Genomic DNA, 60,948 nt, shown 5'->3' with positions numbered 1-60,948 from the left:
AAGCACAATCTAGTGCCTATTACACCAAAAGTTTTCAGGCTCAAGATTAAGAGGTAAGTATATAAATAATTTGTCCAGTTGTGTCAAAAGAGGAGGGAGAGGGGAAGAGGAGCTGGGGTAGATTTTCTCTCTAGTAGTCTCTACTTGTATTCTCTACCTAAAAATGAAGCCACGTGAGCCCTCTGAATTAAGCAGGACAGTAGATGGGGCCGCAGCCCAAAGCACCATCTACTTGGGTTTTTTCTCTTTAACTTCAACTGTAAGGATCTCTCCTTCTCCTGCTCTGGGGGATGGGGACATGCTAATGATTAGAGACTCCTTAGAGTTTCTTCTCTGCATATCTGCAGGTTTAGGCTTATCTGTGTCTGGTTCTTTGTTTTGTGCAGGGGGTGCAGATGAGGCTGCTGGTTGTGCGGGTTTCTCCTCTTGTGGAGGTTCCTTCTGTGCTTCAGCTGGAGGTTTCTAGAAACAAGAAGTTAAATGTTTTCTAAGGCTGCAGAAGAAATTCAGGAAGGAGCTTTGTGTATGCTCTAGAAAGGCAGGGCAGGGATGCTGTGGTTAATGGTGTGCAGCATACATACATTCAGGGTTTAGATGCTGAAAATCAGTTTCTAAATGAAATGCAATTTCAGAATTGGAGTGTCAGCACAGAACCTCAGAAAAGCTGTGAATAGTGATACTGTCTGCTTCTTAGTAATACAGCAGGATCAGACAGACACATTTTGTGGCATCTAACCCTTAGGTCTTGCCTTCCCTTGTGCTTACACTAGTACAGAAAGAAAGTGTGTTATGTAAATCTTGACCTATTGTCTAGTGCCCCAATTCCTTGGCAAACCTGTTTACTATTAGGTTTACAAATACACCTTAAACTGAGCAATGCTTCTGCTTAAATCATGATTTTGTAGCCATTTGTATAAGCAAAGTTCTTTTTTTAGCTTAAATAAAAACACAGCCAGTTCAGCTGTACAGATAGAAAAGAATTCTGCCCCCTTTGGGTAAAGCTGTAGAACTGAGCAGGTTCTTGTTAATGTTTTTCAGAACATAGTATGGGAATTATTTTTCATCAACCAAAATAAGAATTTTCTTATAAGTGCTGCATAGTAGAGATTTAATCAGGTTTAGCTGTGTGGGATACACTGCAAGTTGTGTTTTCAGGATTTGTGACCAGAGACTGGACTTTGAATTGGGAAGTTCACCATGTGCTTGAGTCAGCTGGATCAGATTATTGTGTTGAGATGTTTCTGCATTTTCTGGTGTTTACATAAAACTAGAAGATCAGATGCCCTTTGGGTCTCTGTAAAATCTACTTTATCCTTGCTTTTTTGAGAATTTTTGTTTGCTTGCTTTTCCCCTTGTTTTTTCTTTGGTTTTGTTTGCTCTGCACAGAGTGCAGGTCCAGGAAGATCTGGGGTAAACTTTAGAAGTAGTGAGATTAGGTACAGTGATTGTATCTCAGCTACTGGGAGTTTTTGCTGTTCATTGCAGTAAGGCTGCTTTTTCATCTACTCTGTTTGCCCAAGCCCAGTATTTCTCAGCACTTAGAACAAACTATTTTCTGTGGCATTACCTGAATGTCTTGTTCTTTCTTCAGCTGCAGCAGCTTAGTAAGACCTTCTTTTCCTTTTCCTCCAAGCATCGCTTTAAACAATTTTGGAGTTTCTGGTTTTTGTCCAAAAAGACTGGCCAAGCCCCGTGGTTGTGGCACTGGTGGTCCTGCCTGAGGTTTCCCCTTCTCCTTCAGTAGCACCCTGGAGACAGGAAGGAGTGAGAATATAGAGCAGTACTATGAAACTGAGCAAAGTTCCTGACAAGGCAAAGTGTCACAGTTACGGATGAAAATTCCCCCCCCCCCCTTTTTTTTTTTTTTCTTTCTTTTTGGTCCCAGGTCAGGTGGAAAAAGCAAAGCTTGTAAAGAGTAAGGATTTTACCCTAGGCTGTGCTAGAGTTGGAGGCTACTGTTCAAGTTTGGAGTTGCTTATCTACATCCTGGAGAATGAACAAGTGGAGGCTCAGATTAAGGTGTTTCGAAGCAGATGATAATTTTACAAGATGAGACATTATGTGAAGGAGGACAGATGCCTTGTACCTGAGGTGATATTTTCTTACCTGGCCTTCTAGATACAAATTGAGAGGGCATTTAATGCTCAGGAGGGAGTTCAGCCAATGCTTGTGGAAGTGATAGTTTACCAAACTGACTTCCAGCATGGCTTCTCTCTCGTAGGTCAGGTTAGACAGTGACAGAAGAAGACACCCTGCAGATATAAAAATTACTGCCAATCGTGTGGCAGACTGGATTTTCACACTCTTCCTTAGCTGTACTGATTTGCAGCCTTAACGACAAGAAGTGTGAATGAATGATGAGGGTAAAGCTTCACAACAGCTCTGAGATAGATGGAACCAGAGAGAATTGGAGGCTTCCCATGTGTTCGCTTTCTGTTGGCTTACTGTGCAGTTTTCAAGGAAACTTTTCTATGCTTGCAGTCTGAAGTACAATGAATCTCATAATACTACACTTTTCTCCAGCAACTTGTACTTTGTAGCTTTGGGAATTTCAGAAGTGAAGATACTACTTCCCCCCCCCAATTATTATTGTCATAAGTGTAAAAATACACTTAAACTGCTTGTTTGGGTGTGTTATGTAAAGACCATAGGGTAGCTATCAGGCAGGTGGTAACAGGACAAATTTCCTGCTTGAACAAATCCTCTGAGTTTCTTAAGGAGCTCTTTAAAGGTGTGGGGTGGCCAATGCAATCCTACAGAGAACTCTTAAGGTGAATCTTCCAGAGCAGAACAACTGGTAACTTGATTCCAAACCTGATGGTAACTGCAATCTTTACCAAACAGTGCACAACCCCCCTTTTGGTGCCCAGTTCTTCTAGATGTGACTGACCATATATAGAGCATGGGAGTTTTGGAAGCATTAGTGCATGCCTAGGCAGGGGAGCAGAACATATGGCAGCACAGGGCAGGCACAGTGGCTCTTCAAAACTCAAGAGGTTGTCCTGTATCTATGTTATCTAGAGAGGGTTTTGTGCTCAAATGGGAGTGCAGATACAAGGGATGAAAGTTGAAGTTCCTGCAGTTGAGAAAGCCTATCTGGAAGAAGCAGCATTTAATGGCTTGGGTGGGCAAGAAAGCAGAGGTGGTAGTGTGGGACAGAGAGGCAAGAATAACAAGGAATGATGGTCATATAACTGTTTAGAAAGAAGCTAGAGGAAAGTCAGGAAGGATAAATTCTGAGGACCAGCAGACAGTGGATTTGTTTCACCTTTCTACCTGTTGATACTGGTTTTGAAAACTGGGCAATCAGCCTGCTCCATATTTAGGTTCCTTGTTCCTTAGGGACATGGTAATGCTCAAGGTATTGCCCTTGACAAGCCTTTGACAACCAGGGCTGTTGAAACACGAATGCAATCGTCTGCTTGCAGTTCCACCTAATAAAATACCACCCTGGTACTACATTTAGTCTTTGGTGGAATTTCAAGTCCAGAACTTCAAGCAACCTTACAGCCTTTGATAGCAATGCAAGGCAACAACTGAGAACAATAAGATTGCTGAAGTGTACTAACAAAGGCAAACTGTATTTGGACCTTTTACAAGGTACTCGTACCCCCTGAGGGGAGGGACTGTTTACAAGGGTATGGAGCAATAGGACAAGGGGCAATGGCTTTAAACTAGAGTAGGGTAGATTTAGATTGGATGTTCAAGGGCAGGAGTCCTGATAACCAACCAACAAAAAAAAAAAAAAACCACACCAAAACACACAGGAGATGCAGATGTTATTTTTTTGTTTGGTTGGCTTTTTTAAACCTTATATCTAGTCAACTGCATTCAGTACTTCGTTCTACTTGCCACTTTTCCATGCTCTGTGGAATCTCTGCCAAGATCATGACTTCCACTAGATACTACCAGGCAAAGCTGACCTCTGAATACAAATGTTTACCTTTGTTACCCTTCCAAGAAAGTACTGCAAATCTGTATAGAAACCACAACTGCCCCTTCTGCAGCTAAATAATGGAATTTAAAAACTATTATAACATACTTTGCTTTCTTCATGAGAAGTTTTTCTGAATCAGGGTAGTGCACCAAGATTTCATTGAGCGTTTTCTTGTCCAGAATGAAAAGGTTGGCAAAACCATGAGCCACCACGTTGGCAGTCCTGCGATTTCCTCCACCTGCAGCTAACAGGCTGGAATGAAAACAAGCATCATCAGTCACATAGTAACTTACCCTAGTGAGGAATCTCTTTGCTGGTGGTTCTCTATTAAACTAATCATAAAGCTCACTTATGCATCCAGTTATTCTATCTGGTGTTCTCTAAAGGCTCTTTACAGTTATGTTCTTGCCTCAAGAGGGCAAATTGTCACTACTAGTCAGGCGTATGTAGATGCTAAGGACCGTGAAATGTCTTCCTAGCTAGAGATGTTTTCCTCAGCAGACACCCACTCCAAGGACAGCATTTGTTTCAGTCCTCATGGGAATGTTTCCCCAGTTTCATCACTGAAAATGATTTACATTAGAAGTAGACTGGCACATAGTCCACTATTATGTTAAGAGTTACTTAAAATGAATAAATATTTCTCCAAGAATTTTCATTCTCCTGGGTGAGTAACTTATGTGGCCCTCTGCTTTTCAGTTTTCTCACATTTGAGTGCTGACAGGTTGAATGCTATGGATTAGGAAGATCTTTCAGACTGACAGTTACAAATGTCTGCCAGAAAAAGAAAGCTGTTTTATTTTGAAAGTAAGGCATTGGACCAGTTTGTCAAGCAGCAGTTGGCCGTAGGAAGGACATCCACATACAGATCAGATGATGTACAAATAAAAATGAAATTGTTCAACTTGTATTAAATGAAATTAAAAAGCTTCACTTCCCAGCTGTGGTCATAAGCAAGTGAAGTTGCATTTTGCTCTTAGTGCTAAAATTGCTTTTATCACTTTGTTGAAGGGGATCTACCCTAACATATTTCCCAGTGTGTTAATATTTTTAGAGAATATTTAGTTATGTCTAAATTTAAAAGTTGTCAATAAAGGAAAGTCTGGGCCCCAGAAAAGAATTGACACTTAAATTATTAGTCAAGGATACATAAATATTTAAATATCTTCTATAAAAATATTTAATATTAATAAATATGAGATCATGCAGATACTATAATACTATACAGATACTATAAAACTATGAATTAAATTTGTTATGAGATTTTTGAAACTGTGTGCACAAAGCTATTTTTACAGACACTCCAGGTTTTTCTGCAGCTCAAGACAGCAATCGATATATGAACTTGAGCTGAAAATGCAGTATATCATCTGCTTTTTAAACAATTATGGGCAACTTCTCAGCTAGAACAGAACTATTTGCACAATAAGAAAAGCAGCTAAAGAAAATTGCGAGCAGCTTTTCAGTTCTGACGCATCAGTTCTCAACACATCACTAAAGAATCATTTTCAGGCTTTCCTAAGGGAAAGCTCATTTTGTCAAGGCAGGCTAGGACTGAAGAAATCAGGTTTTTCATTAGGGGGATGATGTAAGGTGGATTGTATAAGGCAGTCCTTGCTTAAACACAGAAGCATCTTTGACTAAGGACAGTGTTATGGATCTCATCATTGAATCTGTTTTGGCTGGTGTGCTAGGGATTATGTGACAGACCAAATTTTAAAAGCACTACAATTGCCTTGGTAATAGAGTATCTATAATAATTTGCCTTTCTTTTCCCTTTCTTTCCTTTCTTTCCTTTTTTATTACTCTAGTTGTTAGTCTGAAATGAGATGATAGCTTCTGAATTCATATGTTAGCAAATTTCATTTTGAGGTATGAAGTTGTCAAAGTGCTGATCAGCTTACCTATTTAGTGTGTCTGTGTGTATATATATATATTTTTGTTTATTTAAATAGCTGGTATTTGTAGGAAGCTGCTGCTCCTTGAAATTAGCAAGTTGATCCCAGGAATGGTGTGTATAATAGCTGTTAAGTATCAGAGTTGTGGTGACTCAGCTCAGCACCTCTGTGTGTGTGGAAAGAACTGGTAAGTCAGGAAAGGGAAACAGGGCAGGATCTTGCTTCTGAGCAGGATGTCAGACACCAAAGGGCAGAGCTGATTGAAAAGCAGCAGCTGCCACTTTATGGGAAATCTTGGGCCAAAGTGGAAAATGCAGTCTTTCACAGAGCTAAATACTCCCTGTAGTTTTGGGTTTTAAAGTAAAAATTACAGTGATAAAAATAGCTGAAAGGCTGAAGCTGAGACCAAACATTACAAATGTCCCTATCAAAAATGTAACTATAGTGGAGAAATATTTTCATTTTTCCAGAATTGCCATTTTCTGATAGAAAATAGTTCCAGTGAAATATTAGTAAGTGGATGGATGAGGACATCTGGCTTAAAGTGTAAATTTCTCCAGGTTAATGAAGTGTTACAGATTATTTTCTTCCATTCTCAATTGTCTGTGCAGACAGACTCTTGTTGAGGCAGCAGTCTGCTTGCCTCTGATGTTGTTTTTCTTCCCCAAACTGATACTATCTATACAGGAAGGCAGTAACAAGGTTAAGATGTTAATTGTAAGGCAACTCCTATTATTTAATCTCTCTCTGCAAGAATTTAAAAAGCTGACATTGGCAAAGGACTTGTTTGAACATTAGTCTTTCATTGGCCCTCTAGTATAATTCAGGGAATTATTTTGGAACAAACTTTTTTTTGTTTTCTTCAACACCTTTGTCCTCAGAGAATTTAAAACCATCACTAACATGAGTTTTGAACAGTGAGATTAAATAGCAAGTGTCTTAGAAATCATGGAGTTAAAGCACTCAGAATGAAGCTGACATTTCTTTAAACAAATCTTGAGTCAGAAATCAGAAGAAAATCAGTCTGATAGCAGGTGATAAACATGCTATCAATACTAAGCACATCTAAGTTTTCTCCTAAATGAAGCAGAATTTCATCCATTAAAGATGAATTTGCTTCTGCTGTACAGTTTTCAGAAGACCTTGAAAAAACTTCTATAGAAGGGCACTTTACAAACTCATTTTCTAACACTTGCCACAAGGAAGAGGATAAATCTCTACTGATAAACTCAGTGCCTCATCTCTTTGCTTTTCTTCAGTTCTGGAGATGACTGCCAGTTGCAGTGTCTTTTCTCCTTGAGTTGATATTTATCTGCTGCCTGACATTTATAGGCAAATTAGGTATGTCTGAAGCGGTTTGCTGCTGCAGTAGGTCAGTGATGAATAAAACAAGACTTAAAGCATACAGTTACAGCACTGCTGAGGATTTTACTGTACATGTTGGCAATTATGTAGAGAATAACATGTACTGGGAAATGAATCTTTAAAGGCCTTTGTGTAGCTCTCACATGGAAACAAGTGCTCACCTCTATTCGATCAAAATCCCTTGTTTTTTTAAACTAATCATTAGCATTTCTCAGTTTAAAAACTGAAGTCCTTCAAATACAAACCTGTGTACTAAATAATTGAAAATAATGTGTGTTACAGACCTGGGCTGCTGTAGCTTGTTTTTTCCTTTGTTAAAAAAATCTTGTCAGCCCTTACTGAAACCATCCTCAGCCATTCCACATAACTTACAACACAGCATTTTGTTTTGAGGCTTTGCTCAGGTATTACATTGTCACACAGAAAGAGCTTTCAAGTAACCTTCTCTTAAAGAGCTAATAAAATTTCAGTCCCACTCAATGTAAAAGGTCTGCATCTATGAGACAGATCAGGTGGTTTCCACTTGAAGTCTAAGCAAGCTCTCTGTGCTCATCACTGGATGAGCAGGAATGTCTCCCCTACTACAAAGGGAGAGACAAGTAGAAGATAAATGGAAACCTGGCACAGAGCTGATTTCCACTTTTCAAAAGGCAGATTAAAGCTACCAGCATGAGGATTAACAATAACAGGAAGGCAGCTGGAAGAAATCAAGGCTCCAGTTTATCACATGCAGCAGAACTTGTATTTTATTACTTTTCCTCAGGCCAGCCTCAGCAGGGGGTGCGGTGCCTAAAACCTAGCTGTTGATTGGCTATCTGGGGAACATGGCACATAAGAGTTAATGGGGTTTGCATAGCAACCACATGGAAAATATAAAAAGCATTTGTAGCCACAAGGGAAAAAAAAAATTCTCCTTTAGATAAATACAGACTCAAAAATCTGGTGTGTCAGCCTTTTTCTTGGTTTTGTATACTCTTAAATATGTTTTCAAAGGTGGATGCCTAATTTTTGGTGACTTAGTCCTTGCTCCAGCTCCTAAATGAACTAACTTTGTTTATGTTTTAGATTTGTTATCTCTTTTGTTGGTGATTACCATTTTTACCATCTGCTGTGTAAGAACACCTAGTTCACTGTACAGGCAATAAAATGCTTTTGGGCCTGATGTATTGCAGAGCTCAGAATGAGAAAATGTGGTCTTTTAAATGCTGAGGGAGAAATTTGTGTATTGCTAGGTAAATTGCCCCACTCCCCAAAATTATTTCAGATCTTGCCAGATTAGTCTCTGGTACTTTCATTGTATTTTTCTTCACTTACCTGCATCTCCTTGTGTGCTCCTGGTTGATCCTACCCACTTCCTAGCCTCCCTGTGGCAGCTGTCATGCTTATCACTGAGAAGTTAAACAGCCATTGATTATTTGACTAGTTCTACAGGAAGTGTTAAAAATAGTGATGGACCTACCTGATCTCCCCAAACACAGCTCCAGCTCGTAGTGTAACCAGGACTTTTGTACCATCAGGGCCTCCGAGGACTTGAACTTCACCCTGTTTGATGATGTACATCTCTCTGCCAATCTCTCCCTGGGCACACAAACACATCAAGTTTCAGTGTTTTAACAGGGCAGTGGTTTGTGTTTTGTGGGGTTTTTTTTGTTTGTTTGTTTTGTAGAATAATCTGATAGGCTCTTCTGTGAATAGCTTTCCACTCTTTCACAAAAGATTTACCTTTTGTATTCTGGAGGAACAAATGTTTGTACTGCTTTTCCTAGCACTGATGCTTCATGGTCTAAAAAGCTTGTTTTTACATTATTACTTCCAATTATCACTTACCTGAGGTAAAACGAAAATAAGAATAAAAGATCATTCAAACTGTCAACTTTTTGTGGATGGATTAAGAGATTATTGTTTTATGCATTGCACTTCCCGTGAACTATGAGGATTCAAAGATGTGGCATAAGTATATACAATAAAAAGCAGGCAAACTGTGGTAATGTAATGGACTTCACAAACATGATCATAAGTCCTCACAAGATCTCAGTAAGGCCAGCAAATAACTTTTTCCACTCATGCAGCTGGAATAACTAACACAAAGCAACAATTTCTTTTTAAAAGTGAAAAGGCAACTGCAACAAAGCCAGGGCTGAAAGCATATGGCTTGTACTACCTATCCCTTCACTTCTCCTCCAAGCCTGGATGCAGGGCTTCCTTGGTAAAGTACAGTGAACCAACATCCATCCACAGGGTTTCATTCCTACAGTGAATTGCAGCACTAATAGGATTACTGTGGTTTTTGGCCCATAGTAGATCTATGTGAGCAGAAGGCCTTTCACCTTTATTTGAAGTTGAAATAAATTGATATTTCAATTTCCTGCAATCCATTCTTAATGTGGGCTGTTGAATCTGACTGCAGTATCAAAACCTAGAATCTGCTACTGTCATTTATTTTTTCTTGTTGTAGCAGTGTCCCAGCCACAGCCTGAGATCCTTTCATGCTGTGCACTGTGCAAGCAAAGACACCACTCTACGCTTCCATTCCTCCTAGCCAATAGTAATTGGTCTCTGAAGGGACACACCTGATCCTTCAGTACATTCACAAGTGTTCAATGTCCTACACTGTGGAGTCAATGGGACTAACTCAGCCTTTGAGAAGAGGATGATATGCTTAATTCTTGGAGGGAGCAGGTTCTTAGTGAATGTGCCGGACCAGAACTGCCAAAGACAAGTTGAGGGATTCTGTGTGGTTGAACTAGGTCACTTGCCAGAACAATAAAAATACTGATACTTCCTCCACTCCATGCTCTAACTACATCCAACTTGCCTATGAGTATGTTTATTTGCCTTCTGAAAAGAGATGTGGGCTCTCTTGTTCAGAAGGTGAGCTATCTAGCTGTGTAACTGTAAGGCTATCATTGAGCCAAAATGCTAAGAGAAGCTAGACACTCTTGCTAGGGGACAGTGTAACAGCATTTATCTGGACATCTGGAGATTACTTGGAGCTGCGAATGAAGGCAGGGCAAGATCAGATTCTGCTATAAGCTGTGGTATGGGATGCAGTGTATTTCCTGAATTCTTGGATACTTCCACTTAAGAGTTTCTGAACACATGAACGAAGCTCGTGTGAAGAGTCACAGAATGAGATCTGTAGGCTAGGTTTGTAGGGATATAGGTATAAAAACCCCTAAGCTTGCTCCATTTTAAATATTAAAACTTCATGGTGTGTCTTTACACAAGCCTTATTTACCTTAAAGCCTTTCCCATATTACTGTAATGTTATGTTTGATAATATAACTAATGAAATCCATACCGTCATCTTCTCTGTGGAAATTTGAGAGCACATTTGTTATTATTGCACCAAGTACCTTAATTATGTTTATACTATCTAATTCACTGAAGATTAATTTGATCTAAAGGACACTTGACCGATAGCTGAACCCTGTTCTTGCAATGCATGCTAGATTATTGCTTGAAAGAGACAATGAGACTCACCTTTTTGCATACAAAGTCCCCAGGTAAATACACGATGGATTTCAACCTTAGCAGCATGTCGTAGATCATCTGGGTGTCACACCCCTGTTAAAACAGTTAGAATTGATTGCTCCACTAATTCAGTAGCACAAGTGCCTATTAGTGCTTACACTGGGCACCAAAATCCAACAGTACATGAATGACCTGAAGATGCATAAGTGGAATGCAAGCTCAAAACATCCTAAGGATCAGCTTTCAAAAAGGAGCTAAGACTGAAAGAATTACAATTTCAAGTGCTTAGAAAGTTCTCTTTGGGTTGAACATCTTTCATTTTTTTACAAAGTAAGCTTCTGTACATCTAAATTTGCTGTGGAATCTCAGTTAATGCTATGTTCAGAGCTTTATGGATGTTTCATGTGATCTTTTGTTGGTTTTGGGTTTTTGTTTGGGACTGTTTTTTTTTGGTTGGTTTGGGTTTTTTTGATTGTTGTTGTTGCTTTGTGTTTTTTTTTCTTTTTTTTTTTTTTAATAATCCAAGGGTAAAAAGTTGGTATGGATCTATGAACTCTGTGTGGCAGATGTGTGGCTATGTAATGTTTACACAGAGATATCATGTGACTTCCTGCAGTGATCCTACAAATAAATTAGTATGGAGTTGACTGCATGTCAAGACTCCTAAAAATGCACTGTCTGTTTTGCTGTCAGAAATCCACTCTTAAGTACCATATTTAAATTGTATCTCTAGAAAACTAGCATGATAATAAGGAGAAAGCTCATTTCCACAAAAAGTTACTAAAAATTGGCATTTCCTGCATCAAAGGGCTGTTGTCAGAACACATTGCATTCATGATCTCAGCAGGGCAGGGTGTATTAAAAACTACATTCTTCTATGTCTGAATTTTGAGGTGAGTTACATTCTGAAATCCCTTACAGTTCTACCACAACATCAGCTTTAGTATGTGAATCTAACATGCTAAAGGACTGAGTCTTGATATCATGTGCTTTTTTGAAAAAATCTATGCTTTGACACAAAAAATTCAAAGGCAGGCACATGGCTTTGTCCTGGCTTGTCTCTATTAGCCCAGATATTTCTTAGACCTGTTTTGCCTTCCATATTAACAGACACATCCTTGAGCGCTGCAAGATGCACACAACAAGGTTTCTGTGCACAGAACAAGGTTTCTGTCTCAGGAATACTACACATTTCTGCGTTCTCCTGTAAAACTACTTGCTTTGAATAAGTCAACTTTATTGACAATGGCAAAGTTCACATCAATTGCAATGGCTAATTGCATTTTGATTGGCATCTGCTCCAGCAGTTCTGATTCATCTGTAAAAGAAAAAAAGAAAAAAGGAGTCACAGTTAGAAAATATAAAGGAAGAAAGAATGAATATCCATGAAAATTAACATTGTACAGAAAAATAACAGAGCTATTGTAGCATTTACGAGTTCAGATGAGGAAGCTGCTAATATGCTCTTATTCAGATGCTGTCTATTAAAGCAATATATCTTGTTTAAAGTTATAACCAGAGTGTTATATGAATGAATAGAATTTGTGAGGTAGTATATCATAGCATTTTGGAATTGTTTTTCTTTTCTAAAGTAAATTGAATAGCCTCCCCTCACTTCTCACATGCAGTTCAGAAGAGGAGAGATGTGAATTTCACCCTCTATCTGTACAACCACCCTCCCTTGGAGCTGCCTTGTAGCTGAACTTGGGAAGCTTACCCAGCATTCCCTGAGAGTCCCATGTGTACTCATACCAGGTCCGAACACGATTTTGGACCAGTTTTGGAATAGAGTAAGTGTTCATATAGGAGACAGTGTTGTCCATACAGGAGCGGAAGTAGTTCTGTCCTGCTGTAGCTGCTCCAATTACATCTCTCATCTGCAAAAATCAGGTGTCACTACTACACATTTCAGCAAAAATAGTCTTGATTTGAATATCTTGTCAGCAATGTATAAAAAGAATAAGACACTTGTTTACAAAATCACTGATGGGTTATGCATTCAGCTTCATGTTCATAGAATCATAGAATTGATAGGTTTGGAAGGGACCTCAAGGATCACCTGGTTCCAACCCCCCTGCCATGGGCAGGGATACCTCAGATTGCCCAGAGCCACATCCAGCCTGGCCTTAAAAACCTCCAGGGATGAGGCTTCCACCACCTCCCTGGGCAACCTGTTCCAGTGTCTCAGCACCCTCATGGTGAAGAATTTCCTCCTAACACCCAATCTGAATCTACCCATTTCTATTTTATTCCATTCCCCCTAGTCCTATCATTACCTGATACCCTGAAAAGTCCCCCACCAGCTTTCTTGCACGTCCCTTTAAGATACTGGAAGGCCACAACAAGGAATAGGTGCTTCACCTGCTTTTTTCAGAAGCACTATGGATTTGATCTAATTGTCTTGGAAAATCTACATCATTTTAAACTAATAATTTGTGGGGTTTGGCTTATTCTTCTGTTTTATGTTTCTGGACATGGATGAAAAATATAGATAATGCCTTTCTTTAAAACCTGTAATAAAACCACTCTGCATTTGGGGTGAAGAGGAAGTCAGAAGTGAAGCAAACTGGACTAAATAGAATCTGGCACCATTACTGTTAAGATCCTGCCTCTGTTTAGTTAAGGGATTCTGGATTAGCCCTAAAGATGCACTTTGAGCTGAAAGGTGACCTTGAAGGTTTTAGTGCAGAAAATTCTTGTAACATTCCAAATCACAATTGATTTAGTTTTTAGAAAGTGGGTGATTTCATGTTCATATATGTTCCTTCTTCTAAAGCATATCTGTACAGACATGTTTTTAGTAGGATGGGCTCATGTTGCTATCATGCCCAAGGATTCCTGTGCCAGTGGGCTGAATTCTGCTCTTTATTACAGAGATGCAATTGATTGCAATCGGAATAATAATTTTTAGGCAGGTATGCTAAACCAGGAATAACTCAGTAATTTTAAGAGCCATTTGTAAACAGGAATTATAACAAATCGCAGTGAAGCTGTCTGTGTGTTAAGATTCGAGGTTTAATTCTGCAAATGACTATCCTGGTGACAAAAACAATCTGCAGAATCACTTTGGGGAATGGTACTTTCTTTGACAGTTATGTCAATTTAGGGTAAAATTATAAACATGCAAACTCTGAATATTACTCCATTATACCTGAATTCAGTGTTTTCCAGAATACATATTTCATATGAGCTACTTTGTTTTTGATAGTTCTTGTTTGTGGACCCTACAGATGAGAATCTATTTTATGATGGCTATTTCCTCTTGCACTTCGAGCTAGAGATATACAATTTTTAACTGATTGAGCTTTTCAAGTCCTGTCTTCAAAACAAAAGTTAATTTTCTGGTTTCATTTTTATTTTTTCAAATATTTCAAATTCTTCCAATGACACACAAGTATAAATCAAAAAGTGTGGAATGATTTCTGCAGGAATCCAGTAAGGCATTCTCTCACACAGGAACAATGGTATTTGTTTTTCTCTAGGCAAGGTATTTTAAAACCTGTGAATATAAAGCCCAAGTTTAATAGTCACAAGCCAGAAATATTTTAGTTATATTCATTTGGAAATACAGCTGGTTTGCTGTGCTATAGGTTTTGTTTTTTTCCTCCTGCCAAATGAGAACCAAGAGAAACAGAAACCAGTTGATATTCAGGTTAAGGAACACACTGAGAAGAGAGCAGCATTCCAGTTTGGCGAAACAAATGGGTTGAGCAGTATTTAATTGGCAGCAGGACTAAACATGACTCATTAAATAATTTTTACATATTAATATCATACCTACAATTATAATTTCAATATCAAGTTTAACAGCACAACGTGAATATTAGGGAACTTCCTCCTTGGTTGTGAGGAAGAACAAAGGAATTGCAGAGTTTCAAGAATTGTCTGTGTCCTGCAGAGCCTTGGCTTTAAACCAGCTTGTGTGCAAAAGGGCTACAAACCTGAGAACTGACTGAACACGTGTATTTGTCAGAAGAATAAATGCAGATGACATCTAAATAGAAGAACATTCAGATGGAAGCTAAACTTCTTCCCAGAACTAAGCACCATTAAATTGAATATATCATCACTGCATTACAGCAATTTGAGTGTAACCAGTTATTGATTTTTTTTTTCTGTACCTGACCAATCAAGCTGGAGAAGACAAAGACACCCAAGAAAAAATTCAGCAGTTGAAAAACTATCTCAAACAGAGTTTGTGGTTCTGGAAGGCCACCAATGGTGATTAAAGTACGAACAGCCCAGTAGTAACACCTCAGATACCTGTGAATACAGAGAGAATGTTATTGAGTGTAGCTATTTATGTGGTTGAAGTTAAGCACATACCTGCCTGAGCTGGGCCTTTCAGTGTTGCATTTTAGTCCAAAAGACATTCAGCTTTTTTTTTTTTTTTTTTTTTTTTTACAAAGGATTATGATTTTACAAATGATACAATTCTGTAAATAGTATTGAGCTGTATGTTCTCACTGAGAGCAAAACAAGAAAGTGTGGGACATGCAGTGGCTCCTTACTGTTCTCCAGTAACTCAGTTAATTAGAATTTGACTTCATAAGTCTCTATACAATCAGATTTCAGCTTCACTAATAATTAGGAGTGGAAGTTCATTTTCCTTGATAGTACTGCCAGATTTTCTATTGTTTCCTCTATGACTATTGCTTCTGAAGCAATGAAGGTTCCTTCCATTTGTTGAGTTTGATTTTATTATTGATTTTGCAGGTGTTTTGCATACACCTTCTCATACTGTCCTGATGTTGCTGGGATGGAATCCCAGGCCTGCCATGAACTGCAGGTTGTTAGCAGTTCTGAGTCAGCCAGGACAGCTGTCTCCAGTTGGCTACAGGTGTATCCCAGACCATCAGCATCACACTCAGGATAAAGGGGGAAATTTGCTAAGATAAGTTTCCTGCTTGGGTTTTTCTTTACTATGCTCTTCTTCCTCTTCCTTCTCATGCTCTTGAGGACTGTCTTCCTGGATACTGTGATTGCTACACTTTTGCTGGGCTGAGTATAACTTTAGATACTTTTATTGAAATTGGGATCACTTTGTCTCTTTCATTAAACCTGTTTTCATTTCATCCTGTGGGTCTTCTCTCCTTTTCCTGATTCCCCCTCTCTGTTGAGGAGGGGTCATTGGCTAATAGAGCAACTGCTATAGGTTAGCCTCATACATAGGCTAAATGTAGCTATGAGTACACTGAATCTCAGGCCATCTGATTTGCTTGCAGATAAGGTGTACATTTTATTTTGGTGGCTTCCACTTTTAAATTCCTCTCTTACTGAGATATGAATTCCACTCTTATTAATAAATGGTCCACATAACAATGCACAAAAGTGATCCTTAAAGTGCAAATATGAGAAAATAAACTCACAGTAACAACCAATTCCAGTGAGGGATTTTGTTTAAATTACTCAAAATCATTTCACCTAAAATATCAGGCTTTGCCAAGCAGTTTTGAACAGCCAGAATGGGCTGATTTCATTCACAGTTCTTAAGTAAAATCAATTTTGTGTCTGTTATCATAGACTATTTTCTTGTTAGAGGTGCAAGTTCAACAGATGGATTATGGATATAATAATTTCACTTGGATTAATAAAAAATTGTTGTCTAGGTATGTTTCCAGCAAAGTATGCAGAAGTGTCAGCTTTCTCTTACATGTTCTGTAGTGTAAATAAGTATTAAGAAAACCCCTCAGATTTGTTTGGGAAGAATTTAAGCATAAACTGATATCTCTAGCTTGTGTGTGAGGGAATGATCATAGCAAGCATATTAATATCATATTTACTTGCTGTAACTGAGAATGTAGTTGTGCTTGCAAAGTGTATAATTTATTAATATGAAAGTAAAGAAATTAATATTACTTTTGTGCTAGTTACTGTGGGAAACATAATCAATTAACCAACTCCTCACCCACAGTTAACTTGGATGTCAAGCTTTCTAAGTCCTCCATGAGAGACAATATAATCTCTGTTCTGTGACTGTCTGCAAAGAGTAAAAGCAGCTTCTCAAAGGAATTTATGGGTCACTTTCTTCTTTGTACTGTTGTATATCTAAAATGTGTGAGGTGTGGGTTTGGTGTTTTTTTTTTTTTTTCTTTTCAGATCTGCCCACCCTTTTCTGAAGATGTATTTAATACAGTATATTCTGCTGTAATTTCACTTCAAATGAAATTTTCTACTGGCAAAGTCACGTGGCATTCACTATCTCTTAGACCCAGGTTTTATGTTTTCTCCGTTTACGCTGTTTTATTGGTTTTATTTTAATCTGAAATGAAAGTTAGAGTCGAAATATAAAGCAGCTTTTTATCCTTAAGAAGGGGAGAAACGAGACTGTAAATTTGGTTTAAGGAGAGCCAGGAAAACCAGACTCCTATTTCAACAGTATTAGCAGCTCTGCTTCCTACTAGCTAGTGTCTGGAAAAGATCATTGCTTACCGTTCATCTTGCTAGCCTGCTATAAAGTTACTGTTGGAGCAAACAGCATGAGACAAGTGAGGGATTTTTCCTGTGCACAACACAGATAGTGTGTTTATCCTTCAGGCAATCAAACTACTAGATTTTTCCCTGAAGTATGTCCTAGGTATGAAAACATTCAGAAACACTGCAAATAAGATACCTTGTAATACTTCGCCAACAGAAATATCCTTTCTGTAGAAGTCCATTTCAGAATATGATAAACTTCTTACATGGGTTTGGTTAACAGAGTGGATATTAATGTGGCATTCACATGCTCATTTCAGCCCAGGGAAGTATTTCAGGGCTGTCACATTCAACTCCTCTTAGATTGCAACCAGGATGGGTTTTAAGCAGAGTAGAAAGGTGGCCTTCATTAACTGGTACATTTATAACCTCCTCCTTGGTACCTCTTCCTTGAGTGACTTATTCATCAGGTGCATATGGGTATGATGATCTCAGACAGAAGGGTGGAAACTATGAAGCCTTTATCTAAAAAGAATGTCTACAATAGCAGATCTGACACATTTAGTCTGACATACCTGAGAGTTGGGCTGTGCCTTTTCAGGTTGTCTGGAGGCACCAAACTGCCCCTATCTAGCAAGCACTGCACGTGCACACATCAGGCCTACTGCAAGTGCAACGTAGAGCTGGTACCTATGAGACACCCTGTTCAGACATGGCACTTGTACTGTGCATTGGGCAATGCATACCGCAGTAGAGTTGTCCTAGAAATGTACAGTGACCATTTCCTGGGACTTCCAGATATCTGCTAGGGCTGTTGCCCAGAGAAAGAAGGGAGCCAACTGCAGATAAACATAACCAGGATGCAAACAGAGGTCTTTATTAAGAAGCATGTGGGAGAAATTTGCAGACTACTTGTAGATGACTTGCAGGCAGCAGAAGAAATATGTGATGAACAAAGTGGGATGATATGGTTTGCCAAATTTAATGCTGACCTGGGGTGAGAGGGTTGTATTAGAATTTTAACATCCCTAGTTTTAGTTTCCTTTATGTGCAATCATGGAAAAGACAGATAAATTCCATGGTGTGATTCAGAGTAAGGACATTACATCCTTGCTGTGAACCACTTCCATTTTCCTGAGGAATTAGGGCAACTGATCACTAAAAATATTTAAAGTAGATTGTAAATAAGCATGCAGTTCAAGTTGTTCACTTTGCTATAATTAAAGAGACCTTTTCAACCCCCTGCTGCTACGTTTACATAGCAGCTATGGTGTTGCATCAGGGCTGCTGTCCTTCTGCATTAGGAGAGACTGAGGGCTACCTACCTAATAATATCAGGCTCATGATTTAGTATTAATGCTGGGAATATCTTGTGTGGCTAATTTGGATGTGCTGCAGGGAAGATAAAGTGGACTGATTTTTTTTATAGCTCAGGTCAAAGCCATGCAGAAAACCTCCAATCTCCTTGGACTGGCACTAACTCTTTAGAGATGGAAAACAATACAAATGGAAGGAATCTGCAAACAGAATGACTTGGATAATTTGGCTTATTGTTTTGAGTGCTGTGTGTAGCTGCTAGTTATAAACTGAAGTTCACCAGTTAGTATGCCTGCCCAGGAACATCTATATAATCAAACTGATAAGGGAAACTGTTGTTTGTGTATGGGTTTTAGCCTGGAACAGGGGAAGGGAAAACAAAACAAAACAAAACAAAAAAAAAAAAAAAAAGAAAAAAAAAGAAAAAAAAGGAAAGCATCCTAGAAGTGTTGACATTGATGAGAACTGGTTTTGGCCATAACTAGCAACATTTTATGGACACAGCAGGGATTCTACATAAAACACTAAATGAGTGCCAAGTCATTTGCTTTGGGTCAATGTAACCTGAGACCAATAGAATTTTGATTTATTTGTCAAACTGCTTACTGCCATTTTTAAAATTATCAAAGAAGCTGTGTTCTTCTCATCTTCTGAATGTTCCCTTTCTTCAGGAGACCAAGGGCATATTGGACTTCAAATATTGGCAAGGCTGACTGCTATGTGAATGGAAATGACATCTGCACTGCTGGGCCATTATATATATGGCAATTCTGGTCACTTTTTCTGACAGATTTTTCCTTGTGAATGAAGTCTGACAAAATTAGAACTAAGAGGTGCATGTCTCCAAGAGAAATATGAGAAGTCATTTCAAGGGTGACTTATGATAGCAGGATTATATTATATGTAGATTTGTAAAGGATGTAATTAATGGACAAATTGAGCTTCTGTGAGTTTAATTATATTATGGCCTTTGGAAGAAATGGACATTCATCCATCTGAACCCACTAGATATGTTTTCATATAACTGTGCAAAAAATATATTACAACTTTGCTATTTTCTTTTACTTCCCCTCCATCATCTTAATGAATGTCCCTTGCTTGTCCTTTACTCAGCCTGGTGCTGTCACAAGGAGTTTATGGAAAAGTGTGGCAATATCCAGTCCTTCCTGCTAGAGACACATGTTTAAGCATGACCTTTTCAAAAGACCAGAGAAAGTAGGTGGAATTTTTTCAGCCCAACCACCATGATATTTAGAAGGACTAAAATGCTGCATGTTAATGAGACAATGCTGTGTGATAGCAAAAAAATAAGAATCTACACCTCTGATTCCTTTGAGGGATTGTTCTGCAATCCTTCTAAGAGTTCCCATGTGCATATGCAATCGGTGAGGCTTATTTATGGCCCTTGTTACTTTCTAAATGTTTAATTAAGTTGGTGCTTAGCACTGACTTATAAACCTATAAAAGCTGAAAGTTGTAAACTGATTGTTTGCTGCACCTGCCTTCCAAATATGTGTTAGTAATGAAAGCTGCTAATCAGCAGTCATGGTGCTAAAATTTTGCTATCCAAGCACTTGTAAAGCATGGGCATACCCCAGGAAGGGGATGCAGGAAGGAGCAAAATCAACAGAAATCTCTTGCAAGAGAAAAGGACTTACATGTTCCCTTGGCCGTCGTACACCCATCTAGTGCTGCCAAGTCCTTCATAATCTGAAGCCCAGTAATACAGGCATGCATTAATGTGCAAGATAAACAGCAAGTATCCCGTTGTGCGAATGACCCTGTGAAAGTCAGCAGATTCCTGTAAAGCAACTTAGATGTTTCCTTCCTTTTAATATGGAACTAATTCCTTTCTTGGATCAACGGTGTTTACATTAAAGCATCTGCTAAGCAATTCCCCACCTGCACTGATTCTGAGACACAAAATAGCTGGCAGTTAAATCTCTCATGTTTGTCCAAGGTCAAATAAATATCTTTCCTAGAATATTTGATACAGGGTAATTTTTAAATTATGGTTCTCTGAGGGCTTTGTAATCCACTTCTTTAACTGGTTATGAATATTTACAGAAATTTGAAGCTATATTAATGAGACTGTAAGGTACAAATTAATGTCTTTGCCAAACAGTTCAAGGTATCCTTTAAACTTATGAACCAAAGCCAAGAAATATCTGAGGTCAGAAATGAACTACTTTACAAGAACTGTGCTAGCAAGCCTGCACAGATCTGTTAAATAGTGTGATTTAGTGGCTACAGCAGAAGTTATATCGTTCCTAATCCCAGTTCTTATGTTTGTGGCCAGTTCTTTGAAGAACACCAAAGATGAACTACTTAAGAACCAAGCAGCTTTCTATTTAATACAACAATCATCTCATTGTGTATCTTCTGTTCAGTGCATGAGGATCAAAAGAAAGATCTCCTGGGTTTAGCCTTCCTTTCAAATATTCATACAGGCAAGGGATAAATAAGCAGGAAAAGTACAGCAGTTGCCTAAACACAGGGAGGCACATGAGTTCATCTGCTGCAGCTAGAATTCAATGCATTTTGCAGTGCACTCTAACTGGATGCATGGGTCTTAGCAGCATCACTGACAGCTGAGAGACCTCCTGAACTTGCCATAACCATGTCTGTGAACTGTTTGAGTAAGATGCAAAATTCTTCCTGTCAGTGCAGAAGGTGAAAACATAATGCAATGGACAACAGTTACAATCACTATTTGAGACCTGTGCTGAATTGATTCTCTTTCCAAGTTTAGTCAATGCAATGGAGCCTCAAGTTTCTGTATATACCAGGTTCATGCTGAGAGCATACTTGAAGGAAAATGTTGACATAAGCTCAAGCTCATAACTCTTATTAAGTACAAATAAACAGTTACTGAGTATTTGGCGCTGCTATTAGCAACATAAAGTAAACATTCTTTAGGTCTTTTATTAAAGAAACTTCTTTCTGATACTTCTGATCAGTTAAATTTTGGAAGGAGCCTCAGTTTGGTGAACGTTTCGCTTGAACCAGGCCAGCTGAACTGAGCTGGATTTCATGTGTGAATGAAATTTTACATTTATTATAATAAGGATTGCAATAAAACAAGATATTGAAAAAAAAAATTAAAGATGTATCATATTCCACCCAGTGCTTCACTGACAAAACTTATGAACTAAATGAAATGCATTCTGTGCCAAGTTTTGCATGCTACTCGAGTTTAATAAGCACATACCTGTAGATGTATGCTTTGTCCAGAATAGCTTCCAAACGATCATTAAACTCAAAGAATGTGTTATGCTGGATGGAAAACAAACAAAAGTAATCCAAGCACTATTCCTCACTATGCATCTTTTTATAATACTGACATTAATTCACACATACATTTTAAAAATAATGTTTTGGTTTGGTGTTTTGGTTTTTTTTTGGTTTTTTTTTAGCTTGTTTCTTTGTTTCTGTTCAGTCCATGTCTTTGCCAAATATAAGGCAGTATTTAACTTTTCATTCTTTAATACTGGTTTGATTCTGATTTATGCAGTGTTGATTTCTTTTTTTTTAATTGAAAACTGAAGTGAGGAGCACCCTCGTTTTATTCTCATTTGTGCTCTCTCTTGTGCTTCCCTCCAGCTTTGAGAGCTAATCCCTCCTCAGGCCCTTCATTACACAACTCCAGAGATCTCTGGACTTGATGATACAGGTGAGTCTAAGTTTATTAAATATGATGTGTATTGTTTCTGTTGTCCTTAAAATTCCTTCCTTTCTTGTTAAACGCCTGACATTACCAACAGAAGGGGTAAAATATTTGCACTAACTAGTAATCTTTTTTTTTTAAACTTTGAAAACTAAACAACTAATTTAAGATCCATCTAATTTAAATAATGGGAAGAAACTAGTCTCAATCACAAAACACCTTTTGAAAGTAGGAAATAATAAAGTCAGAAGAAAAGAGAATAAGGCTTCATTTGACTAGACTGTATCTTGTATTTTTTGTTGATTTGTTTACTGATGTTTAGCTTATCCTGATTATATTTTCCATTTTTTATATTTCTAAATATTCTAAACATCTTTCCATTGGGTTGTTAAAACGTTTATATGTTTTTACATGCCATCCATCACTAACCAAGGTCTTACCTTTAACATCCTGTTTGCTCTGAATGCTGGGTTAAATCCAAAGAAGAAGTATAAAACATCGAACGGCAATACTGATGCCACATCAAGCTGTGGAAGAGCAGAGAGGTCAGTTTAAACTTCACAATAAGCATAATGCATTTGCTTGCTGTCAAAAACCTATTTGGACTGAGTATAATATTTAAACAGTCATCATGCTAAAGCTGTAACTTTCTAAGCACTGACAGGCAAGGTTATTTCTTTGGAAGCACCAACAGCTTTGCTCTGCCCTGCTTTTATGTCCCCTGTGCCTGAGATTTCAATCTGTTTCATGGGGATTATTAACAGTTTCTCAGGAATTTGGTTACTAATGCATTCTGTTTAGTTCTGACAAGGCTAAAATGGTAGGCATGTGACTGGTGAGTAGAAGTGAGGTGTGCACTCCAGAAGCGCTTATTGGAAGTCCTGTGGCTTTTAAACTCAGGCTGCACTTTTGAATAGCTCAGTCTCAGGTATTTAAGTAGTGATATCACAGACACTGAGACAAGTTTAACTCTGAAGCAAGGCAAATGCAAAAGTATTTACAGAAGAGGGGGGAGCAATGATTGAGATGTCAGAGATGTGATCTCAGTGTCACAGAGATGCGTGTGCATCAGGAATTCAATTACTACTTGTTCTCTGTTGGAAAGCCCAATATTTAGGAACAAAATGAACAATTTTCCTAAATAAAATGCATCTTTATTTTTACAATGTGCAATCATCATCAGAAGTCTTAGTCTGAATTTTTGTTGTGTTAGTACCACAATGTTCTCCATAAGAGTTCACCCAATATAGTTATCATTTAGCTTCAAGACTTATGTTGTTTAATCAATTTCTGGCAAGCTGTTCTATTGCCTTTCACTGTGTGTGTGTATGACCTCATGCAGATTCATCAAACCAGAATTTTATTAATTCTATTTTATTAATGTAATTATCAGAATTAATATTTATAATTATTCTGTTTTACAACTAAACACTGTTAATGGCAATCTTCAGCTGGTGAGCACTGACATGCCATCAAGCCACTGTTTTCTGGTCATGTTCTAAAACCAACAGTGATTTTAAGTGAATGAAAAAAAAATCTTGTGAAATCCTACAGCCAGAACTTAGATTTTGACACCAGTAGCATGAGGTCTACTTACCCGAAACTTCAGAGAGCTGTAGTAGAATTTCTTCATTTCTACTTTGTCTGACTAGAGGAGAAAAAGGTACAGTCAAGAACAGACAGTTAACAATGAGCTTCTGCAACTCAACAATAGTAATTCTCTTTTGATAGTGGGGATAAATTGACAGCCTAAATACATGAATGGAGAAATACCTGTAGGAAGAAAAGGTAATTTTATTAGACCTACTTGAAACTTTGTTTCAAATTTTGGAATGAACTTTGGAGTTTCAAATTTTGGAATGAACTTTGGAGTTTGATTTTTTTTTTTTCCTAAGTCTGGCTGTTGGTCTAGCAAAGTATGCTGCATTCTTCCCACAATCTTCTCTGTCAAGCCACCTAGATTAGCTGGTGCTTGAACTAACCCCCTTCAGTTTCATGGCTAAAACTCCATTTGACTTCAGTGGTTTCAAGCAAAATACAAAGAACATTTATGATGATGCTGTACAAATTTAGCTTGTTAAAAGCTAGCATTAACATGCTACCATTATTAACATTATAATAATCAACACTGCATTCATTAGAAATTATTAGGGGGTTTTTGTGGTTTTGTTTTTTTTTTTTAATTTCTCTCCATGGGAACTGATGCTAATAACTTAATATGAAATTGTAATCTGAAGCATCTAAAGAAATGATTCTATAATTAGACATTCTTTTGTTTATACCAGGAGTATTTTAAAAATAGTTTTGAACTGAATACAGGAGACCAGGGTGTAAATAATTTCTTTACACACTAAAATCTGTGAATTGTGCAAACAGCTTCAAAGAAAAAAAAAAAGAGGTAAGCTACCTATGCAGGAGTTTTTTCTTTGTTCATAAAACTTGAGTTTTGTAAGATTTAGAAGAGATCTAGTTGATGACTATCTTGGCATGACTCTTGGCACTGCATTTAATATCAAACTATATATCCAAAAGAAGTGTGGCCAGCAGATCAAGAGAGGTGATTCTGCCACTTTGCTCTGGTAAGACCTCACCTTGAGTACTGAGCCCAGCTCTGGTGCCCTCAACACAAGAAGGGTGTGGACCTGATGGAGCACATCCAGAGAAGGGCCACAAAAATGATCAAGGAGTTGGAACACCTCTGCAATCAGCACAGGCTGAGGGAGCTGGGGTTGTTCAGCCTGGGAAAGAGAAGACTCTGGGGAGACCTAATAGTGGCCTTCCAGTACCTGAAGGGGGTCTACAAGAAGGCTGGAAAGGGGCCATTTACAAAGACCTCCAGTGATAGGATGAGGGGCAATGGTTTGAAATTAGAGAAGAGTAGATTTAGGTTGGATGTTAGGAACAAGTTCTTTACCATGAGGGTGGTGATACACTGCAACAGGTTGCCCAGGGAGGTAATTGAGGCCCCATCCTTGGAGATATTCAAGGTCAGGCTCAACAGGGCTCTGGGCAACTTGATCTAGTGGAGATGTCCCTGCTCACTGAAGGGCACTTGGATTAGATGACCTTTGGAGGTCCCTTCTGACCCAAGCCATTCGATGATTCTATATTTGCACAATTTTATTGGTAAAGGTATCAGTAGTATCTTGTATACACAATGTGTAAAATTTTATGTAGAATCACTGAACTTTATAAAGCTAGTTCCAAATGACATTTGAGGTTATATAATTTAGAACTTTCTGTTTGTTGGGCACAGTACTGTCACACTAAAGATATCCATTTTTTTTTCCACATTAGGTTTTCTCCTATAAGAACTTAAAGAATCAAAAGTAGAGAAGATTTTAAAGAGAAGTTAATGCCCTTTTGATATGTTATGGGCAAGATTTTACTTTAGAGTTTTATTTTGCTTTTTTTTCTATAAAAAGATAACAAAAAATAGTAGCAAGAATCAAATTTGAATGTAAATATTTTCCCAAAATAAAGTGTATCAAATTATTTTCAAAGCATTGAGAATTTACAAAGATTTGTTCTAATTTTAGGGAAAAAAAATGTCCCAGTCTGTAAGAGAACATGCATGAGTTTTATTTTGCATTTTTTTCCTATAAAAAGATAACAAAAAGTAGTAGCAAGAATCAAATTTGAATGTAAATATTTTCCCAAAATAAAACATATCAAATTGTTATAAATATGCTAGCCAAAAAAAAAAAATTAAAATTTTATTGGGAATAAACCAGCTCCTTGAACTTTACTCCTAATTCACCTTTGACACAAATCACATATTCATAACAAAATTCTTTTCAAAGCATCAAGTCTGTAAGAGAACACGCATGTCCCGTCCAGCCCTAGCAGAAATTGCACTGTCTTCAATTATGATTCTTGCACAAGATTAATAGAAAGTTGAAAGTTTCACAGATGCTTACATATAAGAGTATATACCATGTGTGCCATACATGATCAGTCATATAATCACTGACTCCAGTGAAGCTGCCCCAGTTTACTCCTGATGAGAAAGAGCTTGCTGTCTGTTCTGACTGCTCTCATCTGTTACTTTCAAATCTTTTTTTTTTTTTTCCTTAATTTTAAGAATGTAATCAATGGATATATTTCCTTCTTTCAAAGTAAGATAATGGAAAGTCAGTGAAGAAGAACTTGGACATCCTTAGTGAAAAGGTCAGACATATTTGACACAGTAGGAAGAAGTGTCAGATTAGAGGTAATGTCTGTAACGTACTACAACACACAAGCACTGCCCGTGAAAACGCAACGCCCAATACTTACTATTATATCTCCGCCTCTTAAAAACTGCACCCGGGGCTGGAAAACCAGTAAGTCACACAGGTAGCAGATGTCACAAATGATATCTATGGTAATCCAATATATTATGTTACTGGGGGTTTGGTATGGGAACACAAAGCGCAGAGGAATGAACCAGCAATTCCAGTTATAGGCGATTGTCACGAGCATGAGCCATGCTACGTAGCGGCGATCTGTAAGGAATGACAGTGAGTTTAAAGGCATAAATCTCAAATGCTTTCTTGTTCTCTTAGACATATTTACTCTGCTGCAGCCTCTGGGAACGTTTCTGCCTATCACTCTCCTTTTCCAATGGCACAGGCTGCTAAAATTACATAGTTTGGAACTAGGAGTTCCATGAAGACTTTTCAAAAGGGTAGGAAGAACACTTTAGGAGAGCATATAGACTTTAATGCAGCAGAAGAAACTCAATATATTTGATATGCTTCTGGTACATGTTATAAGTGACAAAAGAATTATTTGGCCTAAGTGAATGGGACAAATTCTAGATCAAGAATTGGAAGACTTGAGTTTTAATTGTGGTTTGCTTGCACACCAGCTTTATGACTGCTGCTACTTTTCATGTCTTTTCCCTGTTTGGAACAAATGTTTGTAGGACAAGATCTATGTCTGTCACTCTTAGTTGCAAACTGGAATGTGGATCTTAGGGTGGTTCAGGGGTGCTCTGTATTACTAAGTCACTTCGATATGCCTTTACCCCTTCTATTGAATAGCATTTGATTTTACCTGTGTATGAGTCTATGCTTTCTGGTAGCTTCAGATACTCCTTGTATTTTTTCAGTGGAGGTTTTTTGAATTTACAGCACAGCATATCACAGTAGTGATCTTCTTCTGGCTTTGCTTCTACTTCTTCTTTCTTTTCTTCTTTTTTTTCTTCTTTTGGTGGGGGTGGAGGCTTCTTTTTCGGTGCTATCCACACAATGCAGCAAAAGGTGACAGTTTAATAATAGCTCAATTACTACAGTGTCCTTGGACAGTGCCCACACTAATGCCATAAAAGACTTGACAAGAAATAAGGTAGTTAATAATTCAGCATTCATTATTGCAACTGGGCATTTCTCTTTGAGGACTGTTTCAAATAATGCATACAGTTGGGATAGAGATAAGAGAAGACATCTGTGACATGGGATGATCTCTCCCCTCTCCTGAGACTTGGCTCACAGGAGGCAAAACTAATAGGAAATGATGGCTTTGTATGTTTCTAGGCTTACAAATGTCACCCCTTTGAACCAGTTCTTTCATCTTTGGGCTGGACAAATGTGTCCATGCATTTATCCCATTAATTCTGGCAGCTTTACCTCTGAGTGATCTTAACAGTGAACTAGCAAACTGTATCTGTAATGATTTAGGAAATAAATGATTATAAACTCTACAAAGAGAACAGAAAGAGGTAAATGGGCAAGGAAATAAATTTCTAAAAAAAGGAATTATATCAGTGGGTATAGCTGATTTATAATACTTCAGGCACTATTTTTTGCAGCTTATTAGAAAACAGACAAGCAATGCACATCTTCTAAAAATATCAGAATATATAATTGTCACACTGTATTTTTTGTGAAAAGGAAAAAAGAATCAAGCTTTCCCCTGAGGAGGAAAATTATATTTCTCTTTTGTATTGTATTTTGTAAAAAGTCAATGTTTAATTAATTTCAGATGAGTTTGCTCTATTCAAAGCATGAAGTGATAGAGTCCTCAGTGTGTAGGGAAGATTGCTGCCATGGCTAAAATTTTATTTACTTTTATACACTAATCTCAGAGTGACTACTATCTATTCATAGGATATGTACGGTTCCTCATGTGTTTCAAATCCATCTTTATGAATAAACATATCTAGGAGCTCTTTTAGAATATAGAAAAGTCCTTGACAGGGATGATTCTAGACATTGTGTTTTGTTTTGTTTTGTTTTTTTTTCCCCCCAAATTCTTCAGTGATTGGGTTCAAAGGGAGCTCATTCTTAAACACCTGACCTACTGTAGTTAGTATGGATAAACTGACTCTGGTGGGCGCAAACTGATTCCTTTCAGTAGGTAAACACATTATACTTACTTGAAAGTTTTATCACAGTATTTTCTGTCCTACAAACTAATTTTCATCTTTAAACTCAACCAATGCGCAGCTATTTCTAGAGTTACTTACAAGCTGTAGGACTGCCTTCAGGGGAGGACAGCACTGGGTCCTTCAGCTTTTCCTTAAAGGCTGTTGACCTTTCCCGCAGTTTTTTAGCAACCTCTTTAAGTTGAGCTTCAGCATGCTCATTGATTTGTAAAGGTGAAGGTGTTGGATTCTGTGTGCTTATTGGGGAACAAAATGAAAGAAAAAAGGACACACAAAAAAAAAAAAGGGAAAAAAGGCTTAATATACTAGAAAGTAGTGGCCACAGCGCTCATTCACATCATTAATTAATGGTAAGTAGATGCCTAAGTTCTTCCTTATGCCAGCAGCAGTCTACACAATATTTCAAGCAGAGGAGGTTGAGGTACTCTGTGCTCTGTACAGCACATGACACAAGTGTTTTCCCACTGCTGCTTTTCACCAGGTGCTACTATGGCTGTGTAAGGCTTAGAGCTCAAGTATTCACTAAGATGCAAGGCATGCTTTTCACATCTGTGCATAAAAATGTGCTTGTTATTATATAGAAACATTCTAATGATGTTAGGATGTGCCTGAGTTAAAGACTGATGTGCAGGTGAGGGACAAGAGACTATGCTTAACTTACTCTTTCTAATACTGTGGAACTTGATTTCATCTAGGTTTCATTATGGGTATTGGCTAACACAAGGTAGAAAATGCAACTGTTCTAACTGGAAACAAAACACTGGTGTTTTTGCTGAAGTTTCTTCTGTTTCCACTAGGAGTTTACTCAGGGTGATAGCAACACTGGGATAAAATTCCAACACTCAGCCTTTCTTTAAACCTGAAGACTTTATTTTCAAGCACCTGTGAACTCACATGCTGCACTGAAATGAATGCTTTTAATGAGATCTATTCATGCTGCATAGTCAATTAGAAAATCTAGGTGAGAGTGATTCTTGATCAACTCTTCAATTATTTGCTGTTGTCTGTTTATGCAAACTGGGGCTAGTTTGGAGTGCCACCCAGGTGACGGGGGGGTATGCATGGATCATGGATATTTCTTCTGTATCCTAGATTCAGCTCTTCTCATCTGGTGTCACACATTGGTTTTGGAGCTGTTTGGAAATGGATATGACTGGTGCAAGGCAGCTCAATGCCTCCTTCCACATAGATCACAACTGCAACCACTGTACTGCCAGCTACACCCAATACAAGGAGCAGAGCAGAGAACTGTTCTTTTTTTCTTAACAGTTTTTTCTTCTTTGTCCCAAATACCATGGACATGTAAATCCTACATCAAGAGAAGAGGAGAAATCAGTGAAACATGCCTGAGATTCTTGAGAGGACCTTCCCAAAGGTGAGTAGAGAGAAAATGATATGACAGCACCTTGGATAGGGAAGAACTGGAAAGCACTGGAAAGTGATCTTTGAATAAACATCAAGAATGCTCAAGACCTAAGCCTACTCTGAAGTTCCTAACAGAAGGAGCTGTAGCTAAAAACAGAGAGTGTCAGAATGGGATGTGGGTAGCTTTTTGAGAAGCAGAGTTTTCTGGAGATACAACATGTATCATGGTGCTCAAGGAGGTATAACTTAACAATGTGGAAACTCTTGAGAAATAGGATAAAAAGGAGATAAGCTGTAAGAAGCAGAAGTCTGGAAGTAGGTGCTTATTATTCCTCTAATTTAGGTCTTCTGTAGTGTCTATTTCTTAAAACTCCCCAGACGGAAGATTAATCAAACAGTTCTGATATACTTTGTAATCTCATCACAGTTCCTTTTGTGTCACGCATTCCTTGTGCTCAGGCCATCTGCAGTGTAATGAAATCCTTTCTTGTTTAGAGCTAACATGTCACAATTAGTTTTTCAGCTTCTATATAAAGACTTTGTGATAACCCTTTGCTGTTGCTGTATTTGCTTAGGGCATTAGCTAACTTACAGTAAAATATGCTTATCACAAGTCTCATGCTCAAGGCCCCTTCTATCTGCTTTCTAGGGATAAGCTATAATTTGCTTGTGATTTTCTTGTTATAATAGCCTTTCCAATAACAGTTAAAGTCTCTTCCATCATGAATTTGGTGCTTTGTCAATGCAATGTAGTCTAAAGGAACCATATTATTTGGTGCTGATTAGACACTGTGAATTTGTTTGAAGTTATTTGGCCACTCTTGATGAGAAATTGATTTTCCTTGCTGTGCTTGTCATTGGGTTTGCATTGTCTTCTCTCCTATTATTCTCTAGTAATGCTTACTTTAAATTTGCTCTGGTTAATACAGATGGAAAAAATCTCCACGTTGAACACTGCTAGTTTGAAGATGCATATTGTAGGTGTGCTTTGTGTGGAGGTGTATTTTGAATTGTCTTGGATAATGAAGCCCATTCAAACTTGACAAAAACACTTTTAATAAACTTTGTTTCTAACATTAGGTGATGTCAGGATTTGTCTCTAAGATGAAATGTTCTTTAAAGGAAATTTATCTCTGATCTTTGGGCAGTATGTTACAATATGCCTAGGTCTACATTACTTACTATACCATATAGTCCTTTACAGAGGGGAAATGTTTATTCCCTGCAGAAGTAATAATTCCACATAGCTGAGGAAATGAAAAATCAGCACCACATCTCATGTACTATGCACAGTTTGTTATTACCTCAAATATATTTTATTTAACAATAGCAACATATATAACAAAATAATAATAGTGTAGGGTTCTTGTATTTTTAATTTGTAGGTTTTATATATTTTGAACTTGAAGGTTTAAACTTGTTTGTTTAGTGAATGAAATTACAATGCTTTAACTCTCCTCATGCCAGGAGGAAAGATTTAGACTTATACAGCACAGTGGAAGAAAATGGCCTTGAAGGAGCAGGCAATGAAATTACTGTGTGCTAAAGGGCAGCTATCAGGAAAGGAGAGATTCCCTTTTTACAGAGAACCTCATGGTAAAGACAAGGAGTAATGCATACAAGTTGCTACTGGGGAGATTCAGACGGGATGCCAGAAAAAAAAAAATGCCATTCAAACTATTAGACATTGGACTAAACTCCCAAGGGAGGTGGTAGATTCCCCTGCACTAGACATTTTCAAGGCCCAGCTTGCCAGGGTGCTGGGCTGTCTCATTTGAACAATATTCTTACCCTTTCAGGTTGGACTAGATGATCCCTGAGGTCCTTTCCAAACTCCTATTCTATGAACTTGTGCTGACAGTCCCAAGGTGGGCCATGCTATAAGTGTCCTCTATCTGTTCCAGGCTGCAAGTCTAAGCTCACACATCCTAAATTACTAGGGAATCCAATGTTTCTCTGTAAGAGAGAAACACCTTAGTCTTCTGTTCGGTACAGGAACAGGGATATTAAAAAATGTTTACTTTAGCTATTATGATTATGCTCCCTTTATAGTCAATAGAAGGCTGCTCTGAGAAGAGGTTCAGAAGGACTAAAATAGGTTTCTGCTCTGAATTGCCTGTCAAAGGTGCCTATCCTTCTCTTTTACCCACACAGGAAGCTGATGGAGTTTTAGGAGTGAGCTTTAATGTTTTCTTTAATGACATGGGTACAAAATGTAGTAGTGTACTAATGATATTTGACAGAACATTGAATTTGGAACCTTTAAAAAGTAGGACTGGTTCCTATCCAGGTGTGAGTACCTGAATAAGATTTTTTTAGCTGATATATGCTTCAGGAAGCTTTAATTCAACTAGCAAGGGTAAAAATAACAGGAAAAGAAGTGGTGCCATAGATTCAGCTAGAATGGCATCTGAAATGGTACCACTATTGGAAACCCTGACAGAGTTTCACCATATACTGAACTTCATGCTGTGTATTATGCAGTTAGCTTGATGCACCCAAGTTTGTTGCAATTCTACTGTTGTTAAAAGTAAACTCCTATACAGCCACCTGTGTAGGAACTCAGTTAATTTAGCTTTCCCTATATCATGAAGAATTGTGGTAAGAAAGACCCATTCCTCTGAGATGACTTCTGATTACCATTATCTAAGACCATCTTTACCCTTTCTGCAGGCTCCTACCACATTATTTTCCAAACTCAAAAAGCAAGGTGGGCATATTCCCTGTGGACAACAGATCATCACACCTCTCCTCCAGAGTATCATTTATCCAGGGCACCAAATAAGACTGGGATGCCAGCCTTCTTTGATTTCTTATCTGATCTCTGCCTATGTCTGTTTCCTCCTTTCTCCTCTTGTGCTGCACAACATGGGAAGTTTTCATTTTAAGTAGTTAATAGTTGGAAAATGAGTAGATAATTAGAGACACTATGCTTTAAAAACCTGTTGGACAAGAGTAATTATAGGCACAAATACTGAACACTTGTGATGAAGTAATCATCAGTTTTCCTTTGCTAAACAATAATAAGCATTCTATCTTAGATTTATATGTCTCATGATGTATTAGCATTTAATTCATACTAATTGACAATGTTTCTGTTCACATTTATTCTTATTAAAATGTTATATCTCAGCTCAAGTACCTCTTTTCCCTACATCTTCTCCACCAAAATTTGAATTTATAGACAACAATCTTTATAGACAACAATCTTACTGCCTCTCAAATCTGTTTTGCTAGCATTTTAAAAGCCACCTTCCCAGGTACCTTGATCATTTTAAGAGGATTTATACAGTTTCCTATGTGAATTCACTTTTGGAGTAGGCAGAATAATTCCCACCATTGGCTTATTACACCGTTATCATCCCTCAAAGACAATATCAGATGCAGTCATTGGTTACATTTGCACCATTTGTTTTCATAGCCAGATTACAGTATGGCTCACATGCCTCATAACTGCTGTTAACTAAAACACGCAGATATGTATCCTCTTGTTATCTGCAACTGATGATCCCACCATTTACAAAATAAATTCTTACTATGTTTTTCAAAATGCATTTCTACATTATGTAGTGTATTTGCAAATGTCTGGTATAAATGTAATTTAAATAGAAATGCAATTAAACAAATAAACATTTCATATTAAACACACTAGTGTACCTGTCACAATTCTCATTGCTTTCCTTTTTTTTCCCTGAAAATTGGCTCAACAGATCACAGCAGAGAGAGTTTTTTATAAAATCATCATTTCTTCCTTCACATAAAAAAAAGTATCTTCTTACTTTGAAAAGTGTTAGGTCAGTGGAGGACTTAAACAAAATGCTTTTAAACTAAAGAAATAAGTATGAAAAACTAAACCTTTGTGTTCTTATGTATTCTAAAAAACAAACAAACAAACAAACAGCCACTTAGAATTAAATATAAATAAATATCTAATGTAAAACAATGCCAGGAAAGAAAAACCAAAGCAGCAGCATTTCAGTCAGTTTAATGACATTCCTGTCCCTTCTCCTCTTCATTTAGTTTTCAAGGAAAAAGTTCTGAATTTGCTGAATTTTTAACTTCAGGCTGCTTATTTGATTGCCATGCAGAGTGAGTGGCGTTAAATAGCAGGGTGACTGCATCCTGCAAAATGGATAGAACCTGAAGGCTGTAGGAAAATCCATCTCAACAATGACTACAGCAAGTTTAATCCATTTTGGTACAGGCAGCACACCATCACCTTCCTATTTATTTTGCAGGTTCTCAACTTAACCATTGCAGAAATTCACATCCAAGTACTAAAAGTGAGGAGCTCTGAAAGAAAGACCTAAGTAGAAGGAATGTAAGTGCTAAGAAAAGTACTTGGATTTTTAAATACATTAATGTCTTTTCAGCCAGGTTTACAAATGTCCAGGATATGCTCTATCTCTTTACAATTTCAAACACCACAATAATTACCTGGAAACAACTAAGGAAAAGTATTAGCCTCTTTACAAAATGTGCTTGTAACTCTGTTTATACTGGGGTTTTTCTGTAGTGTCCAGCATTGGCCTTGTTTAGCTGAAATCAATTAGAGTTTAGGGCCATGGGTGTCATGTTTATGGGTCCCTAGTGTTGCTACAGTAATCAAGGATTTCTGGAGACTCTGCAGAAGGCTGGCACTGGGTCTGTTTCACCAGTATGCTGAGATTCTGTTCTCTTAATAGGACATAGCTTCTCTGAGTTGTGCTGCTTAGTGAATTGATGTGTTGCAACTAGAGAATGGCAATCGCTAATAAGCATGGCAATTTCCTTGCTTGAGGTAATTGGGTTAAATGAAGTCCATTACTCACTGAGAACATGATAACAGTAGGAGTTCTCTTTATTAACCTGGCTATGCACCACATAGCGAAGTGGATCTTAATCTCTTTTTTTTTTTTTTTTTGGTTTTTGGTTTTTGGTTTTGGTTTTGGCTTGGTTTGGTGTTTTTTGGTTGTTAGCCAGATTAGAAAGAAAAAAAAAAAAGGTCCATTATGGACCTGAGAAGGGTTGGTATAGCTTAGCATGTAATAGTAATCTGCCTATGAAAAAGGCAAGATAGGATCACAAAACTTGGTCTTTCTGAACCACCTGCACTCATATGGCAGTTGGCAACACTTGAACTCCCTTTTATCTTTTTCTTGAAAATATTGAAAGCTGGGTTTCTGCATTTGCAAAAGCAGAATCAGAAGAGTATGTTTACTAGGTGGGAATATTAAACATGCTTTCACTACTTTTTGTTTCATAAAATTTTATTTATTTTATATGAACTTATATTGTTCACAATATCTAGATTCTGAGCATGAACCAGAATATGTATGATCTTGAGCTGAAATCTAAAAGCATTCTGGCTACCCACTGCATTTTTTTTCTTTAGCTACTTCTTGATAAGTAGCCTGCAAGTATGGCTTGTCATTTTGTACAGCATTTTGCAGAGTAGAGTTCATGATCCCTCACTGAGGTTTCAGAGTACTGCCTCAGTATAAATGTACATTGTAGCATCTTGATAATCTGGGAAGATGAAACACTCTTGCAACTTTAGCCAGGTTTAAAGGCTTTTAAAGACACAGAGGAGAGAAGAGGCTATGGAAGTGCTTTGTATCCCTCCATTTTCTCTGATCTATGCTCTCAAATGCTTTGTTTACCATTCTTCCACACTCTGCTTTTTCTAGGACTTGCTGAAACTTTTTTTTTTTTATCTCATTCTCTGATGCCAGGCATCCACTGCTACTTCTTCCTTAGGCATCTGTCTCCCCTCTGCTCTTATACGCCAAGTAATTTGTACAGTCCCACTCCTCATCAGCAACAACATGGCACTGGCTCCCTGCTGGTTCCCAGACTTCCATGTAGGATCATACAGAGGTCTCATATTTGCTTCTCCTGTGTCACTTTTGTGATGATCTAAATCATATCTTTTGAAATTTTTTTGTTGTTGTTTCTGCTAGATTTTTTTGTGCCAAACAGAGTCCTCTCAAAACATGCTGCCATTTTCTCTCGGGTACAAATGGCTGTATTCCTCTGCAGAGGTCTGGAAACCTTTTCTGTGGGTAGGTGGTGGCTATAATGTTTGGCCCATCTGAGTCGCTGATGGGGCTGTGCCAGGACCTGACGTGAGTCCTGCTGATCCTGACCCATGGCTGTAGCCTGACATCCCAGCTGGCTGAGCCCAGCCCTGTCTGGCTGTCTTGGGACTGTGGTGATCCCAGTTCCCCTCACTGGACGCTGACTGGTTGACTGCCTTCCCATCCTGGCCATGGACCTGCCTTGTCACACAGACTTGGCTGGTGATGTGGTCTCTGGCTTGGCCTTGGCTGCTACAATTAGGCTTAGAGTTGGGTCCAGGCCCTGGCTGGAGAAGCCATTGCCCTTCTCACCATGATGCCAGCTCCCTTTCCCTCAGGCAAGTGCTGGTCCTTGGAGATTACTGGTGATGTGCTGTATTTGCTGAAGTCCTGTGCAGCATCTCATGTGAAATGCTTGCATCACGTTTTCTGTGTACACACATACATGTTTTTATGAACCCTCTCCAACAGAAAGAAATCTTGCAATATTATGAAGACTGCAATGATTTTTTTTTTTTTTGGTGCTGGTTCCTTCTTAATGAGACTCCACTGTCTTCCATTAGAGTGAAAATTAGGTCCTGAATGTTCTGTTCTCTCAACTCTTGCTGTGAAATACATTGTAGTCTTATCCCTTCCCTCCAGAAATTATTATTGCTTGGCAAATAGCTATTCATGGAAATTGTCTATCAATTTCTCACATTATCATTAAGGATGGAGGGGAGAAACAATATATTGGCAGAGAGGGCTGACTTGTGTGCAATCCTGTCTAAGTCTTTAGGAAACAGATACTGGTTTTGGTCACTCGGTTGTAATTCAGTGCCTTGGCACAGCTGTTCTTGAATCTCCTCTTTCAGAGGTAGTGTTCAGGTGGCTGAGAGCAGTGCTAAATTTTTCTTGCATTTAGCAGGATTTCCAACCTGAGCTACTCCATGAAACTCTTCAATATCTTTGTCAGTGATGCAGATGGTAGGATCAGGTACAGCCTCAGCATGTGTGCATACGACACTAAGCTGAGTTGTGCAGCTGACACGCCTGAGGAACTCGATACTATAGGTCTGGACAAGCCTAACAGGTAGGCCCATATGGACCTTACATGGTTCAACAAGGCCAAGTGCAAGGTCTTGCACCTGCAACTTGGCAACCTGCCCCTGCAACCCCAAACCACCCCAATGTCCACATCAATGCAGGCTGAGGAATGGTGGGATTAAGAGTAGCCCTGCAGAGAAAGGTTCTAGTGGATGAAAAGATGGATATGAGCTGACAATGGATGCTCACAGCCCAGAAAGCCATCCATATTCTGGGCTGCATCAAAGTAATTGTGGCCAGCAGGTGGAAGGAGTTGGTTCTCCTCTGCTCCTTTCTGGTGAGACCCTACCTGGAGTACTGCGTTCAGCTTTGGAGTCCTCACCACAGGTGTGGCAGATATAGTGCCCTGACATAAAAACTAAAGTCTGGCAGGCACCTGACAAAACACCCAGGCTTGCTAGGGGCTGATAAAGATCAGCTGGGTACTTCCCAGACATTAATTGGTGCCTCCTGGTCTAGGCTCTTACCCTGATTTTCTGTGGGCTTGGCCCTCCAGCTAATTAGAATTGACCATAGAAAACCTTCAATTTAGGACATAAAAAGAGTCCTGCTACAAAGGCATTTTGAGTTGGTTCTTCTCAAAGCAAGCAGTGTTAAGGTCTGTTTTTTTCCCCTTAGACCAGGATGCCATCTAAGGATAGTTCTGCAGACTGAGTCCTCACACCTGCTTTGGTGAGTGTGTATTTTGGGGATCCTTGTGTGGGAGGTTTCCACTTTATGAGCAAGTGCACACAGATTTTGGTTTATCTTCCTTGGAAGAATATGTGTTGAAGCTTAAGGTTAAAGCTTAGCTGGTTGTGTAGTAGTATATTACTGACTGACATCTGAACTTAAAATTTAATTGTCTCAGAAGGAGTGCTGAGTGATTTTGGTTACAAAATAGAACCACGCTTTTGGGTAGCTGTTGCTGTCTTTTGTGGGCATGTCTGTGACAAGGAGAAAGACAAGGACCTATTGGAGCAGGATGAAATGAGGGCCAGAAAAATGATGAGATTTTTGGAACATTTCTCCTGTGAGGAAGGGCTGAGAGACTAGGGGTTGTTCAGCCTGGAGAAGAGAAGGCTCTGGGAAGACTGTATTGTGATTATTGTGATTGTTCAGTATTTAAAGGGGTCTTGTAAGAAAGATGGGACTGAACATTTTAGCAGGGCCTGTTGCAACAGGACAAATGATAATGGGCTTAAACTAAAAGAGCAGATTCAGTCTAGGTATAAGGAAAATTTTTTTTTCATGAGGATGGTGGAACAGGTTGCCTGGAGGAGCAGTAGATGCTCCATCCCTGGAAACATCTAAGGTCAGGTTGGATGGGTCTCTGAGAAACCTAGTAGAAGATGTGCTTTTTTTTATTGGAAGAGGGATGGACTAGATGAGTGTTAAGGATCCCTTTCGAACCAAAAGGTTCTATCAATCTATGCATCTATACTTTTCTAATGAATGTAGAACATTCTGAGATTACTGGTTTTGGACTTGATATTTATTTATTTTAGCCAAAACGTCACCAAAGTTTTTTGTGAAGGTTGAATGACTTTGGATTCTCCTGAATGAATATTACTGTTTAATTTATTTGTCTCTTCTTGGGAAGAGACAGACCTAGTCCTCTGGTTGCAAAGACTAATGCTGATTTAATGATGTAATTCAGCAAGAAAAATGTGCAGGGTAAAAAGCTTTTAAGTCAGACTGATGTGACAAACACTCTAGCTTTTCAGGGCAGTGTCCTGGGACTGGTTTGGCAAGGTAGAATAACAATAGCTGATCAGCATCATTGTTTGTAATTAGTATATAAGTGTAGCTGAGCAAATATTTTTCCCTTGTTCTTGGAATTTACAGTGGTACATGCAACAAACTAGCAAAACCACATACTAAAGGAATACCTCATATGTATGGTTGCCTTAGAATTGAAATAAATCTCTTCAGATCCTTGTAGGACAGGAGGGACTTTTAAGTAACTGACATATGGCATACAGAAATGTTATGGCAGGAAAAAAGCCTTATTTTTTGTTTGTTTGCTTTTAATTTACTCACTTAGCATTTTCTTTCCCATTGCTGAGTTGACGCTGCTCCTCTTGAATTGTCTTAGCTGGTTCAGTTGATTTTTCAGTGTTTGAAGGCTCAGGTGCTTTTGTTGGTACTACATCTAGGGGGAAAAAAAGTTTTAGTTTCTGAATACCACTTTTAAAAGAATTGTGATAATGCTTTTGGAGGAATCACAAATTGGGTGTCATTATTTCTTCAGTAGACAAGCACTATACAATACTAATTCTGGGACCTGTCCCTTGAATTATTAAATCTGCTTCAGTGCCAGCTGTACAGAACATATTCATGAGTGTACCCTACAGAATATGTAACTTCTCTGTGGTTTTTAAACTGGATTCATCTATCCAGCTCAACAATGGTTAGTACAGATCTCATCTATCAAGAACAGACACAAAGTTTCTTGATCTGACTTTCACAACTTTACTGGACCAGAAGAGTATTTCTAGTGTCTTTTTCTTTGTATTTAGATGAAGAAGTGAAAAAGCACTGAATGAGCCCTGCTCTGGAGGAAATATTTTCTTAAATAGGATCTAAGACAAGACCTAGACAGAGATATCTGTGAATGCCAGAAGTACTCAATCCAGAGTCAGACAAGGAACTGAAGAAAAGGCGAATAAAGTCATGTTCCTAAAACTGAGTTTTGACTTTGCAAGTTTAGGGTGTAATTTTCTAACAGTCTCTTGGAGAAATGTGCTGTTGAGTATGGAGAGACGGTGTGCAGGATTTATATTGCATATCACCTGTAATCTGGGAAAATTTTTGTGAGGAATTTAATTTAAAACTCTGGCATTCACTTGGATTTATGGCTCAAATTGACAACAGTATCTTGATCACTTACTGCAGATGCAGATTTTCTTTCTGCCACAGTTAGTATTGAAGTACCATCCTGAGGAAAAGTCTGTTGAAAATACAGCACTAGGGAATGTTTCATTTTATCAGAAGATCTGCCAGGGAATTTTTAAGGTGTGGAATAGCATGCATTCAGGAAAGTGAGGACTCCAAAGAGGACTGTTGCTGTTCCTGACCCCAGGAAAGTTCAGGAAAGGATGAAATAGTTTCTTACCATTTGAATTCAAGAGTTCAAAATGCTTTTCTGAAAGTTTCTGTCAAAAAAGACTTTTTTATGAAGGAGGAATTTTAAAATGGGTTCAGGCTTCTAGCACAGTGAATACATTCACACTGTGGAATAATTAATTTTTCCTAGGAATTTCATCCTCTGTAAGAAAATAACAAAGGAGCTGCAGTTACAGAAAATAAAGGAGTTTTGGTCCTATCCATAACTGACTATTTTGTGGGTATTGCTACTGAATCTTAACCTGTTAAAATTCTATTTGAATTATATCCCAATGGATCTTTACCGATGATGCTACTGACTGTGCTTTCCTTGGCACCCAGTCTTCTTGTAGTGACAGAAAAAAGGTGCACCAGCCAAAAATGTCAATTCTTGTTGCAGTTTCTACTGTTTTCTTAATTTATAATTCTCCCTGCCCTAATTCCCACAGCCAGAGTGCTACGTACTCAAGAGTGATGGCAAGGTTAATCTCAACATGTCTGTAATTATCTCACTTTGGAAAATCTCTTTTCTGTGGTAATTCCCCTGGTTACATATATGCTAGCAGAGAATTCAACCTGATAGGAATAATCAGAACAGTGAAATGGTGCTGAAGGCAACTGGATTTCAAACCAAGTCTATTGTGATCCTCTGAAATGAATGAATGACCATCAGCACTGTAAGTAAAATAGATTGACTCAGCATGCTGCTTCTGGTTTAGTTTTATTGTAAAGAAATCCAGTCATCCAATCCTAGAGGTTTTTGATGGAAAAAAAACCCCAAAACAACAGAGCACAGTAGGGGACAATCAGATTTGTTTCACAAGGGCATCCTTCATCTGAAATAAAATGCCAGTGCAGACACCATTTATAGTAACAGACTCCTGAGTAAGAAAACCTGTCTCTAGAGGGCAAACCTGTATAGGAAGGGAAGACCACAAAGTACAAAAGTAAGGTGCTTGCACATAAGCATCCCACTGCAGAAGGATAATGGCTTCTCAGCCTGCTAGATACTCTTCAAGGTATTCCATCTGAGGTCAGAACCCACACCAACCATTAAATGGTGTCTGGGCTCAGACTGATGGAAAACTTTGTAATCCTGTGAATATTCCAAACCTTCATAAGTTTCCAGAGTTCATAAATCTCCGTGACCAGCACAGGGCTTATTTGCATCAGGATTAAGATATCGTGACCTAGCACCACTTCCAGCTGTGTGTCAAGTCATCATAGAGACTGAGGTGCTGAGCTGCTTGTCTGCTTGTGAAGAGCAAAGGAAGAGATTTCTTTTCTCCTGACTCTTGCTTCTGTTCATTTGAACAGCAGCAGGAAGATTAGGGACAGGAAAGAAAGCACTTTGTGCTGTGAAGACCACCAGCCTTACCGGTTATTCACCAGGAGGAGGTGTGCCTCTAGGGTGGTCAGACAGTCTGAAGGGACTTTCTTCAAGGAACTAATAAAACATAAATCTCTCAGTCACTAGGCTGGCTTTAAAAGTTCTATTTCTTGGATCAATTATTTCCATGTACACATTCCATAGCCAGCATAACTCCCCTTCAGTGTCAAAAATGTATTACCCTTATTGCAAAAGAAGTCAGATTAGTTTTTAGACATAAAAATATGAATAAACGTCAGCATCTACATAGTAGCAGTTAAATCCATTCCTGAGTATAGAACAGGAAAAGTGCTTTTGCTTTGCCATGCTCCAGAAAGGGAAGATTCCCCAGAATTTCCAGCCAGCTCCACTGCCTTGTACTAACAAGGCTGACCTGTATCTTATCTCTGCTTCCTCTCCCTTTCTGGACTGGTTGTGTATATGTCATGGGAGACCTTTTAAAGGTCAGTTAATTATGGACCCCATATGAAAAGCAAATAGTTCCCTTGGCCTCTGGTTGTACAAAAGCACATTTATTGCAGCTGGCTTAATCTTAACTGAACCTTAATCTTCAGTGGCTAAGAAAAGTATTATAAAGTTTATTTTCTGGGTAAGGAAAGATTTGTATGGAGAAGCTGGGTTTGTTTTCCTAGCATTTAGCCCTGTCACTCATGTGAGAAATGAAGATCTGAAAAGAATTTAAAAGATTTCGCATCAGCAGGAGTGGAAGCAAGCTCATTAACCATATTCAAGTTCTTGGTAATCTTTAAAAAATATATTTTTATGGGAATAATAAATGCCTGTTGACTGAGTACCAGTGAAAAGTGTAAAGGATAAGACAAGAAATAAGATGATTATTTAAGTCTCTCTGCATTGACGGGTTTGGTTCATTGAGCTGCAGCATATTATCAAAATGCTAATACTTGATCTGTGTTTTTTGAAACACAAACCACTTATTTAACCCTGGATTTTGAGGTTCTAGGGGAGAAGTTTTCTTAAGCAGCTTAAGAGTCGGATTCCTAAGAGGCCAAAAGCAAGTTTTAGCAACAAAATGTCACATTTAACTCAAATCTGTCTTCTCAGGTTCTTATAACTCAGTGGTAGCCCAGGTAGAATTAGTTGGAGCCTGATTAGCTGGGTTTCCTGCAACAGGAGTTTGGTACTCTCAATATATTTCTATCTATAGGAAGAGAGAGTGACCATGTTCTGTGTAAAGCCAGTGATCAGAGCTTTCCTCTGAGAAGAGGCTATTTTGTCTCTGGGCTTTGTTTATTTCCAATACAGTCAAGCACCTGTTGTGAGAATTTTCCCTTTTTTAAGGATTCAGGAATGTTATAGTGTAAAAGCATACTGGCATCAAAGTTTGTCATTCCTCTTGCAAGTTTAGTGTTTCAATTAACGGGTAGGTTAGTTCCAGGCTCCATGTTGTACTTTATCTTCTCAGACTTCACACATTTTTGCGTTCTTTTCTGCACGATAGCCCAGCAGTTAGGAAGGTCACAGAATTTCCTCCTACATCTCTCTAGTCTAGATTGTATGTGGGTGGTTGGGAAACCTACTGAAATGTGAGAGATGAGTTTGAAATCCCTTTTTATGAAAGTGTAGCTGAAGTAGATAGGCTGTTGTAGAAAAGGTGGCAGCTATCAGCATCTTCTGCTGCTTTTATTTTTTAGACCATTTAGTGGGAAAGTGAATGTTCCTAACTAAAAGTGTGCTCACTGGTAGCAAGTTTATAGTCAACTGAGGTTACTTTTGAGCAGCCCCTCCTTTGAGGTGCTACACATTTGGAGATTATTAAAATTCTTTGTTGCTTGGTTTTCTGAAATTTTGTGGTTTTTTTTTTTTTTTTTTAAACACTCTTCCCTCCACTCTGTCCAGACTTCACACAAAGGATAGAGATTTTCTGACTCTGTAAAAAGCACTAAAATCTCAGGTGCTATAGAATGGCACTTCCATTTAATTTGAGAGCCTGTAAATCACCTTTTATATTTTCCATATTCTTCCCAAAGAATCTAGGCTCTGGACACACTAAATATCACTGAAAATTAAGGTGGTGGACTCCCAGGTGGGAAGTTCAGTCTGGTTTCTGACCAAGAGGTGCAATTGTAGATAGTTTTAGTCTGTCTTTCTCCCTCAGGTCCTACCAGGAACAAAGTGATGCCAATATGGACTTTAGTTAAAACTGTAAAAATATGCCCCCAAATCCAGCAAAAATCTTTGAGATGATTGTTGATTTAGTAGAAGAACAAAACTCAGAATATTGGAATCAGCTTAGTTTCCAGTGAGGGAAAAGTGGGAAGAGTATAAGGACAAACTTCAGAAGGGTGGTACTTGAATGTAGTGCTGAGAGTATTTAGAGAAAGAAAAAGGTGTGGCAGGAGATGAGTTGGAAATGACCATATTGGCAGGGTCTGCCAGAAGGATGAAAGAAATTGTGGTATGGACAATAGCAATGCAGACACCAGCTAGCAGGTGGGTGTTGGATGTGGCCTTCTGAATAGTATAATGACCAAAAGAGCTACTGATCAACATTGTGTAGAACAAATGAAGCATTTGTATAGTCAGGCAGTTATGGAAGGTGGTAAGTATGCAAAGAAACTCCAGCAATTGGATACGCAGTATCATGGAGAAGATGTGTTTAGGTGATTTACACTTTACACGAAGAAATGCAGGAAATAAATTAAAAGACTAATCCATTATGAAGCAAACTAACTAAGCACAGAGAATTAGAGTGAACTAATTATGCAGAGAACAGAGCAAGTTAATGAGAGAGAGGGCAACTGAGGAAGTGGAGGTGAAGCAATGAGTAGCCAACAAAAATGCCAGAACCAGATGCTGCTGAGTAGTGCAAGTGGCCAAATTGTAACCAAAGGGGCTCCAGCTGTGCCTCCTGATGAGTTTTATCTGTGCTGGGAACAACATGCTGTCTTCAAGTGCTAGCAGAAAGGAAGAACGAAGTGGCTGCATTTGGCCATGTGGGGATGAAAATAAGCTATACACTGTCTGTTGGTTTGTTTTTCAGGACTATGGAACTGCAAAATGGGACTATGATTAGAGGTTTTACAGGCCTATTTTATTCTGGTTACACCAAAGAAAATAACGAGACATCTTGGAAGAATTTTTCTCTAACTAGTCCTAACTTTTAGTACTAGAATCATAGGATGGTAGGGGTTGGAAGGGACCTCTGGAGATCATCTAATCCAACCTCCCTGCTGAAGCAGGATCAGCTAGGGCAGGCCACACAGAAACACATCCAGGCAGGTTTTGAAAGTCTCTAGAGAAAGAGTTCACCACCTCTCTGGGCAGCCTGTTCCAGTACTCCATCACTCTCACAATAAGAAGTTTTTGCTTATGTTGAGGTGAAACTTCCTGTGTTCCAGGATCTCCCTTAACTAGTGTTGGTTGAACCCTGGCTGTACTTCTATTAATTATCTCTGAACGTATGTACACTGCAAAATGTTTTCTTTGGTCTCTTGTCCTTTGGTTATCCACAGATGCTCTTATTTTCTTCTCCTAGCAACTGCCCACATGATTTTAGGTCTAATAGAAATGCCACCAGGTTTTGCAGGAGTCTTTATCTAGACTTTCCTGTGGACTGCTTTGAGAACAGCCTTACTTTTTCTGCTCAGAGATAATGGAGTTCCTTATTTAGCTTGTGTGGTGATGGCTTGCATACAAGGTGCTGGAATTCATAAGCTTTTCCTGCCTGTGTAAGTTCTCTGGCTTGGTGGCTTGGTTAGCTGTTGTCTAGCTCATATCCATGTGGAAAAGCAGAATTTCTTGTGTCGCTGTTTGAAAATAAGACTTGAAGCACCTTCCAGAAAACTACATATTAAAAAACCGCCAACCAAAAAATATAGCTTATGTTGTAATATTTTTCTAAAGTAATTGATGAGGTTGGTACTTCTGTACTACTTCTATTTATTTTACATTTTAGAAGGGAAAAATCTTTAGGAGCTTAGTATCCCAAAACAGACTAAAATTACATGAATATGTAAAATTAGATCAGATTTTGGATGGAATCAAGACAATTCCTGACAATAACTTCACTTCCTCTTGGGATAGCAGCTGTGATTTAATGTTGCTAAAAAGCCATGAAACAGCAGTTTTAATATTTTTTTCCATTGTTGGCTTATTGCTAGAGAAGGGATTATGTGTTTGAAAGCTTGTTGCCTTTTGTTTTTGCTGGAGAGTGCTCTTATTTCTGTAACAAATAATTGGCTTGGCCTCAATGAGAATTTGGAGTTCTTAATTTATTCTGTAACTGTAAAACAAGATCAGCATTTGGAGGAAGAACAATTTTATTTCCAGCCCTATATACTGTGCATATATTTTGTCCAGATAAACTTTGAATTCTCATAGATAGCTTATTACTGACCTTGCTGCTTTGGTGCAGGTTCTGCTTTATTATTGGTTTCTGCCTTCTGCGGTTCATCTGTGTTTTTATTTTCACCCTTAAAAAAATAAACAGGGTTAGAAACTGTCTGCTTGCTGCTTAAAATAAGGATGGCTTAATGCTTGCTTTGCAACATTCTTTTAGGAGTTAGATTAATCAAGTTGATTCACACTGAGCTTTGCTCCTGGATGTTCTCTTTGTGTTCTTGGACAAGGCTTTCTAGATAGGCTGACAAAAGGACTTAGACCCTGAAAGAAAACATCAATGTCTTCACATCTGCTATGCAAACGCAGTTACTTAACCTGGAGTTATGCTGCTGCATGTTTGCAGGGTCTCCCTCATGGTGTCAGGGCTGCCTTGTTCAGTGCTGCTGCTCACAAGCCAGTCTGCATTTCTGATTTAGTCAGACCGCCTAGACCTTCTGCTGGGCTTATTGACCTCTAATGTTTTGAGCTACCTTAACCATAATGACAAATCTTAGTCTACAGAAAATGAACTTCCTCCCACTCCTGCTAGCTTAGCTTCAGTAACCAATGTGTCATGTACCTGTCCTTCGATTTGTCTTGGCTTTGATAGTGACCCTTGGAGAAGGGAGCGAGAAGTGCATGGGAAGCCTTAGGTGCACAGTACTATGTAGCAGCATAGTGCTAAGCAAGCATTTGTTATCCCAGATAGAATGAATCTGCCTGCTGTTTATCATGCTGATTAGGAGGGAAAGATACTGGTATAAGCATATAGAAAATTACTTCTGTTTAGGAGATTTCAGCTCTTTGTGCACACTTCCTTCCCTCTTTTCGAAAGTGGGATCAATTTGGGGTTTGCCTTTTTCTTAACCTATTTTCTTTTTCCTGTCTGATTTTATTCAGGTAATTTCACACTTAATTGCAAATACATATATAGATAATAATAAAAATACACATCAAAAGAGAGATGCACACAATATCATAGAATCAGAATTCTATGTGTGTGTAATATATAAATGAAAATTTTAAGCCAACTCAATCTTTGCATACTAGAAGCACTTGCTTGTTGTTTTATTTGCAAAGGTTGTTTTCTTTGTTTCCAGCTTCCTTTTGATAACCTAAGAAAATTAATAGGAGCATAGCCGTCTGTGGTTACCAGATACATTTCTTCTTTTCTCTTTAGCTGGTATCTCCTCATAGGCAGAAAATGTCTTTAATCCTTGACCCATTCTTCTGCCCTCATGTTAACACTCTCTATAATAGTAGGAGCTCATGGTAGTACGATCTGAATGTTGTGCTACTGTATGGAATTCTGATGAAAAGAGTACTCCATGTCCCAGGGAAATTGGAAGTATTTTTCATAGAGCAGTTGGCCAAGTGAGTCATCAAGTTGTGTAGAACCCACCTGTTGAATTTCAGGTTATATTTAATTTTTTTTTTTAAGACAATGTTTTATTGACCTAGGAAAACTGATGTGCAGAACTTTGAAGAAAAATGATCAATCCTTTGCCTGAAGACCTGCAGTATGTGAATTTATTAATCATAGATGTGTCTGTTCATCAATTAATTTTTTTTTGGGCATCAGCAAATCGAATCTGACTTACAGCTATGCTGAATTTCAACAATACTGATTCTGAGGTTGTACAAACTTCAGCTGAAAAATGTTAGTTCTAGAAAGTGTTTGTGTGAGTAAATCAAGGTTCCTGGAAGCTCAGTTAGTCTTTGTATATGCTTGAGTGTTGTAAATGGGATAAAAGACACTGCTTAGTTAATTTTAACTTTAAGGGTAGAATTTCAATTGTTTCGTTAAGCATGAATTGAGATTAATAGATCAGCCTGATACTAAAGAACGAACTTGTTTCACTTTGCTAATTAATTGGTGAAGCTCTAAATTGTTGCCATTTTGTCTTTTAAAGTTTTGATATTGTCAAGCTGAACAAAACCAGGACACTTTCTAGGACATTATTGGGAAAAGATAAAAATTCAAAGGTAACAAGTGAAGGAGTATCTATCCTTCTGTCTCATTTAAAAATATTTTTTAATGAAAATTAAAAGAATGGGTTAACTTCTTTAAAGTAAACAAAAACTATAGGCAGTACACAAATATGATTTTTTTTTTCACCCCCAGTTTTAGTAAAACTGAGGCAAATAAAATACTTCTTAAAACTACTCAATTACTTTGCCTTTCCAACAGATATTTGTAAGCAGGCTGATATATCCCTCTATGCCATCCCAATATTAGGAAAGGATATTTTGCTTCTGATGTTTTCTTCCAGCAGGGAGCAAGATGAATACATCAGCACATCAAAAGCAGCTGTATCAATATTTCCAATTCTTCATTTGCAGTGTTGATCAAGACCTCATAACTTTGTGCTATTTCAGGTTAGCTCTATTTTGGAAAGTAACTTGCAAAATGAGGAGTGTGTTTTTTTTTTTTTTTTTGTTTTTTTTTTTTTTTTACATAAGGAAAAGGTGGGAAAGATAAGGGGAATAAAAGCATTTATTTGCCCAATAAAGCTTGATAAAATACACACTAGTGTATATAATAATATATACACTGTATATAATAATCTTTAGTATTCATGTAAATAAATGTCATCTTTAACTAGTACCACTGAGTCTATACTAAAGAGTAAAGACTATACCTGGCCTGTCGATGCCTTGGATGGTGGAGGATCATCTTCATTCTTGCAGTCTACTTGTTCAGGTGCTAATTTTGCTCTAGAAAACAATATTTTTATTTTTTTAAACATCTCTACTCATTCAGTTCTTCCTGTGGTGTCTTAACTCTTTTACCATGAACACAAATATAGCACATGCTTTCTTGCCATCAGTAATCAAGCCAATTTGACACCTAATCAGATTTAGGGCTGATTAATGCCTTAAAGAAATTCCTTGCACAACTTGTTTCACTGAGGGCTTTTTCTCACCAGGAGTACTTTTGTTTTATGTTCTAAACTAATTTTTTTCTAGTTTTAATGATTACACTATATACAAACTCAACTCTTTGTGCATAGTGAATGGTTTCTGGTTAGAATAAGTTAGTGTCTAATTTTTTATGTACTATATATTGAAGTATTAGAAATGTCTCTGTGGCTGCCTCCCTGGGGCTTCTACTGTCTGGCAAGAATGGTGTTGAATTCTTATTCTATCATGGTAGTAACTGTAAAAATGAACCAAGAATTTTTACCACTTTGCAAATCTTTCTTTCCTGTATTGACACTTATGAGCCAGGCCTTACAAAGCTTAAGTCCAGCCACTATTGTATTTGGGAAGCCTTCCTCCGCCATGCATGATTTTCATAGCAAGAGCTTGGAACGTCTCTTTTTATTAAGGTCTACCTTTTGCTTTACATTAAAAGCAATGCAATTCTTGCTAGTGCTTCAGTCTGTGTAGTTTATGAATAATTAAATTATAAATAAATGAAAGTACTTTAGATATTGATTTATGGATGTCTGGATAATAGCTGCTTTTTTTAATGTGAAAATCTGCCTCCATGCTCCTTTTACATCAACTTATAATAGAAAAATCTCAGAAGAAATCATAGAAAACAAGTTGTTTTTCTTGGTCAAATTTTATTGGATTAAATTGGCTAATACAGGAAACTTTTAGCAATTGCCACATACAAACTACCTGCAGACTGAGCCTCATTGAAAGCAACTGGTTCTTGTTATAATAAAGTACCTATTAATAACTATGGGCATCTGCAGTTAATAAATGTTTTATTGGTTTAATCTGTGACTAATTAAATGCTTGAAACTTTTTCATAAGATGTGGTTTTGTAAATAATAAGCAGACCAAAACAAGCTAATATTTTGATGCCAATGGAGGCACAAGTTTATGTCCTGACCCTGGAAAGATGATTAATCTGCTTCAGTATTTCATTTCTCCTCCATGTTTTGTGGCTGCTTAGTTATTTTTATCAGACTCTGAACATGCAAAAGGCACTTTGGTTAATTGAATATAATGATGCACTCTTAAGTAAGAAGATTAGGAGTGCAGCAGCAAAGCAGATAGACAGTATCCAGTTAGCTTCTTAGCTAGGCTGGCTTTGACCAGAGATTACTATATGCTGTATTTATAGTGAACCCTAGAGGGCTTTAGGGTACAGGGGTTTCAGCCTGTCTCATGTTTTGTAGAAACAGGAGGTGTGCAACCTATATTTTTTTAAATGTAGTGCTCCTTTCTGTTTGTTTTTGTTTTTGTTTTTTTCCCCTTCAAGAAAACTTTGGATAACATTTAGAGTGGTTTTTTTTTTTTTTTTTTTTTTTTTTTGGTTTATTCAAAAGTAAACTTGAAACCAAGCACTTGCAGAGTGGATCTCATGTTCTAAACTTGCATAAGAGATTATTCTCCATGAAATACAGCAGCTGTCTGTAGAAACAGAAGTAGTTTAAATGCCTTATGTTCACTTGGTTTGTAATTGCAGTGAAAATGATTGGCAAGACTCTTTGCCAACATCTCATTTGAAGCTATATTTAAATAATGCAAAGATATCTCTTTAAGCAGTCATGGTCAGATGCATTGTAACTTAGCATTCAGGGAGGTATTTTCAGAAATAACAAACACTACTGAAACAATGATTCTGGCTATTTCAATTTAGCTAATTCTCCACTGATTCCTAAGGTTTTCTTTTGTTGTACTTCTATATACTGGCACAATGTACCAGAATGAGCCCCTGCATGCTATGATTGGGGTGTTCAATAGGTCTTGTGGTCTGGAAGAATCTGTAACTAAATAATCTTGATTGGTTTTGCCTTCAAGGAATGCAGACTTAATTTTTCCTTTCAAATTCAGTTTTATATGTCAATTCCAATGGACAGGATTTGTTCAGCTTACATGAAAAAACAGATGGGAACACTTCTGTGGCAATAGGCTGGAAAAGACAGAGTGCTGATATTTCATATTCCTTCTCACATTTCTCTATATAAAATTACTTAGTTAAGGCAGGAGAGATTTCCTAGACACTCCTTTTCTGGAGCCTTCACCAGATTTTGGCTAGCTGTGAGTGTGATACAATCATCAGGCCATAGCGTGATGGGTGGGTTAGAGAAGGTGACAAAATTGGCTGTCAGCCTGCCCAAGTGGTGATGATTGATGCTGCCTCTTGCTAGTGACCTCATTTGATGAAAGTAACACGTCAACCAAAGGAATGGGGCATAAGAAGAAGAATTAAACATAATCCCACTTATGTTTAATTTTGCCCTTGGTCTACAGGAATAATAATATGAGGAAGACTTCTCTACTAGTAGAAAGTACACTTCCCTTAGAGGGAGGGGAAAAAAAACTAGATATGCCTTCTTCACAGAACAAATATTCTATCATTCGCTAGATGTTTATACCTGGATTTCTTCTGTGTCCTTTTGGGCAGAATTTCTTTTAGTAACAGTATGTTACTGCCTAAAATGTGACTCATCACACAGAAACCTTTATCAGCTAACGTAGTGCTCAAAGTCTCTGCCCCCTCTCGCTTAAATGAATATCCAAAATAAGTCTCTGGACCTGGAGGGAAAAAAGAACAGAGCCCCAAGAAAGGTGGCTGTGAGATGTCCTTGAAGGAGTGTCACCCATGGGCTAGATCCCTGCAAGAATTAGGGCTTCTGCAGGTCTTCCTGAAAAACTATATAATCTAACTGGCAATTTAGGGTCTCCAAACTACCTTAGTTGGTAAGCATTATTGATTTGGAATGTATAAGAGGTCATTCTTGTAATAAAAGCAATCTAAAAATCAGTTCTCTCATGCCATGTTTAGTCATTCAGTAGTCTTCTGAGATGCTGAGGTCATAGTGCACCTTCTCTTCCCATTTTTCATGTATCTCCATGGAGAAGAACAGATTACTAGAGAAGGGAATAGGCTCTTTGTCATATCCTTCAGCTGGGAACTTGCCTTATGTGGTCTGCTGAGTATTTCCCATGGGAAACCCTCTGTGTATGTGAACCACTTCTAAGGAAAATGGAGTTGTTCAAATACGAAGTTCAAGCTCTAGAATTTCTTAGAATATGAGATGAACTCAAACATCATTTTGTACTGACAGATTTTTTTTTTTCAATGAGTACTGCAGCTGTTTACAGTAGGGAAGCTGGAAAGGCTCCTCTGCTGAATGTGTTCACTAGGAAGTCCCAGGAAGAAGGCAGGGAGGGCAGACAGCCTTTGTGTTTGAAAGGGAACAGTGTAGAGCTGCATGGGCTGACCGTGCACCAGATTTTTCTTGAAAACCACTGGACAAGTTAGGTTTTTTCCCAGCTGAAGGCTATTTACATCAAGAGGCTGAAAAGTCCCTCTGGTAAAATTGGTTTTCACCCAAAATGTAGGATCAATAAAATCTCCTCTGAACCATGCAAGCACAGACCAAAATCTTAGGCTGCCAAAAGGTCAGTAAAATTCCAAGACCCTGCCTCCTTCAAATGAAGACTTAGCTCTGATGCTTTGTTTTCTAGCCTTGTTACAAAATGTGAGTATTTCAGAACCACTGTTTTACCTATAACTTTATGCCCAAAGCTAAGATGTAAGTTGTTTTCTAGTCACTTCCCTGTGATTTCAGACATGACTCACTGGTTATGCCTGACTTTTGGAACAGATACTCATCATTTCCATTTTGTTGAACACCCATGGAGGATGGTAGCATTTATCTTTATGGAGGGGAGGGAAAGAATTACATTCTCCAATAAAACTCACCTGTTTCCTTGCAGCTTAACTTTCATGTGTAAGCAATTCAGGCAAATTCAATGTATATTAAAAGTTGATAAATTCTTGACCATGACTGAATCTCAAATTTTGGTAACGTTTAGATCTAGAACCTGTTGCATTTTGGAACTCAAATCCATTTAATGTTATACCTCTGGTTCAGAATGTTTTCACAATATAATCTCATTCTTGGTGTCTGATCAATGTCCTCTCAACATTCCTCACTTGGTTGGAACTAGACGATCCTTCAGGTCCCTCCCAACCCTGACAATTCTATGATTCGATTCCATATTCTCTTGTAGGAATAAGGCTGGGGGAAAAGACTTACAGAAGGAAATATTTTAATTTTATTTACACTGAAAAATCTGGGTGTGATCAAGAGAGGTGGGTTTTCATTGCCAATATTTGTAGGCTTTTGAAGATTCCTTTTTAAATAGATTTGAGAAGTTTAAGAAATAGAATCAAATGTCTAAACTGAAGTGATACAATCCTTTATTTTTTCTAACAGTGCTTTACTTTTCAATTATTTTAGCTGTAAAAGCTTGACATAGTTTCTTGAAGAGAAACTGGGGACTTGAACACATGGCTTAATTTGGAAGAAAAAAGACCCAGGGGTGCGAGGCAAGCATCTGTTGGGATGCAGAAATAAGTGAAAGACAAACATCTGTGGCCACTGTTTTCCTATAGTCTCCTGTGAGCATAATGCTTGTGGAGAGTGGAGAAAGAGGGAGTGATGTATTGAAGGTGTTTACTGCCAGTGATGTTTGTTAACGCTTGTACAACGTTAAACATTCTACCTGAAGGAAACGGAACTAGAAATTTGGTTATAAATTGCATCTCTTCTGGAAAGATGAAATTTAAAATTTAGTCAAAGAATGAAGGGTGTAATGTATTCCTCTAAACCCATTATATTTTCTGCCAACCCTCAGATCATTGGCTTCTGACTGCAGTGGTGTTAAGCCTTGGTTTTGCTAACAAATATTTAAAGCATGCCACCAACACAAACTACCTAATCTAGTCAACAACATAGCAACAAACTGAGAACTGAGCACTCTGTGAAAAAAGGCTTAGTGGAGGAAAAAGCCAAACTCTTAAAAATCTTTTTTAGATATGGAGCTAATTTGAAAAAGCACTGAGTAGAAAAGCACAGTTGATAAAGTGCTGAACTGGGACTAGCCCCAGTTCTGACCAGTCTATCATAATCTACAGTATTCCTGTTTGTATTTTTCTCTGCTTAAAGGTAAATTTGTAATTGCTGTCTGAGGAGGCATCCCTGCCATGCATGGATTGAGACCAATCTATTTGATTCTAACTTTTTTTTTTTTTAAATGGTGTTGCAGTTGTAATGAATACCAAATTGGTTGGTTGGATGGGGAAACCTCTGGAGTAAGGGAAAGCAATTAATGGCGCTTCTAATGCAAATTAACAAACCAGTTCACTCTGAGATACTGTGTTAGAAAAAAACCCCAAATGTTAGGCAAACATTTACTTTTGAACCAGGCTACTTACACAAGAAGCAGTGTCTAGCACGATTAACTTTTTTAGAGTGCCATACTGGCTTCTTCTTGCTTTTCTTGTCTTTTATGAAAGAGCAGTGAGAATATTTCCATGAGGCTGTCTAGTGGGCTGTGTCCTAAGCTCAAATACAGGACCTGGCTTCAGTTTTGACCTCTGAAAAAAAGGAATTCATTTCACAATCACAGCTCCCATTCTTCTGCAGTACTATAATGACCTTTTGTAAAGATGAAAAGTACTATTACACAGAATCACAAAATGGAGGGGGTTGGAAGGGACCTCTGGAGATCATCTAGTTCAAGCCCCTTGCTAAAGTAAATTCACCTAGATCAAGTTGCATAGGAATGCATCTAGATGGGTTTTGAAAATCTCCTGAAAAGAAGACTCTACAACCTCTCTGGGCAGCCTGTTTCAGTGCTCCATCTTCACAGGAAGGAAGTTTTCCTTTAAGTTTGTGGAACTTGTGTGTTCCATTTTTTGTCTGTTGCCCCATGTCCTATCATTGTACACCACTGAAAAGAGACTGCCCTCTTTCTAAAGGGCAGGAGTCAAGAGATATTTCTAAACATTGATAAGTTCCCCTCTGTCTTCTCTTCAGGTTGAACATTCCTGAGTCTTTCAGCTTCTCATCATAAAAGATAGTCAAGTCCCCTCATTGTTTGTAGCCTCTGGACTCTCTCCATTAGTTTCCTGTCCATCTTGAATTGGGAAGCCCACAACTGGACACAATACTTTAGATGTGGCATCACTGGGGCAGTGGAGAGAGAGGAGGGCAACCAGGACCTACTGATCACACTTCTTAATGCACCTGTTTTCCTTCTGACCATGAGGGCACATTGATGGCTCATGGTGAACTTGTTCACCAGCACTCCTAGTTCCATGGCAGGACTGATTTCCAACAGGTCAACCCCTCTCCTGTACTGGTGCATGGGGTTATTCCTCCCCAGGTGCAGTGCCTTACACTTGAGAAGGGTAACTTAAACTTCTGTGGCTCAATGTATTGAAATTAGCCTGCACCCTTTTGAAATATCAGTCTGTTTCCAGGTGCTCCTCATAGCCCATGTGCTCCAGGCTCTTCAAGAGCCTTGCTGTACTTCTCTGGGCATACTCCAGCCCCTCAATGTCCTTCTTGTAGTGTGGGGCCCATGAATATAATACTTGAAGTGTGACCTCACTAGTCCTGAGTACAGGGGATGATCACCTCCCTGCTCCTGCTGGCTGTAGTGTTTCTAATATAAGCCAGGATGCTATTGGTTTTCTTGGCCATCTGGGCACACTGCTGACTCATGATAAACCTCGATAGATTCCAAAGGTGATGTATTATGTTTGGTGGTAAGATACAATAGAATATTTTCTTTTTAAGATCAGTAGGGATGGTAGTCTAGCTCTATTTACAGAGGGAGAAAAACCTACAGCACGTCTGAAAAGTTTAAAGGAGAGACTAAAATAAAGACTTCTTCCAGCTCTTTTATTAGACTTTAGGTTTAAGCTTGTTCTTGGAACAATGGAACTTTTATCAGTGTGAGAAGAGATTTATTTAGTATTTAAAAGCTCTATCTGTGCTGTGAAAGCTGGAAAGAAGCCATTTCCCTTTTGTTATAGACTTGGCTTGGTTATGACTTTCACTGCTACAAAACTGCCATTTCTTATTCAGAAAAATACGACTTTTTTTTTTTTTTTTCTTTGCCCAGTCATTAATCAAAAGCACTAGTAAGTTTGTGATTAAGAAGTTTATGAAGAGCAGTAAATTTTACCAGGGAAAGCGAGAGATTTATGTCTCTTTAAATTTATAGGTTGGTTTGTGGGGTGTGTGTGTTGTGTTTTTTTTTTTTTCCCAGAGTTATAGAGTTTCCCAGAAGACCAGTAGTCAGTTTTCCTTCAGATGAAATCCCAGAGAAGTTCTTAGTTACAGCTTTTCTGTTTATTTGTACATGGCTGTCTAGTCTTTAGCAAAGACCCCTTACTTTTAAGGGCATCTGCTTAATGGACATGGGCTATAAGCAAAGCACTGTGAGCTCCTGGATAATGCTCTTCTAGTTCCATTTATGTGCATATGTGTGACTGGGGAGGATGGAATCAACTTGTACCTCCAGTTACCCTGGTTTTTAACATCCTCAAACACTCTATATCGTGAGAAATACATTCCTTTAACTTAGCAAAACTTGCTCTGGAAAATCCATTAATCTTCCTATCAATTGTATAGGTATTAATTTTCACTTGTGTAATCATTCAAATTTCCCTTCCTCATTCTGCAAAATGCCTCTTAAATATTTATATTTTTCTTCATCTCATCCACAAACACTAAGTATTATATTTTTTCTTAGGTGCCTTATCTTGATTCCTACCATACCAACACTTGAGCATCCAAAGATCCAGCATCATTGTGTTTTTAGACTGTTACACTTCTCTTGCTTCTTTGGTCTACTCCCACATTGCATTCTCCTCATCAGAGTAGATCTTATAGCAGATCTGCTTCACCTGCTTCTTGAATAATTGTCTATTAAGCATGTGTAGTTTCTTTTGCTCTGCCATGTCTGTCATAGAGAATGCAGCTTGTACAAGAAGATGGTAATGTTTTCTTGAAACTCTCAGTTGGTGCTCTAATAGCTTGTACCCTGGCAAATTTTAATGGTCAGTGAAGCTTCTTACACTGCTCATGTACGAAACAAATCACAGTTTAGACAAACAAGAGATGACAGTGGTTTACTAGGTGTGTATATATATTTTTTTTTTTCTGCTTATTGATCAAAAATAATGAGCTGAAGAGTATTTACCAGTACATACACTGAACAATTTTGAAGGTAATACTAAAGCCTCAATAAAAGACTGGATTTATAGCATCCTTTTTCATACCAGTAAATTACAAGTGCTCTGGTCTTTGGTAATATCTAAGTGCTAGATCTACAAAGGTGTTTCATTGCTTACCTACCTTTAAAGTCAATAAATACTAAATGACCATTTTGATATAAGGTGCACAAAACCATTTGTGTATGTAAAACTGAACGCTTAGGAACCAGGCCTGGTGAACTTGCAGCCAAATGTTATGGAATTAGACCCTCCTGCTGCAGTCCCTATGCTCCTGCTGGAGAGTACTTGAAAATGTTCATGTATTAATTTATTTGAGGAGATAACATTGTTCAAAAAGAGGCCTCTTGTGTCATCAGGTCTCGCTTCCCTGTTACAGTTGGTAGATGTATTACAGTCCTCTGGAAATTAATCAACTTCATCTTGAACATTAGTCAAGCTTTCAGCTACAACTGTGTTAACCCAAGGTTGTTCTGAAAATGTGTGCAGGCTCTGGGTAAAGTACTGACATGTCCTGTAATTTCTCACAAATAACCAAGCTCTGCTTTCAGTACTACTTCTCCTTTAGTGGTGCCCTCAAGCATAAGTGATGGAGAAATTGTCAGATAATTGCTTCACTCTCTGCTGGACAAAAGTGTAACCTTTGTACACTCAGCTGTATTGGTGATCATGAGAACAGTAACAAGTATTTCTGAAGTGTGCAGATGATCTTGAGCTCGCAGGAGCAGCCTCTTTGGTAAGATCAGGCCATGTCTTTGCAGTCTTTTTTCATATAGACTGAAAATTATATCTTGCCACTTCTAAATGAAACAAACAGTTCATGGTGAATATGCAAGCTTTTTAACATAGATTTGTTTCTTCCAGGTTTTTTATTTGTTTTGTTAGAATCAAGCAGATTTTCCTGTACTGCTCTGTAGCACAATAACATGAGATAAATATGTCCTGTGGGATGAGCTATATGGAAGAGTGTATGCATTCTCATTGGATTCAGTAGCCTAAAAACTTCTTTGAGGTGCATACGACCTTCACAATCTGTCAAGAAACCAGATTTCACTGGCTGAAAAATACAATAACCTCAGGTGCCTACTATGCTTTAACCTTTGACAAATAGCAGGCTCTGAATCTTCAGTCACTTCCTTGCCAACTCTTTGTGGTGTATTAATTATTTCTTAATTCCACCGTGTATTTTCTTTGCGCTCCTTTTCACTCTGTTGCACACCTGCCCAATGGATTTGAAAATGATAATTTGGAAATGGATTCCTTTGACAATTATCACTGTAGTTAAAAACTCGGACATGGTGTGGTCATGTAACTTGTAATGTATTTGTTTTTACTTTCTTTGCTATGTCTTCAAGTAGTACCACTGGGGAGCTGAGTGCAGAGACAGATTCATCCCAGCTGTCTGGAGGGGGGAGCAGTAGACCTCTTGAAGGGAGATTAGGCTGATTTACGTCTCCCTTCTCACAGCTTTAAACAATAATAGACAACTGAGTTCTTGAGTTGGGCAGTTCATATGAGTGCCTGTAAATGAAGTTACTTGATATCATCTTTTTGAGGACTTGTTACAAAGCCACAGGAATGTGCATATCAGGAGTTCTCTAACAGATGGGCAAATTTTGTTCGGTGGTGCATGTTAACTCTATAATAAGTCATAGCACAGAAGGAGTGATACTGCAGTAGTACCCAGGGATGGGAATGTTCCTCCACATTTCCTTCCCATTTTGGAAGATGCACAGCTTTTCTGTCTTCTAGACTGAGGCATCATGTTCTGTTCTTAAGATCATTTGTAGCTGAGAGTTCTGTGCCATCCTTACATATACAGCATGGCTGCCATTCTATGTTTCGTTTGTTTACCTGTGTAAAGATAGCTCAAAGAATAATACGGAGGGGGGTGAGGTTGAGGTTTGTTGGTTTTTGTATACTCGCTTCAGGGAAAAGGTATAGATGTGAAAACTCCTACAACAGTTGCTGGCTTTGGATGCTAGATTAATTAAATTATGTGTTCCAGGTACCAGAGAGTTACTGGGTGCATGCAATACGAATAGGGGACGTTCTGTGATGGGAGAATTTTCCATAGAGCACATGATATTTTTACAAGGCTGCACATCAAGATAAACAGGTAAATGTGACTTGATATCACAGTCATGATAAATTCAGCATGCCCAAACTATCAGTAAGAAGAATGGGGAAAAAACCCCAAACTTTTCCACCTTCTCACCTAGTTCCAGTGGCATCTTAATCCTGGAATATGTCTTATGTTTAAAGGCTGTACTTCTATTTCTACTGTGTTTTAGAGCCTTAGTGAATGGATTTTTCCACTATTTGGAGATTTGTTTGATTAATTGTTCAGTGAGTGTCTTCCTGGGAATGAAAACAAATTAAGGAAATAAAATGATTCTGTATTTCTGACTCTGCAGTATTCTATGAAGCCATAAACCTTGGAGTCATGTCCTTGTATAGAGTGATCTCTGCTCTCTGCAGTTTCCTCTAACACTGGTTTTACTGACAATAACTATATCTGTGTGTATATATTTTTAATGCTTAATAGGATTTGTGAATCGTGGACTGTACTGCGTCTGTGATGAGAATTTGTATTCGAATAGGAGTGTTAAGTATTTTTTCATATAGGCTTGTTCATTTGAAAGAAAAAGTTTTAAATTATTTGGAAGACATTGAGAAAAAAATTCAACTGAATTTCTGAAAAAATTGACAGTAAACAGAGGGAAAAAATGCATCTTTGAAAGCAAACTAGTGGAGCAGTTACTGAGCCATAAACAAAAGGAGGATCAACTATATTGAGTTCTTAAAGCATACTTCAATAATACTAAATTCAATTTTCAGCCATGCAATCAGTCTTTTAAATCCTCTCTATTATGAAGGAAAGAAAGTCCTTGTCTTCAAATCCATGCAAGGTAAATGACTTCGAACAGTAAATCCCAGCAGAATTCTGTTTCTGCAACATTTATTTCAGATTTTCACCATTTACTGGCTTAGAAAAATTTTTAATGCTCCTCAGTTTATAAAAAGGCTACAAGAGGTTAATGGGAGTTCTTACTAGATGAACCCATTTAAGAATGGATGAATTCCTACCCACTGTCCTGAGACAGAATAGCAGTTCAAATGAGAGTGCCACATCATTAAGTCTGTCCTTGTCAAGTCCATTTTATTTATCAGTAAGGCCACTGTCACATAAATAGCTTTTACATGGCATTGTATTGCATACACCATATATACTGAGTACTGCATTTGCAACAGTTTTATGTCTCCTAGCTGTGCAAAATGATAAAATGCTGCAATTGTGTGCTGAATTCCTTGGGTTTTTCACTGAACTTGGGTGGTGATATGTCTCTGTTCAGCTTCACACTAGTCAGTTGGGGTTTTTTTTCGATGGGAAACCATGAAAAAAGTACAATTTAGAACAAGTATCTTGTAGATTCTTATAGCCATGCCACAAATTTGAGAGAGAAAGCCTAGCTGTTTTCTGTCTGCAGCTCACATAAGAAGCATGTAGATTTCCTAGAGTGTAGAGGTAGTACAAACCTGTAAGAGCTTGTAATTGCACAAAATCAGACTTGGCTGTGTATGAGAGAAGCAGGTTCTGAGGTGTCTTTTCAGTGTCGTGTCTTGTAGCAGCTTCTCCACTAAGAAAAGCTGCCTCTCAAGTAGTGGGAGAGCAGGAATCCCTCCCTGCTGTGATTTCCCTCAGGCCTATGAGATAGCAGTGTTAGATCAGAACAGGTATCATCACCTGGATTTATGGCAACAGGCTGTGCCCAGTCTCATTAGCCCCATTGCTATTGCTCTGTGCTGTGGAGGGCAGGGGTGGCTGCCCTGAGACCCTGAGTTCTGTACAGCCAGGAATGTATGGTCTGGCAGGAGGTGGCACTGGAGGATGTGCTACGTACCTGAGATCTGTGAGCACTTCAAAACTTTTGCTGTATCAACTGGCTTCTGTGGCTGCTGCTCACATCAGCTTAAAAACCAGGCATTTTAATAAATGGCAGGTGAGAGCTGAAGCTTTGACAGGCTTTTTGATGGGCAAAATATCTCTGGGGCAGCAATTTTGGGCACCCAGGGTAATGCAGCATGTCCAGATTGAAACTATGGTGGAAGCATAGCTGGAATGAATATTGTAACTTTCATTATGTCCTTGAGGAAGAGAATTAAGTTAGT

At 38.2% G+C, this 60,948-nt stretch overlaps 1 protein-coding gene across 1 annotated transcript; it reads right to left on the bottom strand.

The window, feature by feature from the left end:
- Nucleotides 1-228: 228 nt before the first annotated feature.
- Nucleotides 229-48,523, bottom strand: CNGB3 (cyclic nucleotide gated channel subunit beta 3). The gene is made up of 18 exons (XM_054385502.1): nucleotides 48,416-48,523; nucleotides 45,790-45,865; nucleotides 38,978-39,089; nucleotides 28,527-28,681; nucleotides 27,116-27,298; nucleotides 26,354-26,562; nucleotides 23,673-23,723; nucleotides 22,516-22,602; nucleotides 21,620-21,684; nucleotides 20,067-20,189; nucleotides 14,796-14,937; nucleotides 12,392-12,551; nucleotides 11,895-11,992; nucleotides 10,684-10,767; nucleotides 8,660-8,778; nucleotides 4,043-4,189; nucleotides 1,568-1,748; nucleotides 229-462 (listed from the first exon to the last, which is right to left on the bottom strand). The coding sequence occupies exons 1-18, from the start codon at nucleotides 48,521-48,523 to the stop codon at nucleotides 229-231; spliced, it is 2,334 nt and encodes a 777-aa protein (XP_054241477.1).
- Nucleotides 48,524-60,948: the final 12,425 nt, after the last annotated feature.

The sequence above is a fragment of the Indicator indicator genome, chromosome 12 (genome assembly GCF_027791375.1).
Source record: "Indicator indicator isolate 239-I01 chromosome 12, UM_Iind_1.1, whole genome shotgun sequence".
Lineage (NCBI taxonomy): Eukaryota > Metazoa > Chordata > Aves > Piciformes > Indicatoridae > Indicator > Indicator indicator.
This window is presented reverse-complemented; position numbering and strand designations above follow the sequence as displayed.

What these genes read in the sequence shown, in the direction of transcription:
- CNGB3 (XM_054385502.1), bottom strand. Translation starts at nt 48,523, where the DNA reads ATGTTTAAAAAAATAAAAATATTGTTTTCTAGAGCAAAATTAGCACCT. An exon ending in TACGACGGCCAAGGGAACAT is followed by an intron (nt 14,938 to 20,066) that starts GTAAGTCCTTTT and finishes CTGTATTCACAG; the next exon opens with GTATCTGAGGTGTTACTACT. An exon ending in GGGACTTTGTATGCAAAAAG is followed by an intron (nt 8,779 to 10,683) that starts GTGAGTCTCATT and finishes TTGTGTGCCCAG; the next exon opens with GGAGAGATTGGCAGAGAGAT.